The following is a 72,089-nucleotide window of genomic DNA, read 5'->3' as shown; positions in this document are numbered from 1 at the left end:
CGTAAGGTAAGATCGGCATTTTCCAGCAGCCACTGGCACACATACACTGACTTAATTCCTGTAAAAAAGACATCTCATACTAGCAGCTCCGCATGCTGTTCCGCCGTGAGCATTTTGCAGTCACAAGTTTGGACGAGTGTCTGTAGGGCTCGGAGAAACTGGGCGCTCATCTCTGCAGGCTGCTGCCGTCAGGTAGCTAAGCGATGTCTTGCATAGACGGTGTTCACCGGCCGCAGGTACTGTCTTTTGAGGGCGTCCAGTGCCCCTTCGTAGGTCGGCAGGTCCCTGATAAATGAATAAACTTTTGGGGTGACCCTCGAGAATTCTGTGCATAACAGCGGGGTCAGTTGCACGAACCTCCTCCAAGTATGATTGGAAGCATGCAAGCCAGAGTTCAAAGGCAAGAGCTGCTTCAGGGGCTTGGGGGTCCAAATCCAATCTTTCCGGATGTAATATACATAAATGACCTGGATGATGGGGTGGTAAATTAGATTAGTAAGTATGCCGATGATACTAAGGTAGGAGGTGTTGTGGATAATGAGGTGGGTTTTCAAAGCTTGCAGGGAGATTTATGCTGGTTAGAAGAATGGGCTTAACATTGGCAGATGGAGTTTAATGCTGAGAAGTGCGAGGTTCTACATTTTGGCAGGAATAATCCAAATAGAACATACAGGATAAATGGTAGGGCTTTGAGGAATGCAGAGGAACAGAGAGATCTAGGAATAACAGTACATAGTTCCCTGAAGGTGGAGTCTCATGTAGATAGGGTGGTGAAGAAGGATTTTGGAACGCTGGCCTTTATAAATCAAAGCATTGAGTACAGAAGTTGGGATGTAATGTTAAAATTGTACAAGGCATTGGTAAGGCCAAATTTGGAATATTGTGTACAGTTCTGGTCACCGAATTATAGGAAAGATATCAATAAATTAGAGAGAGTTTAGAGACGATTTACTAGGACGTTACCTGGGTTTCAGCACTTAAGTTACAGAGAAAGGTTGAACAAGTTAGGTCTCTATTCATTGGAGCGTAGGAGGTTGAGGGGGGATTTGATCGAGGTATTTAGAATTTTGAGAGGGATAGATAGAGTTGACGTGAATAGGCTGTTTCCATTGAGAGTAGGGGAGATTCAAATGACATGACATGATTTGAGAGTTAGGGGGCAGAAGTTTAAGGGAAACACGAGGGGGTATTTCTTTACTCAGAGAGTGATAGCTGTGTGGAATGAGCTTCCTGTAGAAGTAGTAGAGGCCAGTTCAGTTGTGTCATTTAAGGTAAAATTGGATAGGTATATGGACAGGAAAGGAGTGGAGGGTTATGGGCTGAGTGCGGGTAGGTGGGACTAGGTGAGATTAAGAGTTCGGCACGGACTAGGAGGGTCGAGATGGCCTGTTTCCGAGCCGTGATTGTTATATGGTTATATGAAACGGTTTCCATGTTTTAAAACTTCCAGTCAATAAAATTGATGCACCATCAATAACTCTCTCTGAGACGAAAAGGCGAGACATCGGCTTTTATTGACTGGAAGAAAGAACAAGCAGTGGTTGACCACCATACAACATCCTGGAGACTGAGAGGCTGGGCTCAGACCTCAATCGCCTTTATCCAGGGGTCTGTGGAAGGAGCCACAGGAGCAGTCAGCAGGGGGTGTGTCCAGACAGGTATATGTAGTTCACCACAGTTTCCTTCCGACTTTTCTTTAAATGGATTTGAGTTGGCGGATTGATGTTTTTCTTCTATGGAAGCTTGTATGATGTATAGCTCCGGGGTTGTGCTCCCAGTGGGTTTTTTTCCCTGTTTTTTTAATCAATTATTCAATTAGTAGGGGTTCTTTTTTTTGTTTCTTTTTTTCTTTCAAAAATATTCTTAACATTTTATTTTTTCTTCTTATTGTTGATATATTGCTTAGCTTTGTTAATTAGTTATTTGCTAATTTAATTCTTCATTGTACATAATGACATATTGACTTGATTACCTTAATGTATTTTTGTTGATCTTCAACAATAATTAATAAAAAAAATTTAAATGAAAATGTTCATGCAAAGTCACAAATAGAAGGGTTGTGTGTGGTGGTGATAATCTTCTGAGATGTGTTTATTTCAATGCAAGGAGTATTGTGGGGAAGGCTGACGAGCTGATGGTGTGGATTGACATGTGGAATTATGACATTGTAGCCATTAGTGAAACTTGGCTACAGGAGGGGCAGGACAAGCAGTGTAATGTTCCAGGGTTCTGATGTTTCAAACGTGATAGAGGCAGAGGGATGAAGGGTGGAGGGGTGGCTTTGCTAGTCAGGGAAAATGTTACAGCAGTGCTCAGGCAGGACAGATTAGAGGGCTTGTCTACCAGGGCCATATGAAACAGGAAAGTTATGACCACATTAATGGGGTTGTATTATAGACCACCCAATAGTCAGCGAGAACTGGAGGAGCAAATCTGCAGAGAGATACCAGACAACTGCAGGAAATATAAAGTTGTGATAGGACGGGATTTTAATTTTCCATGTATTGATTGGGTCTCCCATATTGTTAAAGGTCTAGATGGTTTAGAATTTGTAAAATGTGTTCAGGAAAGTTTTCTAATCCAATATGTAGAGGTACCAACTAGAGAGGATGAAATATTAGATCTCCTATTAGGAAACGAGTTAGGACAGGTGACAGAAGTATGTGTAGGGGAACACTTTGGTTCCAGTGATCATAACGTCATTAGTTTCAACTTGATCATGGATAAAGATAGATCTGGTCCTCAGGTTGAGGTTCTAAACAGGAAAAAGGCCAAATTTGAAGAAATGAGAAAGGATCTAAAAAGCGTGGATTGGGAAAGGTTGTTCTCTGACGAGTATGTCATTGGTAAGTGGGAGGCCTTCAAAGAAGAAATTTTGAGAGTGCACAGTTTGTATGTTCCTGTCAGGATTAAAGGCAATGTGAATAAGAATAAGGAACCTTGGTTCTTGAGGGATATTGGAACTCTGATAAAGAAGAAGAGAGAGATGAATGACATGTATAGGAAGCAGGGAGCAAATAAGGTACTTGAGGAGTATAAAAAGTGCAAAAAAAAAACTTAAGAAATAAGTCAGGAGGGCTAAAGGGAGACATGAGGTAGCTTTGGTGGTCAAGGTGAAGGATAATCCAAAGAGCTTCTCCAGGTATATTAAGAGCAAAATGATAGTAAGGGATAAAATTGGTCCTCTTGAACATCAGAGTGGTCGGCTATGTGTAGAACCACAAGAAATGGGAGAGATCTTAAATGGGTATTTTGAGTCTCTATTTACTAAGGAAACTAGCATGGATTCAATGGAAATAAGGCAAACAAGTAGTGAGGTCATGGAACCTATACAGATTGAAGAGGAGGAGTGCTTGCTGTCTTGAGGCAAATCAGAGTAGATAAATCTCCAGGACCTGACAGGGTATTCCCTGGGACCTTGCAGGAGACTAGTGTTGAAATTGCAGGGGCCCTGGCAGATATATTTAAAATGTCAGTATCTATGGGTGAGGTGCCGGAGGATTGGAGGATAGCTCATATTGTTCCGTGGTTTAAAAAAAGAGTCTAAAAGTAATCCGGGAAATTATAGGCCAGTAAGTTTGACGTCGGTGGTAGGTAAATTATTGGAAGGAGTACTAAGAGATAGGATCTACAAGTATTTAGATAGATGGGGACTTATTAGTTAGAGTCAACATGGCTTTGTGTGTGGTTGGTCATAGTTAACAAATCTATTAGAGTTTTTCGAGGAGGTTATGAGGAAAGTGGATGAAGGGAAGGCTACGTTGACTTCATTAAGGCCTTTGATGAGGTCCCGCATGGGAGGTTAGTTAGGAAGATTCAGTCACTAGGAATACATGGTGAGGTAGTAAATTGGATTAGACATTGGCTCAGTGGGAGAAGCAAGAGAGTGGTAGTGGAAGATTGCTTCTCTGAGTGGAGGCCTGTGACTAGTGGTGTGCCACAGGGATCACAGAGGGGCTTGCTGCGAGGAGAGACTGCATTTTATCACTGGTGGGGTCGCTCTGCTACTGGAGGGGGGAGACTGCATTTTGATCACTGGTGGGATCACCCTGTACTGGAGAGGGGAAACTGCCTTTTGATTACTCATTGTTGGAAAGTGAAAGGCCTGCCATTGTGCCTGGAGAATGTTACCCAGGTTTTCTGTATTTTGGATGTGGACTTGGACTATAGACTTTTCTCAGTCTTATAGTTTTTTATATTCTGTGTTCTTTGCCCGATCTTTCTCATCTTTTTGTGGGCAGGGAAAGTGGGTTTTGGAGTTGATGTGCCTGTTTTACTTCTGTTCCTTTTGTGTGGGGAGGAGGGATTTGGGGAGGGGGGTGTTGATGATCCTGCTGCCATTTTTTTCCCTTGATTCCATGGCTATCTGGAGAAGAAGAATTTCAGAGTTGTATACTTTGATAACAAATGAACCCTTGACCTTTGACCTTTAACTCAGGTCCTCCAGACCCAGCAACATCCTTATAAATTTTTTCCGTGGTCTTTCAAACTTATTTACATCTTTCCTGTAGGTAAGTGATCAGAACTGGACACAATACTCCAAATTAGGTCTCACCAATGTCTTATGGGCCAGCCAGTGATGTAATGGCATCAGCAGTAGATTTCGAGGAGGATTCAAATCTGGCTGGGTCCCAGCAGATATAATTGTGTGGAAGAAAGGCCTGGAAATCTACTTCCATATCTTGCCACGAAAACCCTGTGGATAACAACTAGACGGCACCCAACAACAACAATAATGTTTTGTACAATTTCATCATAACATCTCAATACATCAACTTATGGCAGCCAATGTGCCAAAAGCTTTTTGTCTGACACCAATTTCAAGGAATTATAGATCTGTATTCCCAGATCCCTCTGTTCTACTGCAGTCCTCAGTGCCCTCCCACTCACTTTGTTAGTCCCACCCTGGTGCATCCTACCAAAGTGAAACATCTCACACTTGTCGGCAGCTGCCATTTTCAGCCCATTTTTCCAGCTGATCCAGATCCTTTTGCAAACTCACTGTCCACTACACCCCAAGCTGGGTGTCATCTACAAATTTACTGATCCAGTCAACCATACTATCATCCAGATTGTTGACACAGATGACAAATAACAATGGACCCAGCACAGATCACCGTGGCACACCACTTGTCACTGGCTTCCCATCACAGAGGAAACCATCTACTAACCCTCTCAGCCTTTCTCATGAAGCTAATGTCCAATCCGATTTTCTATCTAATCTTAAATACCAAGCGACTGAACCTTCTTGACCAACCTCCCATGTGGGACCTTGTCAAAAGGCATTGTGTTAGTCCATGTAGATAACATCCACCGCCTTGCCTTCATTAACTTTCCTAGTAACTTCCTTGAAAAATTCTTTAAGATTGGTTAAGCATGGCCTACCATCCACAAAACCATGTTGACTATTCAAGATTCAAGATTCAAAAACTTTATTGTCATTCTAACTGTACATCAGCTCTGCAGGGCAGAATGAGACAGTGTTTCCCAGGGGCAATCATAACATAACAAACGCAACACTAAATTCAGATTCAGATTCAGTTTATTGTCATTTAGAAACCACAAATGCAATGCAGTTAAAAAATGAGACAACGTTCCCCCAGAATGATATCACAAAAGCACATGTCAAAACAGACTACACCAGAAAATCCACATAACGTTTGGCAATCCCCAATCCAGAGTCCGGAGAGGCTGCTGCATATTAATATCGCGCTACCGTCTAGCACGTTCCCCGGAAAGGAGCTCCAAATCTACCAGACAAAAACAAGACCAAAAATTAAAGCTACAAGACCTGCACAAAACCACATAATTACAAAATATAGTTACAACAGTGCAAACAATAGCATAATTGGTAAAAAAAACAGATTATGGGCACAGTAAAAGTAGACTAAGATGTTAAAGGACTGTAAGTTCAAAAGAAATCACCACAGTTTCCACAAATCCCCAGGGTCTCGACAGACTCGCCATCCCGGCATGCCGGCAGCAGAAGGGAGTACCCCCGCTATGGACTTCCAAGGCGCCACCCAACTTAGCCTTGCAGACGCAGCACACAATGGAAGCTCTGTCGAAACCAGCCTCGCAGACGCAGCACACACCGAAAGTGACCTGAGTCCATCGAAAGGACTCCGAGTCCATCGAACCTCCAAGCCGACGACCATCCCCTCCTGCTCAGCTTCTCCAAGCGCCATCCTCTGCCGAGCGTTTTAAGTGGCCGCTGCAAGCTGCGTCACGCCGCCATCTTGGATCATACATATATAAATAATAAACATAACAATAAATAGTAAAACACAACAACCACATGTCGGTTAAAATCAAGTTACAAGTGTCCAGTGCAAGTTAATCAGTTCCTGTCTATCCAAATACTTATAGATCTGATCCCTTGAATACCTTCCAATAACTTCTCCACTACTGATGTCGGGATTCCTGGCTTAATGTCAGAGCCTTTCTTAAACACCAGAACAGCATTAACTATCCTCCAATCTTCCTGCACCGCACCATGGCCAAGGATGTTTTAAATATCTCTGCTAGGGCCCTTGCAATTTCAGTTCTTGCTTCCCACAGAGTCGGAGGGAACACCATGTGATATTTATCCACCCTCAAGACAGCAAATACCACCTCTTCTATAATCCGTATACAGTCCATGACCTCACTGATGCTTTGCCTCACTTCCATAGACTCTGTGCTTGTCACTCGAGTAAATACAGATGAAAAATATCCATTTCAAATCTCCACCATCTCTTTCAGCTCCAAGCATACAGTATCACCCTGATCCTCCACAGGACCTGTTTTGTTCCTGGCTGTCCTTTTGCTCTTAGCATGTCTGTAGAAGTCCTCAGGATTCCCCTTCATCTTGTCTGCGAGACAACCTCATGTCTTCTTTGAGCCCTCCTGATTTCCTTCTTAAGTGTTCCCTTACATTTCTTATACTCCCCTAGTGCCTCATTTGCTCCTACCTGTCTATACACTACCTGCCAAACATCTCCTTCATTTTCTTAGCCAGGGCCTCAATATCGCTTGAAAAACAAGGTTCTGACATGAACCTTTTATTCTGACATGAACAGACAAACTCTGTATTCTGACAATTTCGCTTTTGAAGATCTGTCACTTATCAAGTTCACCTTTGCCAGAAAGCAGTCTGTTCCCATCCACACTTGTCAGATCTTTTCTGATTCCATCAAAATTGGCCTTTCTACCATTTAGAATCTTAACCTGAAAACCAGATCTATCATTTTCCATAACTTCCTTGAAACTAATGGCATTATGATCACTAGATGAAAACTGTTCCCTTGCAAAAACTTCTGTCGCCTGCCCTGTCTCAATCCCTAATAGGAGATCGGATATCACACTCTCTCCAGGTGGGACCTCTATGTACTGATTCAGGAAACTTTCCTGAACACATTTAGCAAACTCTTTTCCATCCAGCCCATTTACAGTATGGGAGTCAATGTGCACCTACTTTCACAACCTTATGTTTCTTGCAGCAGTCTGTGATCTCTCTACAATATGCTGCTGTAAATCCTATGGACTATTGAGTGTTGTATAGTATAATCCCCATTAACATGGTCATACCTTTCTTATTCTTCAGCTCTACTCATAAAGCCTCACTAGCCTCTCCAGTGTGTCTTGTCTGAGGACTGCCATGATATTTTCTATGACTGATAATGCCACGTTCTTCCTTTAATCCCTCATGCTCTATCATGTCTAAAACAATGGAACCCCAGATCACTGAACCACTGGTCTTTCCCTCCTACAATCGAGTCTCATTAATGGCTACGATGTCAAAATTCCATGTGCTGATCCATGCCCTAAGCTCACCTGCCCTTCCTATAATACATCCTGCATTGAAGGCTCAGAGCTTTGGTCCCACCATGCTCAACCTTCTGATTCCTGACCTATATGTAGACTTAACAACATCTTTCTCCACAACCACTCCACTATCTGTTCTGGTGCTCTGGTTCTCATCCCCCTGCTGCTCTAGATAAAATCCAACCTGTGCAGCACTAGCAAACCTTCCTGACCAGAAGACATAGGAGCAGAATTAGGCTATTTACCCCAATGAATCTGCTCTACCATTCAGTCATGGCTGATCCTTTTTTTTCTCCTCAGCCCCACTCCCTAACCTTCTCTCCAAAACTCTTGATGCCATGTCTACCAAGTTCTGCCTTAAGTTCATCCAAAGACCTGGCCTCCACAGCTTCCTGTGGTAATAAATTCCACAAAGTCACCACCTTCTGGCTAAAGAAATTTTTCTGCATCTCTGTTTTAAATGGATGCCCCTTTATCTTGAGGCTCCCCCACCATGGGAAACATCCATTCCACATCTATTCTGTCTAGGCCATTTTGGCATTCAAAAGGTTTCAATGAGATCTCCCCCCCACCCCCATCCTTCTAAATTGCAGCAAGTACAGACCCAGACCTATCATTCCCAAAATCATTCTTGTGAACCTCCTCTGAACCCTCTCCAATCTTTTCTTAGATGATGAGCCCAAATCTGTTCACAATACTCAAGGGAAGGCCTCACCAGTGCCTTATAAAGCCTTAGCATCACATCCCTGCTCCTATAGATGTCTTGAAATGAATTCTAACATTACGCTAGCCTTCCAGCAAGTTAATCTTTAAGGTATTCTGCACAAGGGCTCCCAAGTCTGTTTACCTCTTAGATTTTTGGATTTTCTTCCCCTTTAGAAAATAGTCTGCACATTTATTTCTACTACCAAAGTGCATGACCATGCATTTTCCAACATTGTATTTCTGTTGTCACTTTCTTGCCCATTCTCCTAATCTGTCTAAATCCTCGTGCAGCCTACCTATTTCCTCAACACTACCTGCCCCTCCACCAATCTACATATTATCTGCAAACTTGGCAACAAAGCCATCTATTCCATCATCTAAATCATTGATATACAGCATAAACAGAAGTGGTTACAACACCGACCGCTGTGGAACACCACTAGTTGCTGGCAGTCAACCAGAAAAGGATCCTTTTATTCCCACTGGCTACTTCCTACCAATCAGTCAATGTTCTAACCATAAATTTACTGTCGTGGCTCTTAATTTGGTAAGCAGCCTCACATGTGGCACCTTGTCAAAGGCCCTCTTGAAAGTCCAAATATGCAACTTCCACAACATCCATCCTACATGTAATCTCCTCAAAGAATTCAAGCAAGTTTGTCAGGCAAGATTTCCCTTAAGGAATCCATACTGATTTTGTCCTATATTGTTCTGTGTCACCAAGTACTCCATCACCTCATCCTTAACAATTGATTCCAATATCTTTCCAACTACTGAGGTCAGGCTAACTGGTCTATAATTTACTTTCTCCTGCCTTCCTCCTTTCTTAAAGAGTGGAGTGACATTTTCCAGTCTTCTGGCACCATGCCAGAGTCCAATGATATTTGAAAGATCATTACTAATGCCTTCACAATCTCTACTGCTACCTCTTTCAGAACCCTAGGGTGCAGCTTATCTGGTCTGGGTGACTTATGTACCCTTAGGTCTCTCTCTCTCTCTCGTTCTTGTTTTACGGCGGTTGGCACCCAGCTTAATGGTGCAATACCGCCACCTTCTGCTCTGGAGTATGCGATGGACTCACATTCTAAATCCCTTCATCCAATCGCACACATACACATACCCTAACCTACACTTTATCCTCCCCATCCTGGTACCCTATTTCTGTTTATCCATCATATCCTATAAAAAACCCCTGTACCCCTACCCTTAGGTCTTTCAGCTTTTTGATCACCTTCTGTCTTGTAATAGTAACTGCACTCACTTCTCTTCCTCACACCCTTCAGCACCTGGCACACTGCTAGTGTCTTCCACAGTGAAGACTGATGCAAAATACTCATTTAGTTCATCTGCCATCTTGTTCCCCCCCCCCACCGTTATTATTTCTCCAGTCTCATTTTCTAGCAATCCTATATCCACCCTCATCTCTCTTATTTTTTATATATTTGAAAAAGCTTTTAGTATCCACTTTGATATTGTTTGCTAGCTTGCTTTCATATTTCATCTTTTCCCTCCTAATGATTCTTTTAGTTGCTCTCTGTAGGTTTTTATAAGCTTCCCAATGTTCTGTCTACCCACTAAATTTTGCTTTGTTGTATGCCCCTCTTTAGCTAGGGTATTAGACCCCCTCCAATTCAGGTGCAAACCATCCCTTCTGTACAGGTCCCACCTTCCCTAGAAGAGAGCCCAATGGTCCAATAATCTGACATCCTCCCTCCTACACCAACTCCTTCATCACGAGTATGATCTTCCTAGTTCTGGCCTCACTAGCACGTGGCACTGATAGCAATCCTGAGATCATAACTTTGGGGTCCTGCTCTTTAACTTAGCACCTATCTCCCTGAACTCACTTTGCAGGACCTCGTCATCCCTCCTACCTATGCCATTGGAACTGACATGGACCACAACCTCTGGCTGCTCACTCTCCCACATAAGAATACTATGAACTTAATTCGCCCTTGGCACCCTGGAGGCAAGATACCATCCAGAACTCTTGCACAGTACTCATTCACAGCAGCAATGCCTCACAAAGGCAGCGTCTGTCATAAGGGACTCCCATCACTCAGGACGTGCCCTCGTCTCATCTGTAAATCAGGGAAGAGTTACAGGATCCTGAATGCTTCAAGAACAGCTTCTTCCTGTCTGCCATCAGATTTCTGAATGCACATTGAACCACTGACCACTCAAGACTATTTTTACACTACTATATATATACATACTGTAATTCACAGTTTTATTATGTATTGCAATGTACTTTTGCCACAAACCAAACTTCATGACATATGACAGTGACATTCAGCCTGATGCTAATTCTGAGGATCTCCTTTCTATTCCCCTAACCGCTGAATCCCCTATCAGGACAGCTTGACTCTTCTCCCCCACCATAGAGTCGGACTCAGTGCCAGAGACCTGACTGCTGTGGCTTTCCTCTGCTAGGTCATTTCCCCCCAAAGAGTATTCAAAGCGGGGTACCTGTTGTTGAGGGGAACAACCGCAGGGGTACTCTGCACTGACTGCCAATCCCGCTCCCCCTCCTGACAGTCACCCAGTTACCTGCGTCCCACACCTTGTATGTAAGTACCACCCTGTATGTCCTGTCTAACAGCCTCTCAGTCTCCCAAATGATCTGCTCATCCAGTTCCCAGTCCAACCCCCTAACACGGTCTGTTAAGAGCTGCAGCTGGATGCACTACTTGGAGGTGTAGTCGTCAGGGACTCGAGAACCTGCCTTCCCACATCCTACAAGAGGTCCTTCCCACCGTACCGCCTGACATCTCCACTGCTCTAAACGTGCAATAAGAAAGAGAGAAAAATAAATGATAAGAAAAGTTTCTACTGCTTTTGTGTTAAAATCACAAGACCATAAAATATAGGAGCAAAGTTAAGCTCTTTGGCCCATCGAATCTGCCCCGCCATTTCATCATGGCTGATTCAATTTTCCTGTCAGCACCCATCTCCTGCCTTTCCCTCAGTACCCCTTCATGCCCTGCCTTAAATTTACATAAAGACTTGGCCTATACAGCTACCTGTGACAAAGAATTCCACAGATTCACCACTCTCTGGCTAAATAAATTCCTCTGTTCTAAAGGGACACCCTCTCTTCTGAGGCTGTGGCCTCTGGTCTTAGACTCTCACACTTTAAAGATTGAAGATTGTTTAATGTCATTCCCAGCACAGTAAAGGAGAATGAACTAATTGTTACTCCGAGTCCAATGCAGCACAAAAAAAACACACACACACAATAAGATAAAGAAGACCATAATAATAAAAAAAACACAATAAATGTAAATACGTAAGATAACTTAGAAACACAGATTAATAGTATATCCATAAAGTGACGGTAGGCTGTACATAAGGTAACTGACAGGGAATAACAAAGTGGTGGTGGGTTAGTGGGTGGAGGTGTTGATCAGCCTCACTGCTTGGGGAAAGTAACTGTTTTTGGATCTGGTGGTCCTGGTGTGGATGCTACGTAGCCTCCTCCCTGATGGGAGTGGGACCAACAGTCCATGAGCAGGGTGTGATGGATCATTCATGAAGTTGCTAGCCCTTTTCCGGCATCGTTCTCTACGTACGTCCTTGACGATGGGAAGGCTGGTGCCAGTGATCCAATGGGCAGATTTGATCATTCCTTGTAGAGCCTGCCTGTCTGCCGCAGGGCAGTTTTCCTACCAAGCAGTGATAACGCTGGCTAGGGTGCCCTTTATTGTGCATCCGTAGAATGACATGAGTAGGGTTATGCATAGCCCAGTTCCCTTTAGCCTCTTCAGAAAGTAGAGGCATTGCTGAGCTTCCCGATTGTGTAGAATGTGTTCAAGGGGCCATGACAGGTTGTGTGAGATACGCACTCCTAGAAGTTTGAAACTGCTCACAGTCGATAACCATCTCCTTTGTCTTCTTGACTTTGAGGAAGAGGTTATTTGCCTGGCACCAGGCCTTGATGTTCTTCCACCTCCACTCTATAGGCCATCTCATCATTGTTGGTGTTGAGCCCCACCACTGTCAGGTCAGCGACGAATTTGACAACATGATTACTCGGGTGTTTGGCTGCGCAGTCGTGTGCGAGCAGAGTGTAGGGCAGTGGGCTCAGCACACAGACCCGAGGGTCGCTCATGTTTAGGATGATGGGGAGGCAGGAGCGATTGTGCATCATGACTCTGTGAGGTGTGTTGTTTAGGAAGTCCAACACTCACTTGCACAGTTACATTGTCCTTAAGAGTGTGCCTAGTGGCGTCATCAAAGAGCCGAAAAGCTCAGGGGTTTAGGGAGAAAGTTCCGTCGTGTGGAGCTCAGGCAACTGAAATCTTGCTGATTGGGATAAACTGTGTGAATGAGGATTGCAGAAAGGGAAGGAGAGGCTGGTTCAGAGTAATGGCAGGCAAGGGCTGTGGATGCATTTAAGCAGGAAAACTGAAGGTTAGGGCAAGCCACAAGAGGCAAGATGGGTAAGGAAGAACACAGAGGTGAGATGGTCAAACTTTGACATAGGCAGTAGAGTTCAGAATGACCTAGAAATGTACCAACTACCTTCGACCAAAGTTCAAAGTAAATTTATTACCAAAGTATACATTGTATATGTCACTATATTCAACCCTCAGGTTTATTGTCTTGTGGGCATGCTCAGCAAGTCCAAGAAACATTATAGAATCAATGGAAGTCTGTACCCAACAGGATGGACTAACAACCAATGTGCAAAAAAAACAACAAATACTGCAAATACAAAAGAAAAAAAATGAAATAATGTCAGAGAATTTTCTTTTCCACACAAGAGACTCAGACCCAAGTATTCGTTGGGAGACTCTTTACTTACGTGACACGGGAGTTGTCCCGCCAGAGAGCAATGACTCTGCATACAATCAGTACACGTGCCCCCTTTATGGTTGATTCCAAATGGCTATGGTTTGTTCAACATTTCCATATTTGGTATTGTTCTAAGCATGCCAGAGGGGAAAAAAACAAGTCATGTAGCCTTGTGGTGTACAGTTGTAGGCTAGAGGGCATCCCACATCAATTTATGTCTACAGCAGTAGGTCAGAGAGCATCACCACAATTTTCTACTGATCCAGGCAGTAAGTAATACAGACACACAATTCTATAGTCTTGCGAAGGCACTTACCCAATCCAGTTGGCCAAAATCCTCCACAAATAATAATAAATAAATATGCAATAAATATTGAGAACATGAGATGATGAGTCCTCGATACTGAGTCTATAGTGAGTGAAGTTATGTGAAGTTAACCCCTTTGGTTCAAAAGCCTGATGGTTGAGGGGTAATAACTGTTCCTGAACCTGGTGCTGAGAGTCCTGGGGCTCCTTTACCTTCTTCCTGATAGCAGCAGCAAGATTACAGCATGGCCTGGGTGGTGGGGGGTCCTTGATAATGGACCTTTCTGTGTCAGCGGTCCGTATGGATGCGCTCAATGGTGGGGGAGGGCTTTCCTGTGACGGACAGGGTCATATTCACTACTTTTTTGCTGGATTTTCCATTCAACATCATTAGTGTTTCCATTCCAGCCCGTGATGCAACCAGTCAATATACCTCCCACCACACAGCTAAAGAAGTTTGTCAAAGATTTAGATGTCATGCCATATCTTCTCAAAACTGCCGTGCTTTCTTCGAAATTGCACTTAGATGCTGGGGCCAGGACAGATTCTCTGAAACAGTAACACCAAAGAATTCAAAGTCGCTGACCCTCTTCATCTCTAATCCCCGGATGAGGACTGCCTCGTAGATCCCCGGTTCCCTCCTCCTGAACGCAACAACCAGCTCCTTGATCTTGTTGAGGAGGAGGAAATCAGAGGCCCATGAGCCAGTCCTCATCGAACCATTCAGCACAATCGTAATCACCACGTCAGAGAGGCAGCACCGTGACCACTTAGCACTAAAATAGGCTCCATTTGATTTCTAATTGTGTTCTTCCTTGTCAAGGCTGTGTGCACTTGATGTTCTGCTGTGAATGCTGCTTAGCTGATGCTGCGATGCTGCAGCAAATTCTTTTAAGTTGCACCGGTGCATATTTGTGGGCATGACAGTAAGCTCACTTTGACCTTGTGAAGAGCAGGAGTATACTCTGAAGCGCAAAGGAAGATTGAGGTCTGAGCTGACAGTGGCCTGAGTGGTAGAGAGCTGAGCAATAATTAGACACTGTCTGTGGCTCAGCCTCAATCGGGGCATGAGGGATTATCTTCTTATGGCCGAGAGCAATTATTCCCTTATCCCAGCTATTGTGAGAGAGGAGTTCTCCATTACCAGAGATCAATGGTGAGTCAATCATGTACCAATGCAATGGGACTGAGGGCATGAAGCTTCTCTCTCAGGAAGTGGAATGTGTTCTGCCTCACGGCATGGTAGCATAAAGGTTACCAAGTACTCTGGTTTCCCCGCACTTTTCAAAGTTAGGATTGGTAGGGTACGTTGGAACTGAAAGGGTGTGAAGACTTGCAGGCTTCCCCGGCACGTACCCCTTGCAAACAACACGTTCCACTGTCGGCTTCAATGTTTCGATGTACTGTACACGTGAAAATAAAGCTAACCTTTAATCTTTAATTAATCAGTCTGATTAATTAAAGCACTCTAATGAATTAATCATCAGAGGAGGGCCTCTGTCTCTGTGAATCCAGCACTGAAGCATCGACGGTCTACTATAGAATATATAGAATATAGAACATGCAATATAGAAATAGAGCAGTATGTACTGATATTAAACATTGTGTAGACTGATAGTTTAATTAGTAAAAAGGTTTAATTAGGGATTTAATTACCAGTTTAATTAGTCTGGCACGACATCATGAGCAAAAGATCCTGTTCCTGTGTTGTCCTGTTCTCTATTCCGTGATAACAGTGACAGACACCTCAAAGTGTGCTTGTCCACATTATGAGTGATGTTTGAAGTAGTTTTTGGTCCTGACGGCTAGAGGGTTAAAAGGAGAATTCATTTCCCGATAAAGGAGTGTGGATACTGATGCAAGTCATTCACGAAACAGCTGAGTGTTTCCACTGGGGGCTGGAGTGTGGGTAGAAAGGAGCCCAGAGCTATTCAGCACTGGGATCCCTCACAGGATGGCAATGTGGAAGTCACAGTCGGACAAAGATAGCCTAGGGCAGTTGTAGTCAAGCGAGGTCTTTGAAGTGAGACCACCAAAGACACCTCTGTTTACTACAGATGAGATTGTGCACACTTAAGCCAAACTAGTGAGACCTCTGTAATGAGACTTTTCCAGAAAGGTCTTCCTAAAATATAGCATTCCTTTACACAATAGGGGGTGCTGGAGACAGATGTGATAACAGAAGGATGTGAAATCTACTCAGCAATTGAGGCTCTATTGTCTTTACTAACTTCAAAATGGAGTAAGGGAAATTATGAGGCTATCAGGCAGGAAATTGGAAGCTTAAATTGGCAACAGATGTTCTCAGGGAAAAGTATGGAAAAATGTGGCAAAGGTTCAGAGGATATTTGTGTGGAGTTTTGCACAGGTGCATTCCAATGAGTCAGGGAAGTTATGGTAGGGTAGAGGAACTGTGGTGTACAAAGGCTGTAATAAATCTAGTCAAGAAGAAAAGAAAAGCTTACAAAAGGTTCAGAGAGCTAGGTAATGTTAGAGATCTAGAAGATTATAAGGCTAACAGGAAGGAGCTTAATAAGGAAATTAGGAGAGCCAGAAGGTGCCCTGAGAAGACCTTGGCGGGCAGTATTAAGGAAGACCTCAAGGCATTCTACAAGTATGTGAAGAGCAAGAGGATAAGATGTGAAAGAATAGGACCTATTAAGTATGACATGGGAAAGTGTGTATGGAACCGGGAGGAGATAACAGAGGTATTTAATGAATACTTTGCTTCAGTATTCACTATGGGAAAGGATCTTGGTGATTGTAGTGATTACTTGCAGTGGGCTGAAAAGCCTGAGCATGTAGATATTAAGGAAGAGGATGTGCTGAAGCTTTTGGAAAGCATCAAGTTGGATAAGTCACCAGGACTGGATGAGATGTACCCCAGGCTACTGTGGGAGGCAAGGGAGGAGATTGCCGAGCCTCCGGCGATGATCTTTGCATCATCAATGGGGATGGGAGAGGTTCCAGAGGATTGGAGGGTTGCGGATGTTGTTCCTTTATTCAAGAAAGGGAGTAGAGATAGCCCAGGAAATTATAGACCAGTGAGTCTTACTTCAGTGGTTGGTAAGTTGATGGAGAAGATCTTAAGAGGCAGGATTTATGAACATTTGGAGAGGTATAATATGATTAGAAATAGTCAGCATGGCTTTTTCAAGGGCAAGTCGTGCCTTACAAGCCTGACTGAATTTTCTGAGGATGTGACTAAATGCATTGAAGGAAGAGCAGTAGATGTAGTGTATATGGATTTCAGCAAGGGATTTGATAAGGCATCCCGTGCAAGGCTTATTGAGAAAGTAAGGAGTCATGGGACCAGGGGGACATTGCTTGTGGATCCAGAACTTGCTTGCCCACAGAAGGCAAAGAGTGGTTGTAGACAGGTCATATTCTGCATGGAGGCCAGTGACCAGTGGTGTGCCTCAAGGATCTGTTCTGGGACCCTTCTCTTCATGATTTTTATAAATGACCTGGATGAGGAAGTGGAGGGATGGTTTAGTAAGTTTGCTGATGACACAAAGGTTGGAGGTGTTGTGGATAGTGTCAGAGGTTACAGCGGGACATTAATAGGATGCAAAACTGGGCTGAGAAGTGGCGGATGGAGTTCAACCCAGATAAGTGTGAGGTGGTTCATTTCGGATACGTCAAATATGATGGCAGAATATAGTATTAATGGTAAGACTTTTGGCAGTGTGGAGGATCAGAGGGATCTTGGGGTCTGAGTCCATGGGACGCTCAAAGCAGCTGCACAGGTTGACTCTGTGGTTAAGAAGGCAAACGGTGTATTGGCCTTCATCAATCGTGGGATTGAATTTAGGAGCTGAGAGGTAATGTTGCAGCTATATAGGACCCTGGTCAGACCCCACTTGGAGTACCGTGCTCAGTTCTGGTCACCTCACTACAGGAAGGATGTGGAAACCATAGAAAGGGTACAGAGGAGATTTACAAGGACGTTTTCTGGATTGGGGAGCATGCCTTATGAAAATAGGTTGAGTAAACTCTACCTTTTCCCCTTGGAGCGAAGGAGGATGAGGGGTTACCTAATAGAGGTGTATAAGATAATGAGAGGCATTGGTCTTGTGGATAGTCAGAAGATTTTTCCCAGGGTTGTTGCCACAAGTGCTGCCACAAGAGGGCACAGGTTTAAGGTGCTGGGGATTAAGTACAGAGGAGATGTCAGGGGTAAGTTTTTTACACAGAGTGGTGAGTGCGTGGAATGGGCAACCAGCAACGGTGGTGGAGGCGGATACTATAGGGTCTTTTAAGAGACTTTTGGATAGGTACATGGAGACTGGAAAAATAGAGGGCTATGGGAAGCCTAGTAATTTCTAAGGTAGGGACGTGCTTGGCATAACTTTGTGAGCCGAAGGGCCTGTATTGCACTGTAGGTTTTCTATGTTTCTATGTTTCTATACCATCGCTGTCCGCTTGAAGTTTCAATAATTTTAACTCCTCATTTGTGAATGCTGTTTGATCTTGTGCGTATTGAATTCAGATATATATAAAACTTACAATAATCAATACACGCACAAGGAAATCTTGAGTCGTAGGTGTACGTGTGTTCTGGGCCCAGTTACTTTAGTTACTTAGTTTTTCAATTTTATTTGTTAGCAGTCAGGGTAGTTACTGCAACAGCATCTTAAGATGAGGTTCTCCTGATGTCACTGGCATGTCCCCTTCTGTCACAAACTGAAAAATATAAGAATATGTATTTAAAGATTTGCCTTCTGTTGTATATGCTGTGAGAATGCTACAGTACCCTGTACACATCGAACTGATCAATAGAGACAAGTCTTTCAGCAGAGCTGACTGCAGATATGGTACCCAGTCGTTCATTAGTGTGTACAACAGAGGAGAAACCTCGGTCCCCAGCAGGAACCAGTCTGTGGGTCTTGTCGCTGTACAGTTGGATCATTCTGGTTCGATATTAGACTGGCCACATATCAGCATGCAGGCCGTGGTGTGTGCAGACAACAGAAGCTGATTCTATTTTTGCAGAGGACGTGGTGTTGTAGAGGTTATATTTACAGACAAGTAATCTAGAGATTAAAACTGCAAATGCTGGGAGCGTTCAGCAGGGCAGACAGCAGCTGTGGAGAGAGAACCAGCTTCTGCCTCAGAACAGATCTCCACCTTTTGTTGAGTTTGCAAAACTTGCGTTGGTCTTCCCAAACTGATCTGAATAAAATTCTTTCTTATTCAGTATTACTAACATATCAGAAACTTCAAAAGACACTGAAAGTCACGATGCTGCGCTCAGAGCAGGCATGGGATGTCCGTCAGTGTGAGGGTGAGCTTCGAGGCTGCGCTGGGAGCAGGTGGAGATGTGACTGACGGAGATCAGTTTCAAATGGGAGATGGTCAGTAGTGTGTACGCCTCGCGAAGGTGGGGCCTGGCGAATGTGTTTGGCGTCATTAAATATCATGCAGGGCCGCACTCAGACCTTGGGTATACCACAAGGCATCGACCACATGACCTTAAAAGGAGAAAATTGACAAGAGTAACTAGCAGTATAACTGGGAACCTGTCAGCATACAACATCTAAGTTTTTGTAAGATATTCCATAAACTACCACATAAAACATTGCCCTATCAGAATTAGGTTTAATATCACTGGCATATGTCATTTTTTTTGTCTAGTGGCAACAGTATATTGCAATATATAATACCAAAAAACTATTATAAATTACAATAAGAACTATATTTCAAAAAAATTAAAATAAATAAGTCATGCATGCAAAGAAAGAAAGAAGTAGTGAGGTAGTGTTCATGGGTTTGTTGTCCATTCGGACATCTGATGGTGGAGGGATAAAGCATTGATTCAGTGTCTTCAGGCTCCTGTACCTCCTCCTTGATAGAAGCAATGAGAAGAAAACACGTCCAAGATGATGAAGGTCCTTAATGATGGATGCCAACTTTTTGAGGCATTGCCTTTTGAAGGTGCCCTTGATGCTGGGGAGTCTAGTGCTCATGGTGGAGCTGGCTGAGGTCACACCTATCTGCAGCTTTTTCCAATCCTCTGCAGTGGCCCCTCCATACCAGACGGTGATACAACCCATTAGAATGCTCTCCATGGGACGCCTGTAGAAATCTATAAGGTTTTGGGGACAGATATGAAAATATTACTGTAACCCTGAAGTCTTCATGAATTTTTTTTTTGTAAAACGTAATGTGACAAAATGGAACTCGTGCAATCCCAAAGTACTTTGCTAGTTTGGATGGAAGCTTACATGAGGTGTGTGTTTTACGGCGGGGGTGTGTTTATGATAAGGATTGTTTTGATAACAGAGAGAAACAGGACACAGCTGTCATGGGGCAAGAAATATAGAAACCTAGAGCACAATACAGGCCCTTCAGCCCACAATGTTGTGCCGACCATGTAACCTACTCTAGAAACTGCCTGGAGTTTCCCTACCCCACAGCCCTCTACTTTTCTAAGCTCCATGTACCTATCTAAGAGTATCTGATTAAAGAAACAGATGCCACATGCAGATAAGGAAGGAATTTAATTAAGTTGATGAATTACTGGACTTTGTAAATGCATAAAATAACAAGCAACGCACACAAAATGCTGGTGGAACGCAGCAGGCCAGGCAGCATCTATAAGGGGAAGTACAGTCGACGTTTCGGGCCGAGACCCTTCGTCAGGACTAACTGAAAGAAAGAAAACTAACTGTACTTCTCCCTATAGATGCTGCCTGGCCTGCTACGTTCCACCAGCATTTTGTGTATGTTGCTTGAATTTCCAGCATCTGCAGATTTCCTTGTAGATGCATAAAATAGTCTGTTTTGAGTTGTAATTTTGCAGCTAGTTTCCAAACAATTTAACGTATGGAGATAGATTTTCCCTTGCAAGTGTAACCCCCTCTCCAAGCTTGTATGCAAACTTTTTTCATTAGCTGGCTCAGCTAACAGCCATAAGACTCCATGGTGGGAAGGCTACCGTTCATCAATAATATACATCTCGGGTCAATATGATTTGGGGTTCAACCAAACAGGAATGTCATGATGTTCCGGTTAAAGAAGCCTCGATTTTCGCAAATGCTGCGTAAATATTGCCCATACAGAAGAAATAACAGATTGTACACCACATAAAATTATAAAGAGAGTATATTTACAAATTTCAGCTTTATTGATCAGTTCGTAGGAAAAATAAAATAAAAGGGCAAATTACAGTTAACCCAGTCCAAGTGAGCACATAATGATGGAGCTCATTTTACTCAGGCGCTGGACCCACAGTCTGTGTGAAACACACACCACCTTCCGAACGTTGTTCAAAATCTATTTTGAATAAACGGGTGCTCTCTCAGGAGCATTGGCCCTTCCTCTGCACAAAGCACTTCATGCAAGGGGGATGCTCCTTCCAATGGCATCCTCAACAATCATCCCTCCTCCTCTCCACGGCTCCCGCCAAAAGGACCCGCAAACCTTGCCGTCTGTCACAAATCTCTCTCAAACCTTCGCCCAATTCCACCATCCTGATTGGCTGACAGGACATTCCTAAGCTGAACATCATAGCCCCTTGCCTTTTAGCTGAAACCAAACAGTCTACCAGCAGAACACACTGCTTTTACAGAACTGCTAAAATAAAATATCTACAGCATAATAGTAGAAAACTTAACTAGGGCATTACACATACTTATAAACATATTTACAATCTGATCCACTCTGAAGTTGTTGTGGTTTGTTGCTGTATAATGGAAGAGCTAGCTGAACAGTCAAACAACAGAAATTTGCAGATTCCACCAAGATTTCCTTATCTGGGCATGAGAGCAACATGGGTAATTCCGAGGATGGGACTGCCTAGGGGAAACCCCCTGGGGGTAGTGATCGCCAATAAGAGAAAGTTTCTTTCACTCCTGTGGTTTTTTTTCCCTCTTAACAGTCAGATTCTGGGTTTGTCTCACTTTCAGCCCATACTTTGTGATCAATGCTGTGGTCTTGAGTGGATCAGTTTCTCTCATCATGATTCTGGTGCATTCGGTGTGATGACAGAAACTTTGAGAAATAAAAGAGATGAACACTTATTCAGGTCAACCTAGCATCTGGAACATGTAAAAGAGGTGAGCAAACGTATTGGATGGTTCAGCATCGGAGACAATTATACAGGTCGACCGAGCGTCTGGGCTGCATGTGCACAAACGTATTGGATGGTTCAGCGTTGGAGACAATTATACAGGTCAGCCTCGCGTCTGGGCTGCATGTGCACAAACGTATTGGATGGTTCAGCGTCGGAGACAATTATACAGGTCGACCTAGCGTCTGGGCTGCATGTGCACAAACGTATTGGGTGGTTCAGCGTTGGAGACAATTACACAGGTCAGCCTCGCGTCTGGGCTGCATGTGCACAAACGTATTGGATGGTTCAGCATCAGGGACAATTATACAGGTCGACCTAGCGTCTGGGCTGCATGTGCACAAACGTATTGGGTGGTTCAGTGTTGGAGACAATTACAAAGGTCAACCTAGCGTCTGGGCTGCATGTGCACAAACGTATTGGGTGGTTCAGCGTCAGGGACAATTATACAGGTCGACCTAGCGTCTGGGCTGCATGTGCACAAACGTATTGGGTGGTTCAGCGTCAGGGACAATTATACAGGTCGACCTAGCGTCTGGGCTGCATGTGCACAAACGTATTGGGTGGTTCAGCATCGGAGACAATTATACAGGTCAGCCTCGCGTCTGGGCTGCATGTGCACAAACGTATTGGGTGGTTCAGCGTTGGAGACAATTACACAGGTCAGCCTCGCGTCTGGGCTGCATGTGCACAAACGTATTGGATGGTTCAGCATCAGGGACAATTATACAGGTCGACCTAGCGTCTGGGCTGCATGTGCACAAACGTATTGGATGGTTCAGCATCGGAGATAATTATACAGGTCGACCTAGCGTCTGGGCTGCATGTGCACAAACGTATTGGGTGGTTCAGCATCAGGGACAATTATACAGGTCGACCTAGCGTCTGGGCTGCATGTGCACAAACGTATTGGATGGTTCAGCATCAGGGACAATTATACAGGTCGACCTAGCGTCTGGGCTGCATGTGCACAAACGTATTGGGTGGTTCAGCGTTGGAGACAATTATACAGGTCGACCTAGCGTCTGGGCTGCATGTGCACAAACGTATTGGATGTTTCAGCGTCGGAGACAATTATACAGGTCGACCTAGCGTCTGGGCTGCATGTGCACAAACGTATTGGATGGTTCAGCATCAGGGACAATTATACAGGTCGACCTAGCGTCTGGGCTGCATGTGCACAAACGTATTGGGTGGTTCAGCGTCAGGGACAATTATACAGGTCGACCTAGCGTCTGGGCTGCATGTGCACAAACGTATTGGATGGTTCAGCATCAGGGACAATTATACAGGTCGACCTAGCGTCTGGGCTGCATGTGCACAAACGTATTGGGTGGTTCAGCGTCAGGGACAATTATACAGGTCGACCTAGCGTCTGGGCTGCATGTGCACAAACGTATTGGGTGGTTCAGTGTCAGAGACAATTATACAGGTCGACCTAGCGTCTGGGCTGCATGTGCACAAACGTATTGGATGGTTCAGCGTCGGAGACAATTATACAGGTCGACCTAGCGTCTGGGCTGCATGTGCACAAACGTATTGGATGGTTCAGCGTCAGAGACAATTATACAGGTCGACCTAGCGTCTGGGCTGCATGTGCACAAACGTATTGGATGGTTCAGCATCAGCGACAATTATACAGGTCGACCTAGCGTCTGGGCTGCATGTGCACAAACGTATTGGGTGGTTCAGCGTCAGGGACAATTATACAGGTCGACCTAGCGTCTGGGCTGCATGTGCACAAACGTATTGGATGGTTCAGCGTCGGAGACAATTATACAGGTCGACCTAGCGTCTGGGCTGCATGTGCACAAACGTATTGGATGGTTCAGCATCAGAGACAATTATACAGGTCGACCTAGCGTCTGGGCTGCATGTGCACAAACGTATTGGGTGGTTCAGCGTCAGGGACAATTATACAGGTCGACCTAGCGTCTGGGCTGCATGTGCACAAACGTATTGGATGGTTCAGCGTCAGAGACAATTATACAGGTCGACCTAGCGTCTGGGCTGCATGTGCACAAACGTATTGGATGGTTCAGCGTCAGAGACAATTATACAGGTCGACCTAGCGTCTGGGCTGCATGTGCACAAACGTATTGGATGGTTCAGCGTCGGAGACAATTATACAGGTCGACCTAGCGTCTGGGCTGCATGTGCACAAACGTATTGGATGGTTCAGTGTCGGAGACAATTACACAGGTCAACCTAGCGTCTGGGCTGCATGTGCACAAACGTATTGGTTGGTTCAGCGTCGGAGACAATTACACAGGTCAACCTAGCGTCTGGGCTGCATGTGCACAAACGTATTGGATGGTTCAGTGTCGGAGATAATTATACAGGTCGACCTAGCGTCTGGGCTGCATGTGCACAAACGTATTGGATGGTTCAGTGTCGGAGATAATTATACAGGTCAACTTTGCGTTGGCTGCCTGTGAAATTTTACTGAGGTTATTTGAGAAAGAAAATTAGTAAACTATCTAATAACGAAAGGGTGCCAGGGACATTGGGTGCCGAAACTAAATTTTGAAATTCAATGAACCTTGCAAGGTGCCGTAGTGAAAACTGGTAGAATATTGGTAAAAGATGAGGCAGGGGCAGGGTGAGTCATTCCCTGACCCAGAAAGAGGAACTTACTGGTTTACAGACTAAGAGAGGTATAGATCTGACGCATACGTACCAGTTTCATTTACAGTGTGAAAAGCTGCTTAAGGAAAAGAATAAACAGGAGGAAGCAGCCTTGTAGCCGAGATCAAGGTGGAGGGATTGAAGAAACAGTGCAGAGATTTAAAGGCAGGTATGAATGTGATGCAGAAATCAGAACATGAACAGAAACACAACACTGAAGTGTTAAAAGCAGATACAAAAGCTGCGGAGCCAACGCTGCACAGAGAGGAGTAATGTATGCCTTTGGATCTGAATGCAGGGAGGAGGATGAATATGGAGATATGGATTGGAATGATTTAGCACACAAGGTGACCAGATAGGGTTATGGTGAGGAACCTCCACCCAACATATAATCAATAAGAGCCTGTGTTACCTAGTTACTATCAGAATGGGTGGAGCTGGGGTAGGAAATCAAAACTAAAATATAACATACACTACCCCATTCAAGGGTACAGCAGCCTCGGGACATTGCTAAGGATTGTGTCCCTTTCTGCACCATGTGCATCAGGCAGCAGTTTCGCCATTTTCACAGCATTTGACTTCCTTTTACGAGGCCGAGTTGTTCGCTCAATGCTCAACCCAGCATGACAGAAAGTGAGCAAGGAGCGCTGGCCAGATTTGAACTCAGGACCATTTGCCTTGAAGGCCGTTGCCGATGTCAATACACCATCGGCCGGCTATTGCTAAGGCTATTGGGACAGGTTGGCATCTTTTAATTGTGTGAAATGTGGCAGTATGTGAGTTCACTGGAGAGAAGGTGTGTGTATGTATCTGTATGTGTCTATGAGAGAGAGAGAGAGGAGGGGTGTAGAGAGAAAGAGAGAGAGAGAGGGAGAAGGAGGGGGTAGAGAGAGAGAGAGAGCAAGCAAAGTCTGTTGTGTGTTTGAATTAATTTTGTTTTCCAGATCAAATGTGGTTAAGTGAACCATTTTACTCGGGAATGAATTTGCTTTTGCGTTTTAACATGTGTCAATGTGTTTCCCCCTGCCTTGGTTCTGTGTAAAATGTGTGAAAGCTTTTGATGGTGAGAATTAGTTGTTTGAGGAGGTTCTGAAGGTAGAAAGCTACAAGCATGGGTCTTTGTTCTGTCTTGTCTGTGTTTTATTTTGGTTGTGTTCCTTTATTTGCTTTCCATGATATTGCCTTTAGGGAACCCCTGATTCCACAGTGGCCATGAGGGATCTGGAGTAAGCAGATGGAAATCTGCGCATCTGTATTCTGGATATGAGATGCCCACATTTCTGAGGGAAATGGGTAGTTGGGGGAAATTGCTCATTGGTAGGCAGTTAAATTGGGAATTTGAAATTAACAGCTTTGGAAAGATTGGAATATTTTGAGAGCAAAAGTTACTTTATTAACAAGACTGATTTCTTTTATAAACCATAAAAGATGTTGCTCAAGACTTCTGACATGTTGATATTGAATTTGAGATTCCTTGGAAAATAGTTTTGATGCAGTCAGTGTTTGTCATATCAATTGCAAATGGAAGAAATTAAGGAGTTTTCTGGAGGCTCTACTCTAATTCAGTGCACAGTAGAAGTGTTCCTAGACAGGTCTGGGGCAGAGCTTGGAAATCAGCCAGTTTTCAACCAGAGTCTTTCATTGGACAGTGATACAGATGCAGTAGAAGCATTCCCATGCAGGTCCGGAGCGGGGCTTGAAAACTCGGTCTCCATAAAAGAGGAGTTCTGTCTAGCAGAGCGGTCATCATCGGAGTGGTCTGAGTCAGAGTGGTAAGGCTTGGGCTCAACAGACGGCAAGAACAGGCAGAAACGAAGTAAGTAGGCAAGTTTATTTCTTATTTCTTTTTCTTATTTAATTCTTGAGAGAATAAGGGGTATAAGAACATAAGAACATAAGAGATAGGAGCAGGAGTAGGCCAATCGGCCCCTCAAGCCTGCTCCGCCATTCAACAAGATCATGGCTGATCCAATCTTAACTCTAGTTTTCACCGAATCCCACAAGGCAACAGTGCCGACCAACAGGGCACCATGCTGCCCATTTTATTTTATTATTCATCCCGCCCAAACCCATGTGATCACCTGGGGGAAAAAAAAACGATTTGCCAATAGAGGAGAAAAAATCTGGAAAATTCCTCTCCGACCCATCCAGGCTATCGAAAACTGGTCCAGGAGATCACATGGCTGATCTAAACCTAGCTTCATGTCCACTTACCTGCTCGCTCACCGTATCCCCTAATGCCATTTTTATCCAGGAAAATGTCTATCTCCGTTTTGAATTTATTGAGTGTAGTAGCTTCCACAGCTCTCTGGGACAGTAAATTCCACAGCCCTACTACCTTCTGAGTGAAGAATTTTCTCCTCATCTCAGTCCTGGAACGGCATCCCCTTATTTTAAGATTATGCCCCCTAGTCCTAGTTTCACCCATCATTGGGAACATTCTCCCCGCATCTACCCAATCAAGCCCCTTCACAATCTTATATGTTTCAATAAGATCGCCTCTCATTCTTCAGAACTCCAATGAGTAGAGTCCCAATCTACTCAACCTCTCATCATACATCAACCCACCCATCCCCGGAATTAACCTAGTGAACCTTCTCTGCACTGCCTCGAGAGCCAGTATGTCCTTTCTTAAATATGGACTCCAGAACTGCACGCAGTACTCCAGGTGTGGTCTCACCAATACCCGGTACAACTGCAGTAAGACCTCCCTGTTCTCATACTCCATCCCCCTAGCAATAAAAGCCAGTATTCCATTGGCCTTCTTGACCACCTGCTGCACTTGCATACTAACTTTTTGTGTTTCCTGCAGCAGGACCCCCAGATCCCTTTGCACAGAAGCACTTTCCAGTTTCTCTCCATTTAGATAATAACTTGCTCTATTATTTTTCCTGCCAAAGTGCAAGACCTCACACTTGACAGTATTATATTTCATCTGCCAAATGTCTGCCCAATCACTCAGCCTATCTATGTCCCCCTGCAGGGTTTCAATGTCCTCCGCACTCATTACACTCCCTCCCATCTTTGTGTCATCAGCAAACTTCGACACGTTGCACTTAGTCCCTTTCTCCAAATCATTAATATAGATTGTAAAGAGTTGGGGTCCCAACACCGACCCCTGCGGAACACCACTAGTCACCAACTGCCAGTCTGAGAATAAACCATTTATCCCAACTCTCTGTTTTCTGTTAGAAAGCCAATCCTCCACCCATGCCAGAATATTATCCCCAATCCCATGATTTTTTACTTTAAGTAATAATCTTTGGTGTGGCACCTTGTCAAATGCCTTTTGGAAGTCCAAATGCACCACATCCACGGTTCCCCTTTACCTACCCTATATGTTATGTCCTCAAAGAACTCCAACAAATTTGTCAAACATGACTTCCCTTTTGTAAAGCCATGCTGACTTTGTCCTATTAAGCTATGTTTATCCAAATGCCCTGTTACTGTTTTCTTAATTATCGATTCCAACATTTTGCCAACCACAGATGTTAGGCTAACTGGCCTATGATTCCCAGCCTTCTGTCTATTGCCCTTTTTAAATAAAGGAGTTAAATTAGCATTTTTCCAATTTGCCAGGACCATTGCCGAATCCAGCGAGTTTTGAAAAATTATCACTAATGCATCCACAATCCCGACCGCCACTTCCCTTAAGACCCTAGGATGCAAGCCATCCGGTCCAGGGGATTTATCCACCTTCAGTCCCATTAATTTATCAAGTACCATTTCCTTGGTGATTTGAATCGTAGTTAGCTTCTCTCCCCCTAGAGCCCCCTGTTTATCCATTGTTGGGATATCTTGAGTGTCCTCTACTGTAAAAACTGATACAAAATATTTGTTCAGCGTTTCCGCCATCTCCATGTCCCCTACCATTAATTTCCCGGTCTCATCTTCTAGGGGACCAACATTTACTTTAGCCACCCTTTTTCTTTTTATGTAACTATAAAAACTCTTACTATCTGCTTTTATGTTTTTCGCCAATTTACTTTCATAATCTATCTTCCCCTTTTTAATCAATCTTCTGTATGCCTGCAGGGCCAGTGTTCTATTCTGGGTGTCAGGTGTGGGATTTCCAGGAGACTTCCAGGCTCTCAAATGGCCACGTCGGCACCAGGTGCATCGAGATGCAGCTCCTTAGAGACCACGTTAGGGAACTGGAGCTGCAGCTTGATGATCTTTGGCTTGTTAGGGAGAGTGAGGAAGTGATGGACAGGAGCTACAGGAAGGTAGTCACCCCAAAGCTACAGGAGACAGATAAATTGGTGGCTGTCAAGAGAGGGAAGAGAAAACACTAGACAGTGGAGAGCACTTCTGTGGCCACACCCCTCAACATTAAGTACTCCATTTTGAGTACTGTTGGTGGGGGGGGGGGGGTGACCTACCTGAGAGAAACAACAGATGGGTAGGAAACTGAAGAAGATAGCATCAGTAATTGAGGACTCTGTAGTTAGGGAACAGATAAACAATTCCATGGATGCAAAAAAAGAAAAGTGGATGGTAGCTTGCCTCACACATGCCAGGGTCCACGATATTCTGAAAAGGGAGGGTGAGCAGCCAGAGGTCATAGTACATATTGGTACCAATGACATTGATTGAAAAAGGGAAGAGGTCCTGAAAACAGAATACAGGGAGTAGGAAAGAAGTTGAGAAGCAGGAGCTCAAGGATAGTACTCTTGGGGTTGCTGCCTGTGCCATGTGACAGTGAGGATAAGAATAGAATGAGGTAACAGATAAATGTGTGGCTGAAGAATTAGAGCAGGGGGCAGGGATTCAGATTTCTGGATCATTGGACATCTTCTGGTGCAGGTGTGACCTGTACAAAAGAGATGGGTTGCACTTGAATCCAAGGGGGACCAATATCCTTGCGGGCAGGTTTGCTAGACCTGCTGGGAGTGGCTTACATTAATATGGCAGGGAGGTGGGATCCAGGATGATAGAGCTGAGGATGAGCCAACAGGTTTACAAGTAGATGATGGGTGTCACATGAATGTCAGGAAAGCTAAGCCAAAGATTGGATACAAATGCAGACAGAGCAAAGAGTTAAATTGTACAACAGAGATAAAAGTCAAAAGCAAAAAGAATACAGGACCGAATGCTGTATTTAAATGTACATAGTGTTTGGAATAAGGTGGATGAACTTGTGATTCAATTAGAGATTGGTTGGTATGATGCTGTGAGCGTCACTGAGTCATGGCTGAAAGTAGGTTATTGTAAAGAGCTTAATATCAAAGGATATGCTTTGTACCAAAAAGGCAGGCAGGAAGGCAGAGGTGGTGGTGTGGCTTTGTTGGTAAGAGATGGAATTATATTCTTGCCATAGAGGGAGTACAAAGAAGGTTCACCAGATTGATTCCTGGGATGGTAGGACTTTCATATGAAGAAAGACTGGATCAACTAGGCTTATACTCACTGGAATTTAGAAGATTGAGGGGGGATCATATTGAAACGTATAAACTTCTAAAGGGATTGGACAGGCTAGATGCAGGAAGATTGTTTCCGATGTTGGGGAAGTGCAGAACGAGGGGTCACAGCTTAAGGATAAAGGGGAAGCCTTTTAGGATGGAAAGGAGGAAAAACTTCTTCACACAGAGAGTGGTGAATCTGTGGAATTCTCTGCCACAGGAAACAGTTGAGGCCAGTTCATTGGCTATATTTAAGAGGGAGCTAGATATGGCCCTTGTGGCTAAAGGGATCAGGGGGTATGGAGAGAAAGCAGGTACAGGGTTCTGAGTTGGATGATCAGCCATGATCATACTGAATGGCAGTGCAGGCTCGAAGGGCCAAATGGCCTATTCATTCACCTATTTTCCATGTTTCTATGATAGTTTCCCAATCGATCAGGGCATCAAAGGTTATGGCAAGAAGGCAGGTGTGTGGGATTGAGTGGGATATGGAATCAGCCATGATGGTATGGTCAAGCAGACTCGAAATGGCCTAATTTTCCTCCTGTGTTTTGTGGTCTTATGAATGACCTTCTGTTGACCTTGCTGAGCAAGGAAACTTGTGAGTAGGACGCCCTCTACCTTTTACAGAAACTAGCTAAGAAAGCTCATTAAGTATTAGAGCACAAACTACAGTTTGTAGAACCACAGGTTACTTATCTGGGACACACTCTATCCCAGGATACAAGCCCAGTAGTTGAGACTTAGATTGAGGCAACAGTTAAAGCCCCCCAGCCAATGACTCATAGGAAAATGAAATATTTCCAGGGTAAAGTGGAGGTTAGATTTTGCTGCTATGGTTAGGACCCACCACAACATATCTTCCCAGTCAACCACATCCACATGCTGGATCCCAGAAGCTGAGGAGAAATGATATCCACCCCAGCTTAGGCCTCCCATAGCCTTTTCATCTTTTCGTTCACCATAAGAATGGTTTTGCTCAGATTGTTTTGACTTAGGACGACAGGGAGAGACAAGGTCCGTTTATTTACTTCAGTGCTCAGTTAGACCCAATAGCCAAATGTCTATCGGGTTGTCTCCCAGCAGTGGCAGCCTCTTGCCTTGCTGTTTCGCACATGCAGTCTAATCTTCTTACTCTCTTCCATGTCCCACATTCAGTGGAAACGTTACTGACTTGCTGTGCCACGCAGCGCCTTGCCTCGGCTACGAAATCGAGTTATTAATAAACCTGAATGTTAGAATCACTCGCTGTGCAGCTCCTAATCTGGCCACTCTTTTCCCCACGGAGGAAGGTGGCGATTGACACTGCTGTTACACAAGAAGAAGGGAAATGCCATGTGGCCCTTACTGATACTCCAATTGTTATTGCTGATTTAAGTTTCTTTGTTGACACTTCGGCTTTACATATCGATATGAGAAAACCATGCGCGGGATATGCAATTGTTTCCCTCTCCCAAGAATTGGAGGCAACAGCTCCTCCCATGTCTACATCGGCACAACAAGTGAGGTCTTTGTATACTTGCTAAAGGCCAGACTGCCAATATTTATACAGACTCACACTTCAAAGTAGCACATGATTATGGAGAGATCTGGAAATTAAAGGGATTTTTGACCTCAGGAGATTCCCCTATTAAAAAAAACAGTGCACAGACAGAACTTATTGGCGGTGTTACAGGAACCGAAACTGGTTGTGATGATTAAATGTGAAACACATTCAGGACAAATGGATGAGGTCTCTGAGAGCAAAACTGTTTCGCAAAAAAGGTAGTGATCAGGCCCAACCTTGGAGGATGTACCAGCATACCAGTCTAATGTTCCATCAGACAGAAGGGCAAAGGGGAAGTGCTTGGCTGTAAGCAGCACAATGGTACGTGGCTTCGCGAGATGGAAGCATTGTGGTCCCAGATAAACTGATACAGTGGGGATCCCGACGTTTCCAGAAGTTCACACATGCAGCCAGGAAAGAAATGATTAATTAAGTGTGAGATTAGAAGCATTCGGCACGGACTAGAAGGGCCGAGATGGCCTGTTACCATGCTGTAATTGTTATATGGTTATATGGTTAACCAAACGTGGTACACCTCTGGAGAATATCAAGTTGCAGAACAAATCTGTAGATATGTGCCCAGATTCTGCAAAGCCGCGAAAGTTGGTACGTAACAGGGGCTCATACTCCACCATCAGATGGACCTTTTGTACACTTAATGAAGGACTTTATAGAATTGCCGCAACGTGAAGGGTTTGGATACGTACTAGTCATTACTGATGTGTTCTCACAATGGGTTGAAACATTTCACCTTGGAAAGAATGATGCAGTTGCACTAGCAAAATGTTAGTTGAAGGGGAAAAAAAAATCTCATGATTTGGAACTCCCTGGAAGCTATCTAAGGACGACAGTACCCATTTCACTGGTAAAGTAATTTACGAAGTATGCAAGGTCTCACAGGTGCATCAGCATTTCCATCTTCAGTCAGCAGGTCTGGTGGAAAGGATGAACAGAACGATTAAGAATAAACTTAGCAAAATGTGTCAGGAAACAGGAGCTAGCTTTGGTTCTGATGACCATTCGAGCTACTGCTAACAAAACCATTGGCTTGTCCCTACACGAGATCATAATGGGACTGTCCTTGAGCATACCATTGGGTGCACTACTGGGGGTTAATCAGATGGATGTACATAAACCGAACAAGAATATTCTGAACTATTGTATTGTCCTAAAAAAAGCATTACCAAATACCATCAGCAGGTAAAGGAAGCCCGGCAACCAGCAACAGACATAAGTGCCACAACATCAAGCCCAGAGACTATGTGATGGTGCAGACAGTTAAAAGAAAGAACTGTTTGGAAACTTGATTTGAAGGACTATTTCAGGTGTTACTGGTCACCAATACGGCCGTTAAGGTAAAAGAAAAGCCATCGTGGATTCACATCAATACAGCCACTATTATGACTTCCTCATAGTGCTATCAACTAGGATAGTACTAAGATCTAGGATAGATCTTCAGAAATGTTAAAACCCAGGAACCCTTTCCACTGCTGATCCCTCAATGAGGACTGGTGTGTGATCCCTCCACTTGCCCTTCCTGAAGTCCACAATCAATTCCTTGGTCTTACTGAGGTTGAGTGCAAGGTTGTTGCTGCGACTCCACTCAACCAGCTGATCCATCTCACTCCTGTACACCTTCTCATCACCACCTGAAATTCTGCCAACAATAGTTGTGTCTTCAGCAACTTTATAGATGGCATTTGAGCTGTGCCTAGCCGCACAATTGAAGGCGTTGAGAAAGTAGAGCATCCCTGAGGCAACCATCGGTTGTCAGTGAGGATGAGGTGTTTTTTCCGATCTGCACAGACCGTGCTTTTCCGGTGAGTTGCAGAGCCCCAGGTTTTGGAGCCTGTTGGTTCAAACTGAGGGTATGACTGTGTTGAACGCTGAGCTGTAATCAATGAACAACAGCCTGACGTAGGTATTGATATTGTCCAGATGATCCAAGGCCAAGTGGAGAGCCAGTGAGATTGCATCTATCGTGGACCTATTGCAATGATCAGCAAATGACAGTGGGTCCTGTTCTTTGCTGACACAGGAGTTGATTCTGGTCGTCGATGTCAGGGCACTGGAGCAGCGACCCAATCGCAGACCAAGTACTGAGCATACTGTGATATTTGTTGAGTAATAAATCCAGAAGGCAACAAAGTCGGCATCAAAGTTCAGGTGGAGATCAAAAAATCCAAAGAAATCCAAAAATAAGAATCAGTAAACAAGCAGAGTCAAAAACCAGAACAATCAAGGTAAACAGGCAGGGTCAATACCTAGAAGGACAGAGTTCAGACATGAATGCTGGAAAGGCTCAGGAAAATCACTGGCACAATCTGGCAACAAACAGGTGAAAACACAGGACTGAAATACACTGAGCAATAAACAGAGAGGCAGATGATAGGTGGAGCACAATGAGACACGGGTGGCAGCAATACAGGTAATAATGAGAAACAGGTGAGAGGCGGAGTACTCAGTGATACAGGGGTTGGAGTAGAGCAGGAATGAGGACAGGAGCACATGGCAATACAAAACCACAGACTGGCGGCTGGGGGGAAAACACACAAGAAGACAGAGTGCAACTGGAGGTACTGACAATCACTAACCTTTCAAAGCACTTCATTACAGTAGATATGAGTGGGTCTGAGCAGCTCACCCTGATCTTCTTGGGTACTGGTATGATGGTCACCCTTTTGAAACAAGTGGGAACCTCCAACTGCAGCAGTAAGAGATTGAAGATATCCCTGAACAATCCCACCAGTTGGTTGGCACAGGTTTTCAGAGCCCTACCAGGTACATCATCAGGGCCTGACATCTTGAAAGATTTCACCCTCTTGGAAGATGTTCTGATCTTGACCTCCAAGACAGAGATCATGCGATCACTGGATGTTGCAGGGATTTGCACGGTTTAGTTTCCCTTTCAAAGTATGCATAAAAGGCATTGACTTATCTAGGAGTGAAGCATCACAGCCATTCAAATTGTTAGTTAGGAAGTAATGGTCTGCAGATCCTGCCAGAGCTGATGTGCATCTGATTCCATCTCTAACTTAACTTGGAATTGTTTTTTGCTCTTAAATAGCATTCTATAGGTTGTACCAGGACTTCTTGTATAGTTCTGGATGACTGATCTTAAATGCCGCAGATCTAGCTCTCCGCAGACCATGAATCTCCTGGTTTATCCATAGCTTTTGGTTTGGGCACACATAGTATATTCTCAAAGGCATGGTCATCCACACAAGTCTTGATAAAGGCAGTGAAAACTGTCACATGTTCATTCAGACTTGAAGATGAATCCCTGAATGTTTTCCATTCCAGCAACTCAGAGTAGTCCTGTAAGTGCTCCTCTCCCTCCCTTGACCATACTTTCTTGGTCCTCACCACTGGAGCTGCAATCTTTCGTCTCTGCCAGGAGTAGAGGTACAGCCAGGTGATTGGACTTTCCAAAGTGTGGGTGTGGGATGGCACGCTAAGCATTCTTGATGATGGTGTAACATTGGTCAAGTGTGTTGGCTTCTCTGGTTCCACGGGTGATATGCTGGTGGTAGTTGTTCAGAGACTTCTTCGAACTGGCTCGCTTGAAATGTTCCCGAAATGATAGGGAAGGTGTGCTGCTTCGTGTCTGCTGATCACGATGCTCAGCTTCTCCAGTGCCAGCACGAGTGAAATGTACACTGCTACCAGGATGATGGTGGAAAACTCCTTCGGCAGTTAAAATGGATGGCACTTGAGCACTGGACATTCCAGGTTGGGTGAGCAGGCCTGTGCACCACAATGGGTTCATCATAAAGCATACTCCACCTCCTCTGTATTTAAAAGGTTAAGCTACCTTGTCTTTGTGGAGAATGGTGAAGCCATTGAGCTATAATGCTGAGTCCAAAATCGCAGCCATGAGCCATGTTTCCATGAAGTAAAGTACACAGCAGTTCCTGATGTCCCTCTTGAACTGCAATCTTGTTCTAAGATATTCAGTTTTATTTTCGACAAACTGTACATTCACCAGTAGGAGTGGGAGTCTAAGGACTTTCAATCATACCTGCACCCCAGTGCTCCTGCTCCACATCCATTTTTAAAGGGGAAATGCACTCGCAACCTGAGTCTGCAGTCTGATATCCACCAATATCATTAGATTTGAGTATCAATAGATCTTAAAACGATGTTGCTTTCTGAAGTACCCATGGATGTTCCTGTGGATCTCGGCGGTAGTAGTCACAAACAGAAATATTTGATGATTCCCATCGAACCTGAACATTGATGTCACTTATCGTGCCATCTTATACCTCATAAAATGAGAATTCACAGGGCGGGGACATTATAGTTTTTCTCAAATAAAACGAAATGAGGTATTTTATGTTTAAGAAAAACCGTAACAACTCCTTTATTGCACTCCAAAAACTGAAGACAAAGTGCGGTAAAAAAATCCTTTAGGTAATTCTCTCATTGTGTCAGATCAGCCTCTTAAAGTGAACCCCAGTTCAAAGTCGACGGCTGTGAGTTGTGTATGGTTGTAACCACCAATTAAGTTACTCAACAACATCATGTTGTCAAGAAGTGGGAAATGGGAAATGCTGAGGTCAATTGCTTTGATACTTTGGTAGGAACAGTGAAAACAGCGAAGGCACTTAAGATGAGAACTAGCAAATGGAGATGCGGAGAGGAGCTGGTTCAGTAGGTCCACAAGGATAAGTAGTTCTGAAGGTAGGTGATGACTGTTTTGAAGTCACTAAAATCATAGTACAATTATAATGAGCTTTAATGCAGCCTTCAGAATATTGGTATTTAGGTCTCCTTATATAGTAATATCTTACTATTTGAGTACTGACGAGAGACTGGAAGAGCAATAACCTTTCTCCCTGGAGCAGAGAAGATGAGATACATCAACCCATAAGTCCTTGGATACGATATTCAGCAAGAAACTTCTCAGTTTCCTAAACTCTGATAATCACTTTCCAAAACTACAGGACACTGATTTAGGAGAAGGGGTAAGGAAGACCATTTCCACCCAGAGCAAAGTGAGTATCTGGAACACATTGCCAAAGAGAGGGATGGATGTAGAGTCACTGATGGTGTTTGAGAAATGTCTAACCGGGCACAGATAGGAAGGGCTACGGTCCGAGTGCTAGGAGATGGGGTCAGTGGGGATTGGTGTCCACTGGTCAGTGTGGACATGGTGGGGCAAATGGCCTGCCCCCTTGATGTACAATTTTCTCTGACTTTTTATTGGCTTAAACTCACTGGACTGATTGCTGACGGGAGAGGGCCATTGACATGGAGGGATTGAGTAGAAGGAAGTTTAGAAATGTTGTAGAATGGTTCAGCATAGAAATAGACCCTTTGCCCCACTGTGTCTCTGCCAAACATCTACACTACACTTGGCTGCATTAACTCCATATCCCTTCGCACCCTGCTCATTCAAGTACAGTAGCTGTCCAGGCTTCGATGTTTTAACTGTTCCTGCCTCCACCACTTCCTCTGGCAGCTCATTCCAGATACCAATTAATTTGTGTGAAAGATTTACTTCTCAGATATCCTTTAAACCTCCTCTTTCTCCTAAACCTTTGTCCTCTAGTTTTAGCCTTACCGATCAAGGGAACAAGACCAGAGTAACCATTCCATCTGTGCCTCTCTATCAGGTCACCTCTGAGCCTTCTCTGTATGGGAAAACAGACCCAGTCTATCTAACGCTCTCTCCAAAGTAAGAGGCAACCTCACATAAGTTTCTGAGTGGGATTGGCGGAGCCAACAGCAAGAGTTCAATACCTCTAAGTGATCCAGAATGAGGATGCATCATGTGAGGAGAAAATGTTGGCAAATGGGAATGGAGGGACGGTGAAATACTTTGCAGGGGCTTGGGATTATCACTCCCAGGAACGCAAGTGCCCTCTCCTTGAGTGCGCTCAAGGCTGTGCAGGGATTTGTTCTAGAGGCACAGGTTCGGACGTGATCTGCATGAAGAATCACTCAGCTTGACCCTGTTTCTGTGTCTTACCTACTTTGCCTCTTAGACAGCAGCAAAAATATTTAGAAGCAACTGCTATCTGTGTGTATCAGCACGTCATAGACCATGAAACTGGAAGACATAGCAGCAAAATTAGGCCATTTGGTCAAGTCTGCTCCACCATTCCACCATGGTTGATTTATTATCTCTTTTAACTCTAATCTAACCCCTAATCACGAACTTGTCAAGCTCCACTTTGAATATACCCAATGACTTGGCCTCCACAGACGTCTGCGGCAATAAATTCTGCAGATTCACCTCCCTTTGGCTGAAGAAATTCCTCCTTATCTGTGTTCCAAAGGGTCATCCTATACTGAGGCAATGCCCTCTGTAATACAATGCTCCACTTGTTTCCACACGATCAAAAACATTCCCCACACTATCAAATCTCTCTCAAAGTTCATTCTAAGTGCTGTATTGAAAACTGTGGGCATTTTGAGACTGGATGGACCTAAAGAAGGCAGCCAAGGGGCTAATCTTCAATGCCAGGGTATAGAATACAAGAGCATAGAGATCACTGTTCAACTTTACATCAGGCTTGAGCAGAGTCTTGTGTGGTTTGTGTGCAGTTCTGATCACCACGCTATAGGAAGGATGTGTTTTATGGAGGAGAAGTACAAAGGAGATTCATCAGGACGATAGAGCAACTGAATCTGCTGGAGGAACTCAGTGGGCTGAGCAGCACACATGGGGGTGAGGAGGGCAGAGGAATTGTCAAGGACTTATATTGAAACCTTGCATCAGGACTGAGAGTGGAGAGGAGAGATGGCCAATATAAAGAGGAAAGAGGGAGTAGTGAGACGGGTCTGAGGAGACTGGGGGACCAAAGGAGAGTGTAAGACTGGAAAACTATTCACCAGGTGGTAAACAACTGTGGTATTGCCAACTCTGGGCCAAAGTAACATTGCAACTGGCAGCCATGCAACTTCTTCTTTAAATAGCGACTGCGTGAAAGTGGAGTCCAGCTGGGTACTCCCTAGTTCCTCTGCTAGAATCTGTCTGTGCTGGCAGACAGGAAGTTACATCAGATGCATTCCCCATGGACAATCGGCCATGTTGCCATCATGTCTCCACTTGCTCCACTCCTTTGAACTGGCCATGGTTTATTATTGTCCCGTGGACTGGGATAGAGAGAAAGGCTTTGCTTTGCTTTCCATTCGTACAGATCACATCATTACAACAGTGCATTGAGGCAGAACAAGGTAAAAGAATAACACTGCAGAATAAAGAGAAACTGCAGTGCAGGTAAATAATAAACAGCAAGGCCAGAATGAGGTCAATTGTGAGGTCAAGAATCTATCTTATCCTATGAGGGGACTAAGTAATAGTCTTACAACAGCGGGGCAGAACTGTTGTAAGACTATTAAATAGTTCACTTGTTAATCCTGGTGGTACATGCTTTCAGGAGAGGGGAGAAGAGAGAATGTCTGGGTGGGAGCGGTCTTATATCCCTTAATATAAGATTATTAAGGGATTGGACATGCTAGAGGCAGGAAACATGTTCCGGATGTTGGGGGAGTCCAGAACCAGAGGCCACAGTTTAAGAATAAGGGGTAGGCCATTTAGAATGGAGTTCAGGAAAAACTTTTTCATCCAGGGAGTTGTGGATCAGTGGAATGTTCTGCCTCAGAAGGCAGTGGAGGCCAATTCTCTGGATGCTTTCAAGAAAGATTTAGATAGAGCTCTTAAAGATAGTGAAGTCAAGGGATATGGGGAGAAGGCAGGAATGGGGTACTGATTGTGGATGATCAGCCGTGATCACATTGAATGGCGGTGCTGGCTCAAAGGGCCGAATGGCCTACTCCTGCTCCTACTGTCTATTGTCTTTGGTTATGCTAGCTGGTTTACTGAGGCAGCGGGAACTGTAGACTGAGGCTGGTTTCCCTGATGTGCTGAGTTGTGTCCACAGCCCTCTGCAGCTTCTTGCCATGGTGTGCAGACCAGTTGCCAAACACAGTTGTGCTGCATCGGGATAGGATACTTTCTATGGTGCCTCGGTAAAAATGAGTAGAGCTCCATGTGGACATTCCGCTGCCTGTGTGGTCATTCTCTGTGAGAAGCACCATCACAGCAACCCGTGCACGTGATCTAGGGGCGTCATGGTCATTATGTGTCCTGTGGTATGACATAGGCGGTCATGGTCTCTCATAATTGCTTTTGGCAAGTTTTTACAGAAGTGGTATGCCATTGTCCTTCATCTGGACACTGCCTTTACAAGACGGGGGACCCAGCTATTATCAATACTCTCCTCAGAGATTGTCTGCCAGGGGCCAGTGGTCCCATAACTTGTTATATGGATCAGCTGCCCATAGGACAACTTACCACCTGCTCACGTGTCACGTGACCCTGATCGCGGGTGGGGGAGGGGCTAAGCAGGTGCTACGTTTCGCCCAAGGGTGACCTGCACGCCGGTGGGGAGGCAGGAGCACCTTCCACACCTCCTTTGGTACGGAGGATCTCCACTCCGCCATCCAGAGGGGAGGGTGTATAAAACAACGGGAGGGTTCGGCCACCCTTCCCTGTCTCGGCCGGACTGAGTTCAGACCTTTCCGCCCTAGTGTAGAGGCTAAACTATGAGGGGTATAGAGGGGGTGAATGCACGCAGGCACTTCCCCTCAGGTTGGGTGACCTGAACTGGTCACCGGTTTAAGGTGAAAGGTGAAATATTTAAGGGACATCCGAGGGAACGAGCAGCCAGCAGAAGTGGTGGCGTGGTTTCAGCGGTCATGGTAACGAGCAGTTCGGAGAGGTAAATGGACGGAAGATAATGGGGCCGGGTGTAGACCGGAAGATAATGGGACCAGACAGAAAACCAGATCGGCGTCTACTGTACTTGGTGGTCAGCAAGGGCTATTTTAGTTGCCCCCCGCATGAGTCACACTGTCAGCGCACAGCCAGAAAATATCACCGGAGGAAGAGAAGCCGCAGAATAACCTCCCGGGGGCGGCGGCAATGGATGTCGGGGCACGCACGTACACACCGGCTGGCGTTTAAATACTGAAGGTAATGTTGCTCTCTGGTAATGACTTGTGTTGAATGTGGTGCCCAGGGTCGGTACAAATGGAGGAGGGAGCAGATAACACACACAAGGTGCTGGAGGAACGCAGCAGGTCAGGCAGCATCTATAGGAGAAGTACTGTCGGCGTTTCGGGCCGAGACCCTTCATCAGGACTAACTGAAAGGAGAGACAGTAAGAGATAAGAGGTGGCAGCGGATAGTCACAGTAAGGATACACTGACAGGAGCGAAGGGGCGCGGTAAAGGATCAGTACGACTAGCCACCGTATGCAGGACGTTGTTACCAAATATGTTCAGCTCCTGTCAGCTCAGTAAAACTCCACCGTGTAACATTTCGGAGAAACCACCCTCCAGGATGTGGCTGCTCCAATCCCACTCTCCCTTCCCCTTCACCAGCATCCACTCATGTCCTCGCTTCACCTCGAGATTCTCTCACCAACTGTAACTCTAAAAGAAAACGAAATTGCGCCGGTGTTAGAATATCCGACAGTCCAGGGAAAAAAAATCTTCAAGTCCGGAGCGGTTATCGGAGCTTTGCCGTCAAGGTTCAGACACCTGGGCGAACGGCTTCTTCTGGACCTCGCGGAATGAAAGTTTTCTGAAGATCAGTCCCCTATCAGATACAGCACCTTTGTCCTTTCGTCCCGGCAGCAAGTGGAAAAGAGTGCGTACTTACAGTTAGCCGGGGATCTGGTTGTCTTGGAGGAAATCCTTTCGCTTTCTCGGGGATAGAAAGGTAGGCAGAGAGTTACTTTCTTATAGTGGACTTGCCTTCAATGTGCAAAGTTACGATCGGGTCAAAGTGTCTCCGCTAAGTGTAGTTTGTCAGAGAGCTCGGAAGCAGTGCCCCACAGGAATCGTTCTGGGGTTTGTTTCGGTAGTACACCTTGGTTACTGCCGTGTCCAGCGAGAGCAGGGGGTGTCCGGCAAATGATCAGAGGCCCCCGGGAGTGAAGACCCGCTGAACTGCGAGCACAGCCTCGCGATCAGTGGAACTGAAATCGATTTATTGCCCCCTGCTCTGAGGTGCAGTGAAAAGCTTGTCCTGCGAACTGTTCACACAGATCAAATCACTAATAATAATAATAATAATAATACGTACTTTATTGATCCCGAGTGGGGAATTCTTTCGTTACAGCAGCAGCATTTAAAAACACATTTAGCAGTGTGCAGACTTAACTAGTAATAAAGTATTGAATAATAATATACACAATAATAATACACCAAATAATAAGGTAGAGTCTATTGTACTATGATGTGTGTTCTCCTGTCAGACAGAGATGAACTGTTGTATATGCTTATTGCTTTTGGTAGGAAAGATTTTCAGTAACAATGCAGGGCTGAATGAGTCTGTTCGAAAGGGTGCTCTGCTGCTTAGTCAGTCGGTCATGGAGAGGATGTGCCAGATTGTCCATAATGGATAACAGTCTGTTTAGTGACCTTCTGTCCACCACTAACTCAACAGAGCCCAGGTTGTAGCCAAGAACGGATCCTGTCTTTTTCATGAGTTTATTTAGTCTTTCAGCATTACCAGCACCAGTGCTGCTCTCCTAACGTGAAGCCACTAAGACGGCTGCACTGGCTACAGCAGACTGGTAAAAGATCTCCAACATCCTGCCGAAGGATCTCAGCTTCCTTCGGAACAGAGTCTGCTCATCCCCTTCTTGTAAACGGTGTGGGTTTTCCAGTCAACTCCGTTGTCGAGGTGAACACGCGAGTACATGTACCCCTCCAGCACCGCAGCCTCGTCCTCTTAAAATCAATCATCATCTCCCTGGTTTTAGCAACATTCAGGAGCAGGTGATTCCTCCCGCACCACTCCAACTTGACCACCAGTCCTCTGTCCTCCCACTCCTGCCCATCCCTGATACACCCGACCACTGCAGAGTCTTCAGAGAACTCCTGCAAGTGGCCAGACTCAGAGTTGTAAGGAAAGTCTGAGGTGGACAATGTAATATTACAAAGTATATCGAGGTAGATCAAGATAAAACAATAATAATGCAGAAAAAAAGAATAATAGCCGGAGAAAATGCAGTGCAGGTAAATTATAAGGTGCGATGTCGTAACCAGGAAGATTGTGAGGTCAAGACTCTATCTTTTCTTGTAATTTATTTTTTTATTGAAGTTCATCATCAAACATTTCCATAAGATGTATTTCAGACATTGTACATATATATCATATAACCATATATGTCACAAATCTCCTCATAGTATTTATCTGAGTATTATACACTTAAAGAAACGCAAGGAAAGAAAAAACAAGCAAAAGGAAAAATACTATGTACAAAGTATGGAGTGATCTTTTTTTACAACATATTCATTGATTTGTGAGAATAAAATCAGGCCTATGAGGCATTATGTAGTTAAACCATTTTCCCCAGTATGAATCAAATTGTTCCAGCTTATGATTAACAGATGCTGTTATCTTCTCCATTTTGTAAATGTCCATTGTAATTTCCATCCATGCATTTAAAGTTGGGCTCTCCTGTGATAACCATTTCCTAGTAAGAGTCTTTTTACCAGCCACCAGCAGTATATTCATTAAATATTTATCTCTTTTCGACCATTCTTGAGGTATATACCCAAAATATATGGTCTTACTCTCTAAGGGTATTTCACATTTAAAGATGTCTTGTAGGGCATTGTGTATCCCCCTCCAATAGTTTTTGATAACAGGAAGGTCCCAAAAAATATGATAATGATTTGCATTTTGATTTCCACAATTTCTCCAGCAAACAGGGAGGTTACTATCATAATGGGATTTCTGAGAGGGTGTAATAAAATATCTTGTCAAGTTTTTCCACCCAAACTCTCTCCATTTCGGTGAACTGGTACACTTCCATTGATACCTCCATATTATTGTCCATTCTTCCTCAGATATAATTATCCCTCCTTCCTCCTCCCATTTTGTTTTAATGTATGAAGTCAAATGTGTTTTAAGATTTAACAAACCCTTATACATGCTTGAAATGATTCTACTATCATTATCTGAATTATATGCTTTTCTAAATAGCTCTATCAAGCGTGTACTTGCCTTGGTTACATTTTTAAGCATCTATTAACATATTGTCACATCTGTAAATACTGATAAAAATCTTGCTTTTCTAATAAGTGTTTCTCTTTAAGCATTTCAAAACTAAACAGTGTTCCTTCTTTCATTACATTGCAAAGAACTGTTATTCCTTTAGCTGTCCAGTCCTTAAGTCTAGCATCCAGTTTATTCGGTGTAAAATCCGAGTCATATGCACAGCATTTAAGAATTGCAATATCTCCCCCTAAGATTATATTCTTTTATAGTAGTTTTCCATATTTTAAGTCAATTTCACCCATGATATGGGAGTTCCAAAAAGATATAAAACAGCAGCTACATGACTCCATCTTATGATACTAGGGAACCTTCTCACAACAGATAGCTCAAGCTTGACCCACATCCATGGGTTGGGGTAGGCCATGAAGAATTCCTCCAGGAGCGGTCTTTAAACTTGTCGCAGCATTGGAACTGCCTTAATGATAGATCTTACCTGCAAAAACAGGTGAACAGCTTCAAGTTCCTCGGCGTACATGTCACCGAGGATCTCATACCGGCACAGCAGCACCTCTTTCACCTCAGACAGTTGAAGAAGTTTGGTGTGGGCCCCCAAATCCTAAGGACTTTCTACAGGGGCACAATCGAGAGCATCCTGACTGGCTGCATCACTGTCTGGTATGGGAACTGTACCTCCCTCAATCACAGGACTCTGCAGAGAGTGCAGATGTGAACTTCCCACTATTCAGTACACTTACAAAGATGGGTGCATAAAAAGGGCCTGAAAGATCATTGGGGATCAGAGTCACCCCAACCACAAACTGTTCCGGCTGCTGCCATCTGGGAAACGGTACTGCAGCATAAAAGTCAGAACCAACAGGCTCCGGGACAGCTTCTTCCACCAGGCCATCAGACTGATTAATTCATGCTGACACAACTGTATTTCTATGTTATATTGACTGTCCTGTTGTACATACTATTTATTACGAATTACTATAAATTGCACATTGTACATTTAGGTGAAGACGTAACGTAAAGATTTTTATTTCTTACGTATATAAAGGATATAAGTCTGTCACTTCCTCACCATTCTCATCATTGAAGAGCTGTGGCATATCGATACCCATTTGACTTCTGAAACACAGCACTTATTCACACTTTTTGATGTTAATTGACTAGAACTTCCTATTTCATTCCTATGATGTCTAATTTTATACGCTGACTGGGGAAGAAGATGTGAACAATCCCAGCCAAAACTTTCTGAAGTTTAAGAGAAAAATAAAAAGCTTTAAATGGAGTCAACAGAGCATTGTAAAAAGTGAACCTTATGTTGCCTTCATTTACCATGAAGTGAGCCCAATCATGAATAATCCCAGTAACACACACTTCTGAGTTTGCTCAAAGTCATTCCTAAGTTGTAAATTGAAGACACCGATACTGGAGCAGAGATCACAGAAGTACCTGAAACCTTGCCTGTTCATTTCCCTCAATGATGCTGCCTCAACTGCTGAACTCCTCCAGCATTTTGTGTCTGTTGACCTAAATTGTAATTAATAGTTTTGTTCTTTTATTTCCTCTGATCAAAGGGAAAGCTTGAGATCTCTTCAAAAATACCCTCCCATGGCCCAAAGCTAATGAAGCTTTCACACTGCACAGGAAACTAAAAGTTTGCTGAAGTCTTCAATGACAGGACTTTGGTGGAAGACTTGCCAGGAAAGCACTGGCACGCAGCCTCGATTTTTATGCTCTAGTCTCTGAAAAGTGAGCCAAACTGAAATCTTTAGAGGTGAGAACCAATGTTCCCTCTAACGTGTGTTCACGCACAGGGCTTTTGCTACTAGTGCAGAAGGAATTTAAGCTGCGCACAACAGGTTGTCACCCTCCACCTTGATGGCATGTTAAGTATATTTCACGATTGAACACGCTCACATTTCCTTTCCCGGTTTCTGATGCGGATGATGTTGACAACGTGGAGTTTGCAATAATTTGTCTGCAGGTTTTGGAACTGTTTTTATTGAAGACATTATTCAGTGTGCACATGTCATCACTGGGCAAAACGTTGCACAGCACAAGATTTTTTGCACACACTGGTCATTACAAATTAGAGAGAACATTGGCGAGAATGGTGGTGATCAGTTGAGCCCGATACCCAGAGGAACTATCAAAGCTCACAGTGTAGCCACTTGATTGCCAGGATATTGAGAAAATACTGATCAAGCAAAGCCCAGGAACTCGAGAGATGAAAAGACCTTGAAGAGCCTCTGCTCTCTGACACAATGCTCTCATTCTTTGGCCCCAATTCATCAACACAAACATCTCTGAAAGCACTAAGTACAAGAAATTTGCTTCATTTCACAGGGAACCACACCTGGTAACATATGAGTTAAGACCACAAGAAATAGGAGCCGAATTAGGCTATTCAGCTCATCGAGTATGTTTTGCCAGGATGATTTAATATCCCTCTCGAACCTATTCCCCTGCCTTCGCCTCATAATAGGTTTAAGATGAACTATGCAACTGTTTGTTGATGGCAAACAAAACAAAGACTAATTTTCTTGTAAAATTTATGGTAACCCATCACCGCAAACAACGGAGAGGTGAGCAAAAGCCAGACTGAGTTGAGTGTTGAAGTAAGTGGGTACAAGGTAAAAAGACGAGGTTGAGTCATCTTCATTCTGAATGCTATTTGCTTACTTCTATTGTTTGCACAATTAGTTTTTTTCTCTCTCTCTGTACATTGGGTGTTTAACGGTCTTTTTTTAATGGGTTCTTTTGGGTTTCTTTGTTTTGAGATGAATCTCAAGGTTGTATATGTATAAATACTTCGATAGTGTATGTCGAACCTTGGACTTTGATAACCTTTGACAACCTTACTAATCAAGAACTTATCAACCACCGCTTTATATATGCCCATTAGCCTCCTGTGGCAATGAATTCCACAGATTCACCACCCTCTGACTACAGACATTTCTCCTCATCTCTCTTCTAAATGGACAATTTATTCTGAGGCAGTGTCCTCTGGTCTTGGACTCCCCCACTATAGGAAACGTCCTCTCCACATTCACTCTATCTTTAGTCCTTTCAATATTCAATAGGTTTTAATGAGATCTCCTCTCATTCATCTAAACTCTGGTGATTACAGATCCAGAGCCGTCAAAAATGCCTCATACAGTAACTCTTTCATTCCCAGAATTATGCTTAAAAACCCAGTCTCGAATTTTCCAATGCCAGCACGTCTTAAGGCGCCCAAAACTGCTCACATAACTCCAAGTGTGGTCTGACTAATGCTTTATATATACAAAGCCTCAGCATTACTTTCTTGCTTTTCTATTCTAGTCCTCTCCAAATAAATGCTAATGTTGCATTCTTAGTCCTTTGATTAATTGAGTTTTAGACCTTGGCATGATTCTGTCAGGTGTTGGTGGAATGTAGAAACAGAAACACAGAAAACCTACAGCACAATACAGGCCCTTCGGCCCACAATGCTGTGCTGAAAATGTACTTACTTTAGAAATTACCCAGGGTTACCCATAGTCCTCTATTTTTCTAAGCTCTATGTACCTGTCCAATAGTCTCTTAAAAGACCCGATTGTATCTGCCTCTACCACCATTGCCGACAGCCCATTCCGCGCACTCACCACTCTCTGCATAGAGAAAACCTACCTCTGACATCTCCTCAGCACCTACTTGCAAGCACCTTAAAACTGTGCCCACTCATGATAGCCATTTCAGCCCTGGGAAAAAGCCTCTGACTATCCATATGTTCAGGGCTCCCATCATCTGATACACCTCCGTCAGGTCACCCCTCATCCTCCGTCACTCCAAGGAGGAAAGGTATAGTTCCCCAATCCAGGCAACATCCTTGCAAATCTCCTCTGCACCATTTCTATAGTTTCCACATCCTTCCTGTAGTGAGGTGACCAGACAGTACTCCAAATGGGGTCTGACCAGGGTGCTATATAGCTGCAACATTACTTCTCAGCTCCTAAATTCAATCCCACAGTTGATAAAGGCCAATACACCATATGCCTTCTTAACCACAGAGTCAACCTGTGCAGCTTTGAGAATCCTATGGACTTGGACCCCAAGATCCCTCTGATCCTCCACACTGCCAAGAGTCTTACCTTTAATACTGCCATAACATTTTTACCATTTATTCTGCCATCGTATTTGACCTACCAAAATGAACCACTTCACACTATCTAGGTTGAACTCCATCTGCCACTTCTCAGCCCAGTTTTGCATCCTGTCAATGTCCTGCTGTAACCTCTGACAGCTCTCCACACTATTCACAACACCCCCAACCTTTGTGTCATCAGCAAATTTACTAACCCATCCCTCCACTACCTCATCCAGGTCATTTATAAAAATCACGAAGAAAAGAGGTCCCAGAACAGATCCCTGAGGCACACCACTGGTCACCGACCTCCATGCAGAATATGACCCATGTACAACCACTCTTTGCCTTCTGTAGGCAAGCCAATTCTGGATCCACAAATCAAGGTCCCCTTGGATCCCAGGCCTCCTTACTTTCTCAATATGCCTTGCATGGGGTTCCTCATCAAATGCCTTGCTGAAATCCATATCCACTACATCTCCTGTTGTACCTTTATCAACATGCTTAGTCACATCCTCAAAAATTGAATCAGGCTCATAAGGCATGACCTGCCTTTGACAAAGCCATGCTGACTATTCCAAATCATATTATGCCTCTCCAAACGTTCATAAATCCTGCCTCTCAGGATCTTTTCCATCAACTTACCAATCACTGAGGTAAGACTCACTGGTCTATAATTTCCTGGGCTATCTCTACTCCCTTTCTTGAATAAGGGAGCAACATCTGCAATGCTCCAATCCTCCGGAACCCCTCCCATCCCCATTGATGATGCAAAGATCATCGCCAGAGGCTCAGCAATCTCTTCCCTCACCTCCCACAGTAGCCTGGGGTACATTTTGTCCAGTCCCAGAGACTTAGTCAACTTGATGCTTTCCAAAACCTCCAGCACATCCTCTTTCTTAATGTCTATGTGCTCAAGCTTTTCAATCTGCTGTAAGTCACCCATACAATTGCCAAGATTCATTTCTGTAGTGAAAGCTAAAGCAAAGTATTCATTAAGTACCTCAGCTATCTCCTCCGGTTCCATGCACACTTTTCCACCGTCACACTTGATTGGTCCTATTCTCTCATGTCCTATCCTGTTTCTCTTCACAAACTTGTAGAATGTCTAGGGGTTTAATCCTGCCTGCCAAGGCCTTCTCATGGCCCCTTCAGGCTCTCCTAATTTCATTCTTAAGCTCTTTTCTGCTAGTTTATAATCGTCCAGATCTCTACGATTACCTAGTTTTTTGAACCTTTCCTAAGCTTTTCTTCCAGTAGTCACTGGAGAGTAGTGGTAAAACAATTAGGACAATGTCTTAAAAAGATCTTCCTACTCCAGTGCTGCAGTGCTGTAGAGCTGTGCTTGTCTGTGGTTTTGAGCTGTTAAGCCAGAGATGTGCACGTGATATCCTGGATCACATCCAGGGTCCATTTTCTTCAGGGGAGTGGGCACGTTGTTTCTGCTGTTGCTGCAGTTACATTTGTAAGTAACAGTTTAATCATTTCTCGGAGCACAGTTGCTGGTGCTGGACTGGTGTAATTGAATGAGCGTCTGAAGCTTTCTCCTATCCCCTGAGCCACGTCCATTCACAGAAGGTATGTCTAATGTAGCTCCATTTAAGTCTTCACTCGACAGTATTTGAAAGAATATGGCTTCCTTTTACTGATTGCAAATAATGTCAATGCTTCAACTTAACTTTATTTATGTAGACTTAATTAAAGTAAATGTATCATTCTGAACACCTATGAACAATCTTTAGTTTTATTGAACTACTAATCTGTCTGGCCAATCTCCCCAATGACCCATTTCCTTTAGAAGAGGCCGTAGATGGTCAGAGCTGCCCCAGGGTATCGAATGCTCAGGAGAAAGACCAGTGTTTCCAGCATCACTATTTATGCATTTGTCTGTCTACTTAATTTCTTGTTTCTTTAATATTTATTTATTTATTGTTACTATTTTTTAAATATTTGTATAGTTCATCTTCTTTTGCCCATTGGTTGCTTGTCAGTCTTTGTGTGTAGTTTCTCATTGATTCTATTGTATTTTTCTCTTCTACTGTCAATCCCCGCAAGAAAATGAATCTCAAGGTAGCATATGGTGACACATACATACTTCAATAATAGATTTGCTCTGAACTTTGATCCTGACCACAGTTGATATATCTGACAGTGGAGTGAGGTGGGCGGGCTGCATCCAGCCTTGTCCAACGTTTGACCTGCCGTTTAGAAATTGCTCAGTTAGAACACAGGAGCTCCAGCGTTCTCTACAGCCATGCCAAAGGCTGTGATTCATCCCCGCCCTGCTCTTTCCCGATGACCCCTGAAGTTACCCCTCCACACCCCGTTGCCTTCCTCCTGAAGATGAAAAGCAGCGGCTGAACATGGGGTCTACATCTAAAGATCTGTCAACGTTGCTGCACGGCATTTGATGTGGAAGCTACAGAGAGGGTGTAGCTTTACCAGGGTACTGCCCGGATTGCAGATCAAGCCTTATTGAGGGAACTAGGGCTTTTCTGTCTGGAGTGAAAGAGAATGAGAGGTGACTTGATAGAGGTGAACAAGATGGTAGGAGGCATAGACTGAGGGCATAATTTTAAAGTGATTGGATGAAAGTATAGGGGGGATGTCAGAGGTAGGACATTGGTAATTGCATGGAATGTGGTGATAAAACAGATACATTCGGGACATTTAAGAGACTTTGAGCTAGGCACATGGAGACAAGGATTGAATTGATCTTGCATTAGATTAAAATTCGGCATAGCATCATGAGTCCAAGGGCCTGCACTGTGCTCTACTGTTCTATGTTCTGTTTTTGTTCTGACAACGGGCTGTGTTGGATGCCTAGGGAACACTTCCAGATCACTCCCTCCCCCTCGCAATACAAACAAGATTCACTGTATCACACAAGCCTTAGGTCCAGTCACCTGGGGGCAGGGCTTATGAGGAGTGAAATCGCTTCAGATGTCGGGTGCATGACTTCCGTATCCAACTTGTCAGTTTTCAGTCTTTCAGCTCTGAGAGGAACCCAGTGAACAAGAGGGGTACTTCTGTCACTGTTCCCGGGCCCACTGAGTGAAGCAGGTGCGGCAATGTTGCCCTGAACGTTCAGATTAAAGCAGGGGTCTGTAAAAGATCACTTACTGACAGGCTAAGAGAGGACTGGAGTTCTCCTTTGTCTCCTGCACAGTACGTGGCCCTCAACCAACATTGCTCGTTTTCACATCTACTTTTAGGCAAATTACCCACTTTGTGTCCTGATACAATTATTAATATAAATTATAATTTATTTTATAATCAGTAACACAGCCAGTGGAGCTCAAGGTCAATGAATCCCAGGTTCAATCCTTGAAACCCTGGGTGTTTCATGTGTGGGCTTTGTATGCTCTCCCTGTGCCCTCATGGGATTTTCCTGGGTGCTTTAGATCCCCCATATCTCTGTAGATTGCCCCTAGTGTGAAGGTGAGGGGTAGAATGTGGGGTGGGGGTGTTGTTAATTGATTTATTTATTTAGAGATAGAGCATGGAATAGGCCCTTCCGGCCTTTCGAACTGCCCTCCCAGCCACCCTGACACCCCCAATTTAACCTTAATCTAATCATGGGACAATTTATAATGACGAGTTAACCCACTTTTGGACTGTGGGAGAAAACCAGAGAGCCTGGGGAAAAAAAACAGGTATTCCATGGGGAGAACATACAGAGACCTTTCAGAGGACGCTGGGATTGCGCTCCAGGTTCCGACGGCCTGAGCTGTGGTAACATGGTGCTGGTTGCTACATTACTGTGCCCTGGAGCTAATGAGAATGTGGGGTAAAGTAGTGGTAATATAGGACTAGTGTAGATGATCAGCATAGACTCGATGGGTTGAAGAACTCATCCCTGTACTCCGTTCCTTCATGGCTGACAGAATTGTGGCTCCACTGCAGAAACTGTACTTTGGTTGAGATTGTGAAAGGGGCTACAGAGATGTAATTCTTGCATGTTTCTCTACCAGTGAAAACAGCTTCACCTTAAGAAGTCTCAGGGAACTGGAAAGTAATCACATTTTGTAGCCACGCTCACTGGAGTGACTTTGCAATGTTACTGATTTACAGGGCCCTGGGCATTTCATCCTGAACACAATTTAAAACTGGAAGACTTGAAATATTACCATCGTGTTCTCTTTCTTCTGACCAGCTGCATGCTCCTGGTATTTTCATTTTTTTTTCGAAAGGACTTAACTTTGGCTACCTCTGCAGGTGTCCCCCAGGGTTATTCCACATTTCTTGATTCATTTAATGAATCCCTACAGTATTTCTAAAACGATGACAGTTTTGTAAGGAAGTTAAAATGCATACTCTGTGTTATTTTGTAGGTGACTCGATTAACAGGACCTGCTTAGTCCAATAGTTCTGCTGCCCTCAAGACAGACATGGCCGTTAATACTACAATCAACAACAGCTCCTGTAAGCCTCAGCACATGGACAATCTCATCCCTGCTTTCCTAAGTATGATCTTTGCCCTGGGGTTTGTACTGAGTGCCCTGAGCTTGTACACATTTTGGTTTCGCTTCAAGCGATGGAACACTGGGATGATCATTCAGTTCAATCTGGCTTTATCAGACATCATCATTGCCCCTACAGCACCGCTGATAGTTATTAGCTTTTCACTGTCAAACCAGTGGCCATTTGGGCAATTCCTGTGTCAGCTAGAGGCGTGCTTATTATCTGCACACATGTACGGTAGTACCTACTTCCTCACTCTGGTGAGTGTGCATCGATATAGTACTGTTGTACAGTTGACCAAGAATAGTGTTTTTAAGAATCAGAAGTTCGTTAAATCAGTTTGTCTGGCTGTCTGGATTTTCCTCTTCGTTAAGGGCTTACCATTCTTTTTCATCCTTAGAGCATCTGAAGTGGATAACATTACCCAATGTTTAAGTATACATCAAAACGAAATGGCATCTCTGTTCTTTATATGGAGCATGGTTAATTTATTTCCTGGACTCATCATCCCATTTGGAGTTTCTGTCATTTGCTACTGTTTGCTTGGATGTTATATTGTTAAAATGGGTGCCAACCTTCCTAAGGGAAAAGGGGTGAAGGTGAAATCGATGGGGATAATTGCCGTCTCTCTCGTCACCTTTGTCGGCTGCTGTTTCCCAGTGCAGCTGTCACGATCAGCTGCCGTTATAGTTAAGCAATTCTATCCTGAGAAGTGCCAGTGGCTCCTCAAATTTGAAAATCTTTATTATATCTTTTTTGTGCTGGCCAATGTCAGATGTTGCCTGGACCCTCTCCTCTATTGGTTCTCCAGCAGAAAGTTCCAAGCCTCCTTCAAAGGTATTTTGCAATCATTCCGATGCAAAATACAGGGTCCGGTTCTGAGTTCAGATACTTCGGTGTAGCAGCAAGACCACTGATGAAACAAAGGCAAATGCCATTGACATGTGATGTTTGGAATATGATGAATTTATATTTGAATATAATCATGTATGTGTTTGTAGCATAATCAATGAAATGTTACAGGTCTAATGTTTCAATTACAACTGTGAAGACTTCAAAATGATTGAATGCTTTTAGGTATTCTGAAGTTGTGAAAGGTGCCATGTAAATATGAGTTTTTCCTTTATTCTGCAGACTGTAAGTATTTTTGTAACTGAAATCCAACGAGAGGGGAGGTCCTTAAGTAAAAATAAAACTAATGAGCTCAGCCAATTGTCTGGTTTCAGGATGTCTGGTACAGAAGGGTATCTCCCTCAAAGCCTTCTTCATACGAATGAGTGGTGATTTCAGGGACTTTCTCCATGGGGTGCTGACGTGGATAGGAACATCCTGTGGGTCAAAAGCTATTCTTCTGCTGCACGTGCTCATTATAACAGCTTCTATCGTCGCTACATTCACATTCCAACAACGGTTCCATGGGAACTTGCTGCTACACTGTACGCTTAGAATTGCCAGAAGAGGATGAATTTCTGTCCCATTAGTAAAGGACGATGAGTGGAGGTTTCTCAGGTGCCAATCCATCAACAAACTTTGACTGACCCAGAGTAGGTCTAACTTCTGGTTTAAATCCCATTCATTATGCTAACTGAAGCCGATGAGATGTGATTTCTGGCTTCCCAACAGGAACTGGAGCCAAATGGAGCCATCTGGCTCCAAACACACAAACATGACCAAATCATCTTTGGGAAATAGGAATACCTCAACCACCCCTGACAACAGACTCCTTTTGTCTTAAAGCACTCAATGGTTCTCCATCAAAATTAATATTTTTATTTTGTCATTAATGAAGCTATCCTGTGCAGCAAGAGACAGAAGCTATTTTCCTTGTGAAGGGTCCTGACGAAGGGTTTCGGCCCGAAACGTCGACAGCGCTTCTCCCTATAGATGCTGCCTGGCCTGCTGTGTTCCACCAGCATTTTGTGTGTGTTGCTTGGATTTCCAGCATCTGCAGATTTCCTCGTGTTTAGCTATTTTCCTTGTCTCTTTCACCCTTCACCACCAAAATTAGTAGGGTGTTAGAGGACTGGGAAGGTCTTAAAAACCAACTGAAGGCAACTAAGAAGCCCTAAGGAGATAAAAGATCAAATATGAAGCTAGCAAGCCAATGATACAGCAGAAGATACGAAACAATTTTTTTCAGACATATGAAGAGTAAAAAAGAGGTGAGAGTGGATATCGGACCACTGTAAGATGACTCTGGAGAGGTTGTAATGGGGGGGGGGGAGGTCAAAGAAACTGTGGACAAGCTTAATAACTATTTTGCAGTAGTCTTCACTGTGGAAGTCACTAGTAATATGCCAGAAATTCTAGAGTGATAAAGGGTAGAAGTGAGTGTAATTGCTATCACTAAGGAGAAGGTGTTTGGTTTCAAACATTTCAAAGGTTTTAAAGGTACATTTAATGTCAGAGAAATATATACACTATACATCCTGAATTGCTTTTTCTTCGCAACCATCCGTGAAAACAGAGGAGTGCCCCAAAGAATGAACGACAGTTAAATGTTAGAACCCCAAAGTACCCCCCATCTTCCCTCCCTCCCGCGCGTAAGCGGCAGCAAGCAATGAATTCCCCTCCCCCCCACCAGCAAAAAAAAGCATCGTCACCCACCACCAAGCACTCAAGCGTGCTGAAGAGATTGTGAAGGCATTAATAATGATCTTTCAATAACCTCTAGATTCAGGAATGCTTCTAGCCAACTGGGAAATTGCAAATGTCACTCCACTCTTTAAGAAGGGAGGGAGGTGGAAGAAAGGAAATTATAGGCCAGTTAGCCTGACTTCAGTGGTTGGGAAGAGGTTGGAGTCCATTATTAAGGATGACGTTTTGGGGTACTTGAAGGCACACAATAAATAGGCCAAGTCAGTGCAGTTTCCTTAATGGGAGATATTGCTGATAAATCTATTGTAATTCTTCAAGGAAATAACAAGCAGGATAGACAAAGGAGAATCAACCGATGTGTACTTAGATTACCAGAAGGTCTTTGACAAGGTGCTTCACATGAGGCTGCTTAACAAGATAAGAGCCCATGATATTACAGGAAAGATACTAGCATGGATAGCAGGATTAGCTGATTGGCAGGAAGCAAAGAATGGGAATAAAGGGAGCCTGTGCTTGTAGGCTGCCAGTGACTAGTGGTGTTCTGCAGGGTTCGGTATCGAGACCACTTCTTTTCACGTGAAATGCCAATGATTTGGATGACAGAATTGACGGCTTTGTGGCTTTCGGATGATATGAAGATAGATGGAGGGGCAGATAGCGTTGAGGAAGCAGGGAGTCTGCAGAAAGACTAAGACAGATTAGAAGAATGGTCAAAAGTGACAGATGGAATATGGAGTAGGAAAATACATGGTTATGCACTTTGGTAGAAGGAATAAAGGGGTAGATTGTTTTCTGAAAGGGGAGCAAAAACAAAAAGCAGAGGTGTAAAGGGACTTTGAGTCCTTGTGCAGGATTCCCTAAAAGTTAAGTTGCAGGTTGAGTCAGTGGCAAGAAGAGCAAACGCAATGCTAGCATTCATTCTGAGAGGACTAGAATATATCATTATCATTATATCATTATACTTTATTGTCACCAAACAATTGATACTAGAGCGTACGATCATCACAGTGATATTTGTTTCTGTGCTTCGCGCTCCCTGAAGTACAGATCGAAGTAAATATAATAAAAATTTAAATTATAAATCATAATTAGAAAAATAGAAAAGGGAAAGTAAGGTAGTACAAGTCAGGTCCAGATATTTGGAAGGTACGGCCCAGATCCGGGTCAGGATCCGTTCAGCAGTCTTATCACAGTTGGAAAGAAGCTGTTCCCAAATCTGGCCGTATGAATCTTCATGCTCCTGAACCTTCTCCCGGAGGGAAGTAGGACAAAAAGTGTGTTGGCTGGGTGGGTCGTGTCCTTGATTATCCTGGCAGCACTGCTCCGACAGCGTGCGGTGTAAAGTGAGTCCAAGGATGGAAGATTGGTTTGTGTGATGTGCTGGGCTATGTTCACGATCTTCTTGTAAAAGCAAGGATGTGATGCTGAGGCTTTACAAGGCATTGGTCAGATCACACTCAGAGTACCATGAGCAGTTTTTGGCCCCTTATCTAAGAAAAAATGTGCTGGCATTGGAGAGGGTCTGGAATAGGTTCATGAGAATGATTCCTGGAATGGAAGAGTTAATGTACTTTGAAGAACATTTGATGGTTCTGGGCCTGTATTCCCTGGAGTTTAGAAGAATGAGAAGGGGGATCTTATTGAAACCTATCAAATACTGAAAGGCCTAGGTAGAGTGGACGTGAAGAGGATGTTTCCTTTGGTGGGGAGTCTAGGACTAGAGGGCACAGACTCAGAGTAGAGGAGCATTCATTTAGAACAGAGATGAAGAGGGACAGCCAGAGGGTAGTGCATCTGTGGAATTCATTACCATAGATGGATATGGAGGCCAGGTCATTGGGTGTATTAGGTAGAGGTTCTTGCTTAGTCAGTGTATCAAAAGTTATGGGCGAAGGCATGAGAATGGGGTTGAGATGGATGATAAATCAGTCATGATGGAGCAGGCTCACTGGGCCGAATGGACTAATTCTGCTCCTATGCCTTATGGTCTTATGTACCATCAAGGAAAGCCCATAGAAAGCACTTTGTGCATTGTGTTGATTTGATATTGTCCTTTTTCCTGCTACTATTTAAATTTAAGAGAACCTCCAAATATCTATCTACTTTCTAGAGATACTTAGAAACCAGGAACAAGGCAAGGCTATTCAGTGTTCTGGGCTTCCTTCAGTGCTAATTCAATATGATTAACACTGATGCTTTATCAAAATAACATGATCCTATTCTTTTCTAATGCCCTTTAGAACCACTCAGCTCTTCGTCACTTCGCCCATCACCTCCCAGCTTTGCTACTGTTCTCACTCTCCCCTCCTCTGTCCATCTTTCATTTTTCCACACCTGGATCCACCTATCACCTGCCAACTCTTGTCTCACTTCTGATCTTTTTATTCTGGCCATCTCCCCTCTTCCGTTCAGTCCAGTTGAAGGGCTTTGACTTGAAATGTTGAATCTGCATCTCCCTCCACAGATGCTTCCTAACCCACCAAGTTTTTGTGAGTCGCTCCATTTCCCCTACTGCTGATGTAGACTAACTTGTCAGTTTCTCCCTGTATTCTCCCTCCCCTTTCCATTCAGCAGAGGAGTTACTTCTGTCACCCTCTGATCTCCAGGAACCATACCAAAATGTTGACAGCCAACGGACCCATAATTTCCACAGGCACACTGAGGTGCAGGTGACCAGGATGAGGGTGCTTGCCAGTTTCAGTCCTATTAAAATCATTGGCATGCTTTTTACTTCATTTAACACTTGAGGCAAACTGTTAGTTTCTATGAAGACAGAACCAATCTATTTCTTTAATTAGCCTGCAATTCATCTGTTTCCTATTATACACTACTCTGTTACTATAAAAGACGTACATCTGTTTTCATTAATCTTTTTCTTCTTGTGTAGGCAGATAAAGTTTTACCATAATTTAGTCTCCTCCAGTTTTGCTCTTTTGATTAACTTTTCATTTTCTTTTTATGTTTTTTCATTCTAAACTGCTTCCAATCTCGGGCTTCCTTTCGGCAGCCTAATAGCAAACCTCCTTGGAGCAGGTACTGAGTTTTAAAACTTCCTTGTTCAACCTGTTTCAGTGACTCCCTTTTGTGTTTCTGCGCCACAGAAGGAAAGCACAGCTACTGTCGTTCCTGCATCCATTCCTTAAGAAGGCTTATGAATGGGGTTGATGGGATTGCTCTTAGAACTAGCATACACTTGATGGGTGTAATGTCCTCTTTCTATACCTCTGGGAATTAAGAGAGACCAGTTTTAACAACTTATTTGTAAAGCCTTTTGTATATTGTGTTACGTTATATTTTAAATTGTGGGCTAAATAAAGCTGAAAGCACATTGGTGTTACAGAGACATGAATGGTTAATATTTTGCCTTTCAAATTCGCTCTGAAATTTAACAATTACTGTTCATCACTCAGATCCTCTGTAATTACATTGTTACTGGGTAGACTTGATCCCTTGTGAGGGTGACAAGAAGGTCAGTCACACAGCTTAACCTGAGTCCTGTGTTTCTACTGCTTGCCTCGCTAGGTCTGCATACAGACACCGGTACCATTTGTCGGGAGACCCACTGTGGTCCTATCCACCTGGGAGCTAACCCTGCCTTTGCAGCCAACTCTCTGACCATGACTTGGTCACCCAGCTGTGGGAGGACTACCTTCTCTCCCTCTAGCTCTCTACAGTCAGCAATATGTTGCCAGTGTTTTGAGCTGTTAACCTGGTTACAATTCTTCTCCACCTCTCCATATGATCTTCATTTCTCCATATAATCTCCACCTCTCCATATGATCTTCACCTCTCCATATGGTCCTAAACTTCTCCATATGGTCTCCACCACTCCATATGATCTCCAGCTCTCCATATGATCTTTACTCCTCCATATGATCTCCCCCTCTCCATATGATCTTTACTCCTCCATATAATCTCCAACTCTCCATATGATCTTTACTCCTCCATATGATCTCCACCTCTCCATATGATCTGTACTCCTCCATATGACCTCCACCTCTCTATATGATCTTTACTCCTCCATATCTCCACCACTCCATATGACCTTTACTCCTCCATATGATCTTCACCTCTCCATATGGTCCTAAACTTCTCCATATGGTCTCCACCTCCATATGAACTCCACCTCTCCATATGATCTTTACTCCTCCATACGGTCTCCACCGCTCCGTATGTTCTTTACTCCTCTATATGACCTCCACCTCTCCATATGATCTGTACTCCTCCATATGATCTCCATCTCTCCATATGATCTGTACTCCTCCATATGATCTGTACCTCTCCATATGATCTGTACTCCTCCATATGGTCTCCATCTCTCCATATGGTCTCCACCTCTCCATATGATCTTTACTCCTCCATATGAACTCCACCTCTCCATATGATCTGTACTCCTCCATGTGGTCTCCACCTCTCCATATGATCTTTACTCCATATGAACTCCACCTGTCCATATGATCTTCACCTCTCCATATGATCTTTACTCCTCCATATGGTCTCCACCTTTCCATATGATCTCCACCTCTCCATATGATCTGTACTCCTCCATGTGGTCTCCACCTCTCCATATGGTCTCCACCTCTCCATATGATCTTTACTCCTCCATATGAACTCCACCTCTCCATATGATCTGTACTCCTCCATGTGGTCTCCACCTCTCCATATGATCTTTACTCCATATGAACTCCACCTGTCCATATAATCTTCACCTCTCCATATGATCTTTACTCCTCCATATGATCTTCACCTCTCCATATGATCTTTACTCCTCCATATGGTCTCCACCTTTCCATATGATCTCCATCTCTCCATATGATCTCCACCTCTCCATATGATCTTTACTCCTCCATATGGTCTCCACCTTTCCATATGATCTTTACTCCTCCATATGGTCTCCACCTTTCCATATGATCTCCACCTCTCCATATGATCTTCACCTCTCCATATGATCTTTACTCCTCCATATGATCTCCACCTCTCCATATGATCTTTACTCCTCTATATGATCTCCACCTCTCCATATGAACTTCACTCCTCCATATAGACAATAGACAATAGGTGCAGAAGTAGACCATTCGGCCCCTTGAGTCTGCTCCGCCATTCTGAGATCATGGCTGATCATTCACTATCAATACCCAGTCCCTGCCTTGTCCCCATATCCCTTGATTCCCCTATCCATCAGATATCTATCCAGCTCCTTCTTGAAAGCATCCAGAGAATTGGCTTCCACCGTCTTCCGAGGCAGTGCATTTCACACCTGCACAACTCTCTGGGAGAAGAAGCTCTTCCTCAACTCTGTTTTAAATAACTGACCTCTTATTCTCAATCCATGCCCTCTGGTACTGGACTCTCCCAATATCTGGAACATATTTCCTGCCTCAATCCTATCAAATCCTTTAATTATCTTAAACATTTCAATCAGATCCCCTCTCAATCTCCTCAATTCCAGCGTGTACAAGCCCAATCTCTCCAATCTCTCTGCATAAGACAGCCCTGCCATCCTAGGAATCAACCTAGTGAATCTACGCTGCACTTCCTCAATTGCCAGAATGTCCTTCCTTAAACCTGGAGACCAAAACTGTACACAATATTCCAGGTGTGGTCTCACCAGGGCCCTGTACAAATGCAAAAGAACATCCTTGCTCTTGTATTCAATTCCCCTTGTAACAAAGGCCAACATTCCATTTGCCCTCTTCACTGCCTGTTGCACTTGCTCATTCACCTTCATTGATTGGTGAACTAGGACTCCTAAGTCTCTTTGCATTTCTCCCTTACCTAACTCGACACTGTTCAGACAATACTCTGCCCTCTTGTTCCTGCTTCCAAAGTGGATAACTTCACATTTATTCACATTGAATGACATCTGCCAAGTATCTGCCCACTCACTCAGCCTATCCAAGTCTCCCTGTATTCTCCTAACATCCTCTTCGCATGTCACACTGCCACCCAGTTTAGTATCGTCAGCAAACTTGCTGATATAGTTTTCAATGCCCTCATCTAAATCATTGACATAAATTGTAAAGAGCTGTGGTCCCAATACAGAGCCCTGTGGTACCCCACTAGTCACCTCCAGCCAGTCTGAGAAACACCCATTCACTGCTACCCTTTGCTTTCTATCTGCCAACCAGTTTTCTATCCATGTTGAAACCCTGCCCCCAATGCCATGAGCTCTGATTTTACTCACCAATCTCCTATGTGGCACCTTATCGAATGCCTTCTGAAAATCTAGGTACACAACATCTACTGGCTTACCCTCGTCTAACATCCTTGTTACACCCTCAAAAAACTCCAACAGATTAGTCAAGCATGATTTGCCCTTGGTAAATCCATGCTGGCTCGGCCTAATCCTATTTCTGCCATCTAGATGTGCCACTATTTCGTCCTTAATAATGGACTCAAGCATCTTCCCCACGACTGATGTTAGGCTAACAGGGCGATAGTTCTCCGTTTTCTCCTTCCCTCCCTTCTTGAAAAGTGGGACAACATTAGCCACTCTCCAATCTTCAAGAACTGATCCTGAATCTAAGGAACATTGGAAAATGATTACCAATGCATCCGCAATTTCCTGAGCCACCTCTTTTAGAACCCTCGGATGCAGACCATCTGGACCCGGGGATTTATTAGCCTTCAGTCCTACCAGTCTACTCATCACAGTTTCTTTCCTAATGTCAATCTGTCTCAATTCCTCTGATATCTTATGACCCTGGCCCATCCATACATCTGGGAGATTGCTTGTGTCCTCCCTGGTGAAGACAGATCTAAAGTATGCATTAAATTCTGTTGCCATTTCCCTGTTTCCCATAACAATTTCTCCCAATTCATTCTTCATATGGTCTCCACCTCTCCATATGATCTTTACTCCTCCATGTAATCTGCACCTCTCCATATGATCTTTACTGCTCCATATGATCTATACCTCTCCATATGATCTGTACTCCTCCATATGGTCTCCACCTCTCCATATGATCTCCACCTCTCCATATGATCTTTACTCCTCCATGTGATCTGCACCTCTCCGTATGATCTTTACTCCTCCATGTGATCTGCACCTCTCCATATGATCTTTACTCCTCCATATGATCTCCACCTCTCCATATGAATTTCACTCCTCCATATGATCTCCACCTTTCCATATGATCTCCACCTCTCCATATGATCTTTACTCCTCCATATGGTCTCCACCTCTCCATATGGTCTCCACCTCTCCATATGATCTGTACTCCTCCATGTGATCTGCACCTCTCCGTATGATCTTTACTCCTCCATGTGATCTGCACCTCTCCATATGATCTTCACCTCTGCATATGATTTGTTCTCCATATGATCTCCACCTCTCCATATGATCTGTACTGCTCCATATGATCTCCACTTTTCCATTTGATTTGTACTCCTCCATATGATCTTTACTCCTCCATATGATCTCCACCTCTCCATATGATCTTTACTCCTCCATATGGTCTCCACCTTTCCATATGATCTCCACCTCTCCATATGATCTTTACCTCTGCATATGATTTGTTCTCCATCTGGTCTCCACCTCCCCATATGATCTTTACTCCTCCATATGATCTCCACCTCTCCATATGATCTTTACTCCTCCATATGGTCTCCACCTCTCCATATGATCTTTACTCTTCCATATGATTGCCACCTCTCCATGTGATTTTTACCTCTCATTATGGTCCTTCACCTCTCCATACAATCTTACTGATATCGGCTCCAGTAGTTTCCTTCTCCATACTTGTAATTTCTGTCATCTCACACTCTTCTGTTGTTCTCCTTGTTTTGTGATCTTACTTACTTACTGCCCCTTACTTTCACCTTTCTAGTGTGTCCTAATTGCTGTTACCTGTGCAGGCGGCTGAACAATTCTTCACTGTGTTTGACTTGGAACCTCCTGATATGATTCCCACACATTGGGCCATCTCCTGTCCCTTTTCGGGCTGCTATCTGTTTGTAGGCCATGTTGTCTGCTCTATGGGTCATGCATGTGTTGCTATCCCTGTCTTGTCCATGATATTTCCCTTTTTCCTGACCCTATGATAGCATCTGCCCTACTCAGTGTGGAATCCCTTGAACAGTCCCCTCACTGATTGGGCACTTCCAAAAAGCTGCAAGAGGCAGCATTTCCACAGCCTCAGGTCCGTTAGACTCACTTCTCTCTGCCCCTATTGTTTCACACCCTGCACTGGTAATGTAAATCACTTCTCCTGTTGTGAGCAACTTAGATCAGTTATCGACACTGATGACCATGTGTCTATTAATGTAACACACACAAAATGCTAGTCTTCCACCAGCATTTTATGTGTGTTGCTTGAATTTCCAGCATCTGCAGATCCCCGTGTTGTCTATTAATGTATCACGTTACTGGCTCCTTAATAAGCCCTTTGTTTAATAAACCATGGGTGACCAGTACTGGCAATGGAGGCTTCCGCCAGCCATTTCTCTGAACTGGATGCTGTCCTCACCTACTCTATGATCTGGTCAGCAGTGAGGTTGGACAGAGAGAGCATTGCTGTAGTTCCTGTCCATTGTAGAGAGTGATTCGCAGACCTTCCTCCCTTATCAGGGCACTGCCTCGAACCATGGCTTCAGAGGCCACAGCCATAAAATATCATCTCCTTTAACCTTCTATTTCTATTCCAGAAGTTCCTTGCTAAGTGCCATTATTGCTAGCACTCTAATAAACTCCTCTGTGTCTTCACAGCAACTACATTCATTACAGCTACTTTACAAGTTTTCTTCCCCCACCTCTAGTCTATCTCCCTGGCCCATGATACTGTCGCAGAATAAGTCAATCCCAGTTACCACCAAATCGAAAACTTTCTGGTGGAGTGAGCTCAGGCATTTCTTCAGCATTTCCGGGAACACTAGATCATCCCTCCTGGATTGTCCAGCATTGTGTATTCCTCATATGCTTGATATTTAAGCTCCTTATAATCTATGACAGGCACTTCAACTCTCTGAACTACTGATATTGGGTTCCCAGTTACTCTCATATCTCCTCAGTCACTCTCACTTACCACTACCTCCCCCTTAAAGCTGCAATATCTCTCCTTATTACTGACACCCCACGTTGCCTGTTAGTGCATATTCTAGGGATATGCAATGTAGCAAATACTAATTTCAACAGCAACCAGTCTTTAGATCTGAATATGAATTGTAGATTGAATTTAAAATGCAGCTTGGAACAATGGTCTTCCTGAAGCTGCATTTTAGAGTGTAGACACCCAAACACCCAACTGACCTGAGATGTCTGCATGTACATGAATGCAATCAACTCCCCGGTGACCTACAAATGCATGAATATGACTCGAGGCAATGGTAATTTAAACTCATTGTGGGGGTGTTGGTGGGAAGATCCACATATTTGAAAAATTACATGTAACTCAAAAGAAGCATTATGAAGGCATTGGAACTTTTGACCTTTGTTTTTTAACATATGAAAATATTAATGAATGTAATTTTGGGTCAGGGAGCCTCTCTCTCTCAATGACTCCAAAGGTTGTCAGCTTGGGTGTGTTCAGAATGAAAACTTTTATACCTACCCGTTGCATCTCCCAGTTGCTTCATTCACAGTCAGGATACTTGGGGGCTTATCCGAGATACGTTTGTGACCCATCGTGTGGCCAGCAATCTCAGCAGTGCAAGTGGGTGAGTATTTTAAAAATTAGCACTCACACTAGGATCTGTTCAGGTTGGTGACCACAGGATCGTGAGGTATCACGGACAGGGCGGAGAACCGAACTGGCATTTTTAAAAGTAGTGTGGTGTGTGCTTGTATGTGCGTTTATGTAGGAGACTAGGCATTTTTGGGTAATTTGGTGAGATAGGGCCACTAATTGTAAAGGGAGTTTACTGACCATTCGTGATGCCAGTATACTTGTTTGGGGAACTATATAGTAGCAGACTTGTTGGTGAGTATGTTTGTGTGTTTAAGAATAAGCCTGTATCCTTGGTGTAACAGTTTTAAATGCAAAGGAATATAGCAGGCATTATGCGTTTAGATGCACATAAGTGACAGATTGCAGAGTGTGTACTGTTTAATTTTTATCCATCATTTCTATTTGACGTAGTGTGGAAGTTAGTGTGGCGATATTTGAGGGAGACATTATACCTAAATATATCCATCAGGATGGCACCTGTTGAGGTCAGGCAATGTCAGGTTGAGAACCCTGGTGATCCGAGCCAGCCCTTGACATTGATTATAACTATCCATAAGCCCTTCACCCCCAGGGAGAAGTAGAGCACTTTGACAGAGCTGCCCTCACTTAAAGTCGCCTGAAGGAATGCAGAATTCTGGTACAAGCTTGAGGAAATGATTGGAATTTACCAGACGCATCCCAAAGACACCCATGTGTTGGAAAAACTGAAGTTCCTGAGGAATATATGGGACAGGGAGTGCGCGACGGTATGTGGGCAACTACCGGGAACGCCAACAATGTAAGCAGATACCGCTTCTTTTCAGCAGGAACTGGGGGGAGGTGAGAATAATTGGGGAATGATAACGTTGATGGTTCAGAGAACTGAAGAGCCTGCCATGGATTATGCAGAGCCTGAATATCGAGCATTTGTGGAGGACTCTGGGTTGGACAATCCAGGGAGGGATAACCCAGTCTTTCTGAAAGTGATGAAGGCAGGCCTGAGGTCAGCCCACCAGGAAGTTGTAGATTTGGGGATAGCAGCGGGATCGACCTATTCTATAATATATCTTAGACCAGGGGACCAGAGGAGGTGGGGGGGGGGGGATCATAAAGTGGATGTAACTACTATGAGGTCACAGAGGATTTGTGTGCCAGCATCCAGGGCATCTAGCAAGGGACTGCTGAGAGAGGGTAAAGGAGATGAGTTGTTCCAGCTATGGAAGTGTCCTGAAGAGAGTGGAAGGTGTGAGAATCACTCACCCAGGCAGACAGAGTCCACAGCAGCGCCCTCTCTTTGTGATTGGACTGCTGACTAGATTGTAGAGCTAGATTGTGAGGTCAGGCAGACCGCTAACGCAGACCCTATTGCCATGGGGGTTACTCACTGCCCTACACCAGAGGTTCATTAGGGGTTCTGCAAGCAGAGGTGTCAGTATCAATGCGATGATTAAAGGGGGGGGGATAGTAAGGAGCAGAAAGGGAACGAGTGGGCAGACATCAGTGCCAGGAGGGCAGTGGAAGAGCAAGCAGCAACAGGATGACAAGAGTACAGGATGGAACTATAAATACCGAGTTAGTAAAATTAAATGGAGATGTGAACATTTCTGTAAACATTGAGGGATCAGAGAGAGCTAGAGTGAGAGAAAATAGTTCTCCAGCAGCCAGGAGACCGAGTCACGATAAGGGAGCTGGTTGACAGGGTGGATAGAAGCACAGGCAGTGCTCCGGATGAACGATACCCACGTTGGTGTACAGTCCCGGCGAGGCAGCCGGTGGACGCAGGTTAAACTGTACGACTCACCCCCACAGGCGGAGCGGGGTATCAAGCGCAGCCGGGAGCAGGGCCTTTGCAGAGAAGCCGAGCGGCGAGCAGCAGCCCTGACCGCAGACCCACAGCAAGCGCAGAGGCAGAGGACAGCCTGCTAAACGAGACTCTGTCACGAAGGCTGCTCGCTGAAGGTGGATGATTAGTTGTACGACTCAGAATAGAAAAAAAAATATCGGGGAGGTTAGATGGGAAGGGAGCCGAACCACGGCAGAAACACCAGTTCCCACAACTTCGATGGCATGGCGGACTGGGAAAGAAAAGAGATTGCACTCAGCGTCTGAAGGCGGTCACCCCGGCCCGAATGAGGGGTGAATGCAAGTGAGCTGGGCCTTTCCAGTGCAGAAGAGGGTGCCAGCAGGGTGAGTCATTCAAATAGAGACCACCCGGCCCCTCCTGTGCATCGATGAGAAGGTGTGAGAGACTAGCCGTCAAGAGTGACCCTGGCCAACTTTTGTCATGACACAGTGTGAACTGTTTCCTGTGAGCCTGATAGAGAGTTAGCTAGCTGGTGCCCCCGCTGCCTTTTATCTATCAGAGAATGAAGGGGTGAAGATAAGAACGTGATTAAACCGCAAGCAGGAAGGAGGCAAAGGCATATGAATGACAAAGCTGCAGTTTAAAGACAGTTGGTCAAATTTTTGCTTAAAGCCTCGTGGATAGCCATTAAGGATGATAGGGTAGATGTAGATACAGATAGGGATATGAGAGGTAATTGGGGAAGGGTCTAAAGCACAGGGCATTTTTTTCTGCCCTATTTAATTAGATACTCCTTTGAGTTTGGCCTTTACTGCAACTAACTTATTTTTGTACTGGAGGGCCAAGAGGAGGGACCAGGGCGTATTCTGCAATGTAGCAGATATTAATTTCAACTGCAACCAGTCTTCAGGTCTGAATATGGAATGTAGATTGAAATTAAAATGCAGCTCAGGGCAATTTTTAGAGTAAATTGCAGACCAGGAAGTACCGAATTGACAGGAGGAGTCTGCATATGTATGAACACAACTCAGAGATACCAGTAACTAACTCTCATTTTGGGCGTGTTGGTGGGAAATTGAATTTGAAAAATTCATGTATTTGAAAAATTACATTAAGTTACTCAAAAGAAGCATTATCAGGGCAATGTAACTATAGAAATTGGCCTATTGCCTTTGTTCTTTAACAAGAAAATGTGCTGTAATGTTGGGTCAAGGAGTCCCCCTCCCCGTCCCTCCCTCTCTCTCTCTCTCTGCCCCCCCCCCCACTCCAAAGGCTCTCAGCTTGTGTGTGTTCCAAATAAAGACCTTTATATCTACCAGCTGTGTCTCCCTGGTGGCTTCATTTACAGTTATGACACTGTCCCCATACAATCCACACTCCCTGGATTATACTGTTAAAAGGAAAATGCTATACCTCGAGCATTTTGCTTTTAACAATTCCTGTATATCTTTGAGGTGCATCTGATGAATTTGAAACATTTCCTCAAGCTTGCAATTCCCACAAGTGACTTTAAGTGAGGGCAGTTCTGACAAAATGCTCTGCTTCTCCCTGGGGGCAAAGGGTACTAATCAATGTTTTACCTCAACATGTGCCATCCCAGCAGATGCACCTGGGTATAATCTCCCCCTCCAATCTCTCTACATATGTTAAGCAAACGACAAGGGAAGGACAAAAGTAAAATAGTCTAATCTATTTACGTGCCACTGAAAACATGATGCCTGTTATATTCTTTTCTGTGTAAAAGCTTATTACCCCAAAGTTTCAGGCTCATTCTTAAAACCACAAACCACAGTCCGTGGGCCAGCTAGGGCTCCACGGCCAGTATGGTTTATTTGCAAAGGTGTGCCTTCGACTTCAATTTACTGCTTGCAATTTACATTAAGAATTGAAGACTGGTTTTTGCTAGGATTAATATCTGCTATGTTCACATAGCTCCAGGATACTCCCTAACATACCCTCTAAACATTTCCTATCTGGGTATATATCCAGTTCTTTTCAAAGTTACTAATTTAACTCCTTCTTTCACTTCCTCTGGCAGTTTATTTCATACATGGAAAACTCTCTGAATGTAAGAGTGCCTTTGTATTCTAACTATTTTTAATATATTTCCTGTGAGTTTATGTTTTGTATTTTTCTCTGAATTATTAGATTGGCATTTGTTTTAAATTGCAATAATGACCATTTTTCTAGGCTCACAATATTGTACACATATTCTCTCAATCTGTTACCATCTTTAGGGTTATAGAGTCATAGAAAAGTACAGCACCAAAACAAGTTTATGGGCTCATCGAGTCCATGCTGAACCATTTAGACAGCCTACTCCCATCGACCTGCAACCTGACCATAACACTCCATACCCTTCCCAACCAAGTACCTATCCAAACTTCTCTTAAACATTGAAATCAAGCTTGCATACACCATTTGAGTGAAGAAATTTCCCCTCATGCTTCCTTTAAACATTTCACCTTTCACCCTTAACCCTATCTATACTCCTCGTAATTCTGTATATTTCTATCAAATCTCCTCTCAATTTTCTACTTTCTGGGAAAAAGAAGTCCTAACCTATTGAATCTTTCCTTATAACTCGGGTCCTCCAGTCTCGGCGACATCCTTGGTAATGTTCTCTGTACTCTTTCAATTTTATTTACATCTTCTAAGTGCGTGCCAAAAAATTCACGCAATACTCCAAATCAGGCTTCACTAATGTCTTATACAACTTCAACATAAAATCCCAACTGCTGTACTATACATTGATTTATGAACGTTAGTGTGTCAAAAGCTTTCTTTACGATCTTCTCTACCTGTACCACTGCTTTCTGTGAATTTTGCACCTCTATTCCCAGATCCCTTTGTTCTACTGCACTTCTCAGTGTCCCACCGTTTACTGTCTAAGTCCTACCCTGGTTGGTCCTACCCAAATACAAGACCTCACACCTGTCTGCATGAAATTCCATCTGCCGTTCTTCAGCCCATTTTTCCAGATGGTCCAAATCGCACTGCAAGCTCTGATAGTCACCCTTGCTGTCCACTATACCCCCAATCCAGATGTGATCTATAAACTTGCTGAACCAGTTAACCACGCTATCATCCAGGTCTTTGATGTAGATGACAAACAGCAATGGACCGAGCACCACTCCCTGCGGCACTATGCAGGTCTCTGGCCTCCAGTCAGAGAGGCGATCATCTAATACCTCTCTCTGGCTTCTCCGGCAAAGCAAATGTCTAAACCAATTTATTACTGAGCCTTCCTGAACAACCTCCCATGTGGGACCTTGTCAAATGCCTTAGTAAATCCATGTAGACAACATTCACTGTCTTGCCTTCATCAACTTTCCTGGTAAGTTCCTTGAAAGACTCTGTAAGGTTGGTTAGACATGATCTACCACACACAAAGCCATACTGACTATACCTAATCAGACCCTGTCTATCAAAATACTGATAAATCTGGTCACTTAGAATGCCTTCCAACAACTGGTGTCAGGTTCACTGGCCCATAATTTCCTGGCTTATTCTTAGAGCCTTTCTTAAACAACAGAACAACATTAGCTATCCCCAGTCCTCCAGGTGATTTAAATATCCAAAATTTTTGTACTTGCCTCCCACAGGGTTCAAGGGAACACTTTGTCTGGCCTTAAGGAGTTATCCACCCTAATTTGCCTCAGGATAACAAACACCTCCTCTTCTGTAATCTGTACAAGGTCCATGACCTAAATGCTCCTTTACCTCACTTCTATAGACTCCATGACTGTCCCCCAAGTAAATACAGATGCAAAAAAATCCACTTACGATCTCCTCCATCTCTTTTGGCTCATGCATAGATTACCATTCTGATCTTCTAGTAGATCAGTTTTGTCCCTTGCAATCTTTTAGCTTTTGACGAATCCAGGGCCTCGATATCTTTTGAAAACCATGGTTCTGTAAACCTGTACATCTCCATGACTATATGGTGTGGAGGGATGTAAAATTGTGAGAGAAATTACTTGATTGTTTTCTTTGATCGATAACTGTGCACAACGTGCTAACCTATTGCGACAACCCTACATTTTCTTGATATGCCCGTGATGTAGGCAGCACCAGTAAAGATGCAGTGTTGTTTGTTTGGAACACTGCAAGCAACAGTAACAAAGAGTCTCCAATCTGAAATGTTAATTCTGTTCCTATTTCCACAGATGCTCCCTGAACCATCCATTTTGTGTCACAGAGTCTTCTTCTCAGCTGCTCAGTAGTGACACAGAAATAGTCCCACTACTCAGCAAAACCACTACCCCCTCCGTGCACTACTCAGGCTGGACAACAAGAGTGGTCAGTCATGCAGGTTATTTCAATTCCTGTCTCACTTACAGTGGCATCTGCAGTCACTTCCGTCTTGGACTCTGTCCACCTGAGCACACCTCAAAATTGTCCTGCAGTCTGTCCCTTCCCCGTTACAGGCAGTGAAATAAAAATGTGCCCAGAAATAAACATTTGCACACTCAAAACTGCCAATCCCTAGGTTTCAAGCACAAACATTCATAACCCTTTTAACATCCCAGGTACTTCATTAATAATCTCAGCCTGGACTGTAAATTCACATCTGGGGATATCAGAGTTCCACTAAAGACTTCACAATATCACTTCTCTTAGGCAACAGCCTTGATCAGCCTTCCCTCCAGTGGGCAAGATCTTACCAAGATCAGCATTCAGGTGTGGATCTTTAAAAGCAGTCTGGTCTTAGAAAATGACTTCACTACAGTTCTGCATACCGGTTATACCGCCAATCTACATGTTGTTAACTAATGCACACCTTCCTAAAAATTATTGCCTCCTGCTCTCCCCACTGACTGGCTACTATTATTTAGTTATGCATTGGTCTTAAGAAACAGCTAGGTAATAAATATATATTATTTAAAAGATCTATGTGATTTAACTCAGTTTTTATGTGATTTAATACACTTTTTAAAATTCAAATCTCTCTGTGGATCTGATTTTTTTTACAGAAAATTCATGTTTAGTAGATTTATATTCCAAAATGGTTCCAGTTAGTTCAATATTACAAACCGGTGGGTCTTCTGCACCACTAGATGTTAACCATTCCTTAACTACAACAGCTAAGTTTGAACTTAGGGCTGAGAAAGTCCTAAAGCTCTACAGGAATACAAAGTTCCATTTGTATATAATAAGGAAGGCATAAAAATCTTTCCACAGCATTCTTAATCATAGAATCCACATAGCCAGGGAGGTCGCCATCACAGTCAGATAGAGTTATACTACACAGAAACAGTCCCTGTAGCCAATCTGTCAAGGCCAACCATGTCACCTATTTGAGTTAGTCTCGTTTACTTGAGTTTGGCCCATGTCCCATAAACCGTTACTGTCCATTTACCTGTCCAAATACCTTAAATATTGCCATTGCTCCTGCCTCTGGCAGACCATTCTACATACCACCCTCAGTTTGTGTGCAAGTCTTTCCTCTTTCACCTTAAACCTATCACCTCTACTTTTAGACTCACCTACCCTGGTCATCCCTCAGCCTCCTTCACTCCAGGGAAAACAGTTGCAGCTGCTCCAGTCTCCGGTTACAACCTCTCCCATCACCAAAGCATCCTTGAAATCACTTCTGAATCCTCTCTTGCTTCGTCGCGTCCTTCCCTGTAGCACGGTGACCAGAACTGCACAAAATACTCCAGGTGTGGTCTCACCAATGCCTTGCCCCAGAGACAGCAAAAGCATGGCAAAAACCTCCTTCATAACTCTGGCTACCTGTGTTGCCACTCTCAGAGAACCATATATCCCCAGTTCTCCCTGCTCTACAACACTTCCCAGGATACTGCAGTTCACCGGGCAAATCCTGCCCAAGCTTACCTTCCCGAAGTGCATAATTTTGCACTTGGCCGAGCTAGATTCCATCTCTATACAGTGTTGCACTCCATTCTATTCTTGTAATCGAAGACAACTTTCCACAAATTGTGTCATCATCTGCAAATCATCAGCAGATGGTGTCACCTAGCAATGGTTTATCAGTTTGCTGCCTCATCCTGGGTCCCACGAGATCCCACCCACTGAACTACTGTCCTGCCCTCATCAATCCCTTTGGTCTGCAAAAAACTCAGTCAAATTCGTAACATTTCAGGATCTCAAAAGTCTTAAAATTTCTTAATTTTCTGTGTAAGTTTAAGTTTACACTCTTGTATGTT

At 43.9% G+C, this 72,089-nt stretch overlaps 1 protein-coding gene across 3 annotated transcripts; it reads left to right on the top strand.

The window, feature by feature from the left end:
• The first annotated feature begins 26,102 nt into the window (after positions 1 to 26,102).
• LOC132377529 (cysteinyl leukotriene receptor 1-like) lies at positions 26,103 to 53,060 on the top strand. Of its 3 annotated transcripts, none has more exons than XM_059943808.1 (2): positions 26,103 to 26,132; positions 51,741 to 53,060. In XM_059943808.1, exon 2 carries the CDS (start codon positions 51,798 to 51,800, stop codon positions 52,770 to 52,772), a length of 975 nt encoding a protein of 324 aa, XP_059799791.1. In that variant the 5' UTR covers positions 26,103 to 26,132; positions 51,741 to 51,797; the 3' UTR covers positions 52,773 to 53,060. The 3 variants fall into 3 exon arrangements, with proteins under 3 accessions (XP_059799791.1, XP_059799789.1, XP_059799790.1); XM_059943806.1 differs by lacking the exon at positions 26,103 to 26,132 and adding an exon at positions 39,925 to 40,250; XM_059943807.1 differs by lacking the exon at positions 26,103 to 26,132 and adding an exon at positions 40,553 to 41,000.
• Positions 53,061 to 72,089: the final 19,029 nt, after the last annotated feature.

The sequence above is a fragment of the Hypanus sabinus genome, chromosome 18 (assembly GCF_030144855.1).
Source record: "Hypanus sabinus isolate sHypSab1 chromosome 18, sHypSab1.hap1, whole genome shotgun sequence".
Classification (NCBI taxonomy): domain Eukaryota; kingdom Metazoa; phylum Chordata; class Chondrichthyes; order Myliobatiformes; family Dasyatidae; genus Hypanus; species Hypanus sabinus.
The sequence above is the reverse complement of the archived record's forward strand: the minus strand, read 5'-3'. Positions and strand labels throughout refer to the sequence as shown.

Coding starts and splice junctions, on each gene's coding strand:
- LOC132377529 (XM_059943808.1), top strand. CDS start 51,798: ATGGCCGTTAATACTACAATCAACAACAGCTCCTGTAAGCCTCAGCAC.